The sequence below is a fragment of the Pempheris klunzingeri genome, chromosome 2 (assembly GCF_042242105.1).
Source record: "Pempheris klunzingeri isolate RE-2024b chromosome 2, fPemKlu1.hap1, whole genome shotgun sequence".
Lineage (NCBI taxonomy): Eukaryota > Metazoa > Chordata > Actinopteri > Acropomatiformes > Pempheridae > Pempheris > Pempheris klunzingeri.
In genome coordinates, this window is record NC_092013.1 from 25,648,952 (window position 1) to 25,721,040 (window position 72,089).

At 41.3% G+C, this 72,089-nt stretch overlaps 2 protein-coding genes across 3 annotated transcripts; one reads left to right on the top strand and one right to left on the bottom strand.

Annotated features, from left to right (window-relative positions):
• The first annotated feature begins 8,942 nt into the window (after positions 1–8,942).
• Positions 8,943–24,082, top strand: apobec2a (apolipoprotein B mRNA editing enzyme, catalytic polypeptide-like 2a). Of its 2 annotated transcripts, none has more exons than XM_070846473.1 (4): positions 8,943–9,287; positions 21,510–21,734; positions 22,487–22,792; positions 23,548–24,082. In XM_070846473.1, exons 1-3 carry the CDS (start codon positions 9,067–9,069, stop codon positions 22,788–22,790), a joined length of 750 nt encoding a protein of 249 aa, XP_070702574.1. In that variant the 5' UTR covers positions 8,943–9,066; the 3' UTR covers positions 22,791–22,792; positions 23,548–24,082. The 2 variants fall into 2 exon arrangements, with proteins under 2 accessions (XP_070702574.1, XP_070702567.1); XM_070846466.1 differs by having other exon boundaries at positions 8,945–9,287; positions 23,414–24,082.
• A 41,627-nt stretch (positions 24,083–65,709) lies between these two features.
• On the bottom strand, positions 65,710–70,348 carry elf3 (E74-like factor 3 (ets domain transcription factor, epithelial-specific)). The gene is made up of 9 exons (XM_070843322.1): positions 70,173–70,348; positions 69,823–70,007; positions 68,918–69,151; positions 68,500–68,607; positions 68,262–68,408; positions 68,071–68,157; positions 67,857–67,976; positions 67,232–67,427; positions 65,710–66,897 (listed from the first exon to the last, which is right to left on the bottom strand). Exons 2-9 carry the CDS (start codon positions 69,998–70,000, stop codon positions 66,786–66,788), a joined length of 1,182 nt encoding a protein of 393 aa, XP_070699423.1. The 5' UTR covers positions 70,001–70,007; positions 70,173–70,348; the 3' UTR covers positions 65,710–66,785.
• Positions 70,349–72,089: the final 1,741 nt, after the last annotated feature.

Below are 72,089 nucleotides of genomic sequence, written 5' to 3' on the forward strand. Positions count from 1 at the left end.
CAAATTTTTGAACATGCCTTTGTGACTTAGGCAATTTCAAACCTTCTACTCTGTCAAGAATAAAGCATACCTAATAAACTAACTAAACATAATGCTGAGGAGGCATGTGTGTTTCTTCATTTCTCCCTCCAGCTCTTCTTTGCTGGATTCTTCACTGATGTCTGTTTGTGTGGCAAATTGTCAAAGAAGTGATGACACTCGACAGGCATGATGGGTTTCATTGACTGGAGGTCCTGGAACTTTCTCTCCTTGATTGGCAGAGCACATGGAAACAATCTTATCCATGCCATTGGCCCATTTGTGCCCAGCACTGTGGTGCTCCCGGAGGTTTCTCTTTTCCCACTGGGTTTTTTGAGTTTTTCCTTCCCGAAGAAGGAGGGTCATAAAGGGCAGGTGATGCCTCGGACTGATCCATCGGACTGATCCATTGGCCTCATCGACTGCTGGACTCTTTATTAGATTGTTTGTTCGCTTACACTTGTTTATTTCAGTGAACTTTGTAAAGCACTATGAGACACTCTGTTGTGATACTGGGCTATACAAAATAAATTGAATTGAATTGAATTTGGCACCTGTACCCTTCGTGGCGGTTCTTCTCACACAGAGGCTTCTGAGAAGGACAGTCTGAAATGGACCTTGCCTTCACTGCTAAACTGAAGAGCCCGCAAGTCTTCCCATGTTTGAATGAAACACAAACATCACACTGATCTTTTCGTGGAATAAATACGGAATAGTTCTCCTCATGGAACACAGCTGTGAAATATTGGACTCCAACAGCCCTCACACCAGCAGTTGCAGCTGCCTGTTGATATTCACGATGTAGTTGGGAGATGGTTGTGCCTGGGTAAAGGAACTTCTTGTCTTTGTAGGTAGCTGTGCTTCTGCAGTAGTGTGAATCAACACTGGGCAGGTCCCTCAACCAGTTCTTAATGAAATCCTTGACATCAGGTTCAACCTTTGTCTGCTTGCCACTCTTAGGTCCAGATTTAGATGGCGCTGCTGCTTGTTTTTCAGGGTTGATGGGGTCGTTCAACCATTTTGTAATGGTTCTTTCAGGGATACCAAGTGTGGAGGAAGTGCCTTGCACACTTTAACACTTGTTCCATCTTCAAGCTTCAGTTGGTAGGACAATGATGAATTGCATCGGGATCCCTCAGCAACTTTTTTTTGCTTGATGTTAACCTTTGTGACCAAAGTGGTGACGTATAACCGACATTCTTCCCAGGTGTTCATTTCCCAAATCTTGTCAAATACCCACTGCCGCTGCTCTTCTGTAAGGACTTGGCAGTCTCGAGTTGACACTCGCTCACAGAACTTGGAGTTGCATGGAGGACCCATAGCCTTTGCACTTATTTCTTTGCCACCTTTGCTCTTGTATGACATTCCTTTGAGACGTTTCTGCTTGGATTCATTTTGCTTCCATGTTCTAAGGCGTTTATTTCTTTTCTTTTTGCCTGCATTGTTTAAATCCTCATCCTCATCCTCATGCTGCTGTTCTAAAGTTGTTGCCACCATAGTTAGGCTGTCTTCATTTTCAGGGGCATAGCACTCATCACAGGTTGGGGTACAGTCCGGATCTTGAATGACATCATCACCATCATCATCATCACCATCATCATTTGATATCTCCTCTTCATGGTGTGGATGTGTCTGCTTGGCATCTTTAACATCATCCATGGGAGCTGATGCTGCATCATTATCAACATGCTGCATTATCTCTTTAATGATAGTCTCATTGTCATCCTCAGTAGATGAGGACAGACTGGTGTCATGATTGTCAAGTGCATCTCCTACCAAAATGGAAAAAAAAAATTTAAACCCTTCAAAAATGTGTGATCATTCTGAGAAACATGAATTGCCTTGTGGTCAATTCTATTAAGCTACACCTAGGATTCCCAAAATGGTTTGCAAGTTGTCTCTAGACACAGCAGAACAGGCATACTATAATACCAGTCAAATCATGTTATGATTTCTTAATTAGATGATGTACTGTGGAGAAAATTAGACAAAAAGCAATACTGTTTGTTCAAATATTGTTTGATAAGACATAAAAAGTTAACAGAAAGCTTATCACTTGTAAAAGCCATAGATTCTGGAGCCTATCCACTTTTTGTGCTTTTTAGCTAAATTCCTAAACTGAAATTTTAACTAAAAAGACTGAATAAAAAGATGAAATATTATGCAATATATATAGCCTAGTGTATATTATAGTAAACATCTTAACCTACCAATATGGGAGGAGCCCTGAATCGTGGAAATAACATCAGAAACTGTGTAGAATTTTCTTCTTCTTGAATCAGCCGCCATCTTGAAAAGCTTGTAAAACTGCCTAAGTCACACTCTTGGCATAGGCAATTATACTAAAGGGGTAGAATGGCATGATCTGTTTAACTGAGGATGTAGGCAATTTTACCAGAGGTGGCCAGCATCATGAGGAGATGATTTAGGCAAAAAAATAATTTTTGTAAAAAAATGACTTAGGCAATTATTTTAAGAGGGTGATGATATATAAACACACACACACACACACATATATATATATATATATTTGCATAACAAGTTTTTATATACATGCCCATCTAATACCATTTCCATAGGCTTAACTACAACCCCAATTCCAAAAAAAGTTGGGACGCTGTGTAAAATGTAAATAAAAACAGAATGCAATGATTTGCAAATCTCATAAATCCATATTTTATTTCAAATAGAACATAAACAACATATCAGATGTTGAAACTGAGACATCTTAACATTAGATCATTTTGAATTTGATGGCAGCAACACATCTCAAAAAAGTTGGAACAGCCCGATGTTTACCATTGTGTAGCATCCCCTCTTCTTTTAACAACTGTCTGTAAACGTCTGGGAAGTGAGAAGCCCAGTTGCTGAGTTTTAGGAGAGGAATGTTGTCCCATCCTTGTCTGATGCAGGATTCTAGCTGCTCAACAGTCCTGGGCCTTCGTTGCCAGATCTTTCATTTTATGATGCGCCAAATGTTTTCTATTGGTGTAAGGTCTGGACCGCAGGCAGGCCAGACTCTTCTACTGCGAAGCCATGCTGTTGTGATGGATGCAATATGTGGTTTAGCATTGTCTTGCTGAAATGTGCAAGGCCTTCCTTGAAGGAGACGTTGTCTGGATGGGAGCATATGTTGCTCTAAAACCTGGATATACCTTTCAGCATTGATGGTGCCTTCCCTGATGTGTAAGCTGCCCACGCCATAGGCACTTTTGCAACCCCATACCATCAGAGATGCAGGCTTTTGAACTGTCCACTGATAACAAGCTGGATGGTCCCTCTCATCTGAAGTCCGCAGGACACGGCATCCATGGTTTCCAAAAAGAACTTCAAATTTTGATTCATCTGACCACAGAACAGTTTTTCCATTTTGCTTTAGACCATTTTAAATGAGCTTTGACCCAGAGAAGAGGCATTTCTGGATCGTGTTCACATATGGCTTCCTCTTTGCACGATACAGCTTTAACTTGCATTTGTGGATAGCATGGCAAACTGTGTTCACAGACAGTGGTTTCTGGAAGTGTTCCTGAGCCCATGCAGTGATTCCCAGTAGACAATCATGCCATGTTTTTAATGCAGTGCATCCAGTTTTGACCTTCTGCCTTGTCCCTTGTGCACAGAGATTTCTCCTGATTCTCTGAATATTTTTATATTATACACTGTAGATGGTGGGATCTTCAAAGCCTTTGCAATTTTACATTGAGGAAAATTTTTCTGAAATGGTTCCACAATTTTTAGAAGCAGTTTGTCGCAGATTGGTGAACCTCTGCCCATCTTTACATCTGAGAGACCTGTCTGAAATGCTCTTTTATACCCAGTCATGTTACTGACCTGTTGGCAATTAACCTAATTAGCTGTCAAATGCTCCTCCAGTTGTTTTTGATTTGTGGCAATTGCTTTTCCAGCCTTTTGTTGCCCCTGTTCCAACTTGTTTGAGATGTGTTGCTGCCATCAAATTCAAAATGATCTAATATTTTCCATGAAATGGTAAAATGCCTCAGTTTCAACATCAGATATGTTGTATATGTTCTATTGGGAATAATATATGGGTTTATGAGATTTGCAAATTATTGCATTCTGTTTTTATTTACATTTCACACAGTGTCACAACGTTTTTGGAATTGGGGTTGTATCTTAACATAACCATGGGCTTGATTATAAAAACTAACACATATATTGTGCTTGTATACTCCATAAATACAATGCACAATATTAAACATACAAATAGAAGCTGGAAACAATACAATGTCACACGGATTTAGGATGCATAGATCAACAGATGCAATTACTGATTCATTTTTACTGATGGCATCAGGACCTGCAGCCCAACCTGCAGACTGTTGAAGGACTGTGCAGACCAGCTCTGTCAGGTGCTCCTGCACATCTTCAACCTGAGCCTGAGTCTGGAGAGGGTCCCAGCTCTGTGGAAGACTTCCTGCATGGTTCCAGTCTCAAAGACAACGCACCCCAGGGAGCCCCACCACTTCAGACCTGTGGCCCTCACTTCTCACCTGATGAAGACCATGGAGAGGTCATCCTCAAAAACCTCCGCCCCCTGGTGAGCCCACATCTGGATCCACTGCAGTTTGCCTACCAACCAAGCACTGGAATGGATGATGCAGTCATCTACCTGCTTCACAGATCCCTGACTCACCTGGAGAACACCGGCAGCACTGTGAGGGTTATGTTCTTTGACTTCTCCAGTGCCTTCAACATCATCCAGCCGTTACTGCTCAGGGTGAAGCTGGAAAGACCGGGAGTGGACTGTCACCTGGCTGCATGGACAACGGACTACTTCACCAACAGACCACAGTACGTGAGGCTCCAGGACTGTGTGTCTGACATGGTGGTCTGCAGCACAGGGACCCCACAGGGGACAGTACTCTCCCCCTTCCTCTTCACCCTGTACACCTCGGACTTCAGTTACAACTCTGGGAGCTATCACCTCCAGAAGTTCTCCGACGACACAGCCATCGTAGGGTGTGTGTCAGAGGGGGACGAACAGGAGTACCGGGAGGTTGTCACCAACTTTGTTGAGTGGTGTGTGCTAAACCATCTTCAGCTCAACACCAGCAAGACAAAGGAGATGGTGATTGACTTCCGCAGGAAGAATCCCAGACTGCACCGGTGAACATCCAGGGACTGGACATTGAGAGGGTGGAGACCCTCAAATACCTGGGTGTTCACCTCAACAATAAACTGGACTGGTCACACAACACAGAAGTCCTGTACAAGAAGGGCCAAAGTCGTCTCTACCTGCTGAGGAGACTGAGGTCCTTTGGAGTGTCCAGGACTCTGCTCAGGACTTTCTATGACTCTGTGGTGGCGTCTGCAGTCCTCTATGCAGTGGTCTGCTGGGGAGGAGGGAGCATGGAAAGGGACAGAAAGAGACTGAACAGACTGGTCAGGAGGGCCGGTTCTGTCCAGGACTGCTCCCTTGACTCCATAGAGGAGGTGTGTGAGAGGAGGACACTAACAAAACTCAAGTCCATCATGGACAACTCCTCTCACCCCCTGCATGGGACTGTGGAGGCCCTCAGCAGCTCCTTCAGCAACAGGCTGAGGCACCCGCTCTGCAGGAATGAACGCTACCGCAGGTCATTCCTCCCATCAGCCATCAGACTCTTTAACATCAGCATCACTGGCTGATGTTAATACACTGTTTTTCATTCATATCATTCCATTCCGTTCATATTCCAGTCCATACTTGTACATTTTATGTCCATAGTGTAAATATTTATTTATCATCACAACATATATTTATTTGCTATTGCTTATTTTCTACTGTTGTTTTTTTTACTCTTTTTTTTTCTATTGTTGCTGCTGTAACGTGAATTTCCCCCTATGTGGATCAATAAAGAAAGTCTAAGTCTAAGTTTCCACATGACCCTGTAACATATCGTTGGCATTTCTGTGCTGACATTAATTGTCACAATTAACATACACTGAACAAAAATATAAACGCAACACTTTTGTTTTTGCTCCCATTTTTCAGGAGCTGATCTAAAACATTTTCTATATACAATAAAAACATTTCTCTCAAATATTGTTCACAAATCTGTCTAAATCTGTGTTAGTGAGCACTTCTTCTTTGCCGAGATAATCCATCCCACCTCACAGGTGTGGCATATCAAGATGCTGATTAGACGGCATGATTATTGCACAGGCGTGCCTTAGGCTGGCCACAATAAAAGGCCACTCCAAAATGTTCAGTTTTATCACACAGCACAATGCCACAGATGTCGCAAGTTTTGAGGGAGCGTGCAATTGGCATGCTGACTGCAGGAATGTCCACCAGAGCTGCTGCCCGTGAATTGAATGTTCATTTCTCTACCATAAGCCATCTCCAAAGGCGTTTCAGACAATTTGGCAGTACATCCAACCGGCCTCACACCCACAGACCAAGTGTAACCACACCAGCCCAGGACCTCCACATCCAGCATGTTCACCTCCAAGATTGTCTGAGATGAGCCACCCGGACAGCTGCTGCAACAATCGGTTTGCATAACCAAAGAATTTTTGCACAAACTGTCAGAAACCGTCTCAGGGAAGCTCATCTGCATGCTTGTCGTCCTCATCGGGGTCTCGACCTGACTGCAGTTCGTCGTAGTAACAGACTTGAGTGGGCAAATGCTCACATTCGATGGCGTCTGGCACGTTGGAGAGGTGTTCTCTTCACGGATTAATCCTGATTTTCACTGTTTAGGGCAGATGGCAGACAGCGTGTGTGGCGTCGTGTGGGTGAACGGTTTGCTGATGTCAACGTTGTGGCTCATGGTGGCGGTGGGGTTATGGTATGGGCAGGCGTATGATATGGGCAGGCGTATGTTATGGACAACGAACACAGGTGCATTTTATTGATGGCGTTTTGAATGCACAGAGATACCGTGACGAGATCCTGAGGCCCATTGTTGTGCCATTCATCCACGACCATCACCTCATGTTGCAGCATGTTAATGCACGGCCCCATGTTGCAAGGATCTGTACACAATTCCTGGAAGCTGAAAACATCCCAGTTCTTGCATGGCCAGCATACTCACCGGACATGTCACCCATTGAGCATGTTTGGGATGCTCTGGATCGGTGTATACGACAGTGTGTTCCAGTTCCTGCCAATATCCAGCAACTTCGCACAGCCATTGAACAGGAATGGACCAACATTCCACAGGCCACAATCAACAACCTGTGCGAAGGAGATGTGTTGCACTGCGTGAGGCAAATGGTGGTCACACCAGATACTGACTGGTTTTCTGACCCCCCCAATAAAGCAAATCTGCACATTTCAGAGTGGCCTTTAAATTGTGGCCAGCCTAAGGCACACCTGTGCAATATTCATGCTGTCTAATCAGCATCTTGATATGCCACACCTGTGAGGTGGGATGGATTATCTTGGCAAAAGAGAAGTGCTCACTAACACAGATTTAGAATATTTGAGAGAAATGTTTTTTTTTTGTATATAGAAAATGTTTTAGATCTTTGAGTTCAGCTCATGAAAAATGGGAGCAAAACCAAAAGTGTTGCATTTATATTTTTGTTCAGTGTATATGCCAATATTAGTGAGGGAAAACTCTGTGCTGTAAGTCAGGAGGGAAAAAAAAGAAGTAGGGTCTTGCTTGTATCATTATCACAATTTAAACAAGTAACATAAAAAGGCCTGAGAAAAAAACATTGATTACTGACACTGAGCTGCTGCATGTTTTTTTACACACTAAAATCACTGGTGTTAGATTAACTCTGAGAGTGTTAATTGTAACACTAGAAAAGAGTGCCCACTCTTTTCAGTATTAAATTAACACTGGCTGTTGTTGATTTGAACTTACACTGAAAAATTAACACCAACAGCTTTGCTGAGTACCATGTTAAAACAGCTAATGTTAACATGTTGTCTGATTTCCTGATACTTGATTTCTCTGACAGGCATACAAGACATACAAAGTAATTTATTGATTTAAAAATGTTAACAGATACCAAATTATCATTTGTAAATGGATCATCTTCTGCCATCTAGCAGAGAGCCTTCTAATGAGAATGCTGACTGTAGTCTGTGGCTAACCTTGTTTTAGCTAACTGCCACCTGTACTGACACCATGACTGTGCTCTTTCACATACTACACATACTGAGAAGTCTTCTGCCATCATGCAAGCGATCAGATAACACCTATCCTATCCTATCCTATCCTATCCTATCCTACTAAGCAACATTCAGGCTTTTCATCAGGCCTTCACTTTTATTCATAATCACTGTATGCAGCTTATACTAAACACGTCCCCACTGAGGGCAGATACTGCTTGTATAATATGGATCAGTAGACAACATCAGCTGCGACTTTAGTCTGTCAAAATGTATATAACCACAGACTCAGCTGTCCAGGGCTAGGGCCCTTTCTCACTAACCCTCAGAGACTTTAAATAGACCTACTTGGTATTTGAGTTGCAGCTGCCTGTGTGTGTCTATCATGGTTTCACCCATATGAGCCTTTAAAGGCTAGTGCCATACTGATATTTTTAGGTTGAAGCTGCAATAATGTATGCTGAGTTTTAGAAGTGTGCTTAAATTTTACAATTTCTGCCTCAAATACAATGTCAAGTATCCAGTGTTCCATTCTGAAAGCCTGTGAAATCTCTCAAAGCTAAAACTGACATTTGAAAGCTAATTAAACATTTGATTATTTAGCCGCCCTCAGAGCTTTTTGTTTTTGCTGTTTTTATTACATCTAAGTAAAGTTCTCCTTCACCACAGTGAGACATGTAATAGATAAGTGAGAAACTGTACATTAACAGTACATAAGCCTAGTTTATGGACAAATATGAACTTGGTGGTCTAACTTTAGTGTTTCTCTCTGTCCCTCTCTTTCTTCCTTTGCTCTCCCCTGGCCTCTCTGCCATTCCACTCCTCCCTCTCACTTGATCTCCCTTCCTTTCAGCTCGTCTTCTGTTTGGTCATTTTTTTTGTTTCTGGTCTCTACATCTTGTCTTTTTTATATCACCATAATTATTACTGCAAAGACTTTTGAACCAACAAATTCTCCAGAAAATCATTCCTTCATCATGGCAGACAAAAGTCGCATGGTAATGAGAAAAAAAGAGAGAGGAGAAAAAGAGTCAGCTACCAAAGATGCAAAAATGAAAAATGAAGGAGAGACAGCAGTGGATAATGGAGAGGCCCCATCGGCTGAGGCAGCAGTCATCAATGGTGCAGTAGCTGATGGTCAGAATGGAGATGTTCAGGTTGAGCCAATGGAACTACCTCCATTTGAAATCATTGCCGGGTAGGTCCATATCAGCATGTAATGTTCATGGAACATTTCAATAGACTGTGCATGGCAGAGTTACCTGATTTCCATTCTACATTTACTTTAGTTTGACAGTTTGGCTTATCTCTGATCACAGTGAACAATAAATAGAGAGGATCCACTGATCCTGCATGCTAATACTTAGAACACAGATTTTACTTTAATGGCATGGCAATGTCTGGCAATTAAGGGTGCTGATCTGAATCTTACTTTCTTCACAAAAAAAGGTGTAAACATTTGAGATTTGTGACTGAAATGAAACATGAGAGAAAATCAGCCAAGTGCCTTACAAAAACTGATAGTGATAAACATACCTAATATATGACATATAACCTATCCTGTGATCTGATGTTTTGTTTGTTTTATTGCTATTATATTCAAATGACCAAATGTGGATTCCTCAATTAGAATTTGATTTTGAAAAAAAAAATCCATCTCAAAACATATCCATTTGGATGTGCGAACATCCAGAGTTGCGTTTGGATGCCCCCCCCCCATTGCCATGTGACATTTAGCAGTATATAATACCTCTGTGGCTCAGAGGTAGAGTGGGTCATCCCTCAATCAAAAGGTCAGTGGTTCAGTCTCTGGCTCCTATGAGTCAGCATGTCTCATGCCTTGGGCAAGACACTGAACCCCAAGTTGCTACTGAAGCTTAGCTTCAGTGTGTGAATGTGTGTGAAAGAATATTCTCCTCCAACTTAGGTTCCTCCTGTATGAATGATGTGTGAATGAGGACGCACAGCCTACTTGCACAGTTCTGGCTTTGTGTGTCTTCCCAGATGCAAGCCGCTGCTTGTCAGTTCTGCCAAGTTAGGGATTTTCATTCCTAGTCCAGGCAAATTTTAAGTTTTGGCAAGGAAATGTGGACTGTGTTCAGGTAATGAGATACTGCAGTAGCACATTTAGTCAATGTATCTGACACCATTCAGAAGACCCAAATGGAGATTCACTGGACAGGAGGCAGGATTTAGGCAACACAGTGACTTCACTGATGGAAGAAGGCAGAGAAAAGTACAGTCCTTTCCAGAATTCAAAACCATATATCCAGGTAATCAGGCATAGGTACCAAAGCAACAGGCAGAGAAACAAGTCAGAGAACATGCATCAAATCCTGATGATCAAAATAACAGGCAGGCAGGCTAAGCACTAACAACAATCTTACAAAGAACTAGACAAACCGACTGGCATAAACACAGAGAGATAAAGAGCTGATGAGCAACAGGTGAGTGGCAGACTGAACAGACCGGCAGCTGATTGGCAGGCAGATGATACAGGGTGGCAATGGGTGTGGATGGTGAACTGCTGGGTTTAGGAGCTTGAACCTCCAGTGTCCATGACAGTACCTACAGCCTGGCAGAAACATCAAATAGCCAACCACTGACCCGGATTGTATTTTTCAGAGACCTCCTTCATCTTTCCATCTAGTGACTTTTCAAGTCAACTTTAGCTACTTTCCATTGAAAATAGTTATTAATAATAGTTGTAAGCATTAAAGATAAAGGATGAGCTATCATTGTGCAGGGAATGGCTCTTATAAGAGAGTGACTGATTATGGATTGGAGAAAAAGTTTGCTTTCATCAAAATGACTGACTGAATTATTTGTAGAGAGCTTTTGGTTGGATACATACGTTTGGGATCTTTTCTGTTGTGTCTTTAGTTGACTGTGGAACTGCTATAGATTGATTAATACCCAGAGGAGTGCATGAGTGGGACTATTATGTGGAATGGGCCTGACTGAGAGACTGCAGCAAAGTTTGGAATCACAGAAGGAAAACCATCTACCATGTCACTGTGACTTCTACTCTGCCCCCATACAGGCAGTTTGTGGACTGTCCAACCATTTGAAATAAGACACTGGATCTGTTAAATGTCAGTGTCAAGGAAGCTCTGCAGCCCTCTCTCTCCTCGAAAGATCAAACCACAACCTGATCCACCCTCAACCCTGTATAAGCCTCTTGTCCAACGGCAGCCTGTAACTATTAGGACGAGTGTCCTATCTGTGAGCAGATGGTTACAGGAGACCAGGTTCTAAAGACCTGCTTTGAAAGATCAGACTGGGATGTGCTCTGAAATTCACATGGAGAGGTCATGATGATCTCATGGCTTGTATAACAGGAAACATCAACTTCTATGTGGCTAATACTGAGGGACTGTAAATTGTTTTCCAAACAACAAACCCTTGGTCACCATAGACATCAATATCCTCTTGAATGCGAAGAAGAGTGCATTCAGTTCAGCAGTTTTACCTAAAGAAAAGTATATAGTATATTTCCTCATGTATCATCTAGAAAACCCCACAATAATGTTAGTATACTAAAATCAGTGGGGCAGAAAGGGATTTTCAAATGTTAAGAGGACATGTCCCCCATCCCAAGAAAAATTACATCCTTGCATCTGTTGCATCTGTTGGTCAAAGCACGCTCTGTAAGCTGGTGTGTGTAGTTAACGAAAGACCATTTAAACTCCCTTCTCAGGTTGAACTGTCTAGCTGAGTGCCATGTCAATTTCAGGAGTGGCATTCTAATGTTAAACGTTCATTCATATCATCTTAGTATTAAATCTTTAAAGTGAATAGTTTTGAATAAGTGCTGGACAGGTCTTGTTTCTATTGAGTAGTTTGAGTGCTTTGTGTTGCCCACCTTTAAGGCCATAAGGGTATAATAACAAATTAGGAATTTTGGAAAATCATATACAAAAAACAACTTTTTTACTTTCAAAAGTGGCATTATATTTAGTGGTGAATGCTATGTCATTGTCTCCATTGTCAGAGCAATACTAACAAGCATTTGGCAAGTCATGCCTGACAATTAAAGCTGAAGATATCAGATATCATCTAAATTGATCCTGCTGATAGCTCAGTTTCTTCTTATGCTGCTGAGCAAACTTTACATGTTATAATTGCACAGACTGACAGGCCAATCTGATATTGCTGATAAGATTAATATGATCCCCTTAACAGACAGCTGTGGTATTTTTAAACCTGTGCCCTATTTTTACACATTTTGGCTTGTAGGTCCAAAGCCTTTGTAACTGGTCCAGAAAATCACCCCAGCCAGCAGCTAAGAATGGGCAGTAATGGCTGTAAAGTGATCCTTCAGGGGCATAGCGCCCGATTAAAGCATATCCACTAAAACTCTCTGCTTGTTTTCACCAATGACATGCTCAGGTTGTTATTCAAAGTGTCTGTCAACATTGTGGAAATGATTCCTACAGAAATAGACCTGTAAGATTGTGCTTATCCAGAACCAGCCCTTGTAGCGTGCTATTCAAAGCCACCAGACTCAGTTGACAAAAACAGCTATTTTAAATTGCAGAGCCTGTGAGTGGCTGATGTAATGCTGCCTTGATTGGTTAGTTTGTTTATAGCATCCGAACTAAGCCTTTAAAACACCACACAAGTCACACAACACAGACTAGCAGCTAACGTTCAACATTACTCTTATCGTCAGTGGTCGCTTTGAGCAATGTAGCACTGAGCAATATAGCAGCTATTTCTGGATCTAAAGGATCTTTAAGGCCTATCTCTGTAGGGATCCTTTCAGTAATGTTGACAGACCCCACACACTGTGTTCTATAAATATCCTGTGTGTGACACTCTCTAGAGCTCACACTAGCAGAGACTACTCTAGCAGTGCAGACTACTCTGTGTGAACTGTCGCTCTTGTTGTACAAGAATAAAACACAATTTGGTGTCTCTCTGTTCATTCACAATATGTTTTTCCACAACACCAGTCATTACAAGCCAAAATATCCTTTAAACTGTAAAGGAGGCATTCCCTTTATTATTGATTATGTGCTTGCTTTAGCCATCAGTTAGTATGATTCATATTCAACTGCTCTGTAGCTACAATGTACGTGGCTGAATTATGATGCACAATCAGGCAAGGATTCAAAGAGAAACTAATTTCTCTTTTGGCCTTTTTGAACACCAAAAATCAAGATGGTTCAGACAACATGTTTGGCTGAGTAGACACCAGCTTGCAATGCAAACGTATTAGGTAACCTCCAAAAACTTAATTTTGTTAATACATCTTATCAAATCTAAAATTGAGAAGTCTGTTATCAGTTTTGATTCTGCCTTACTCATTAAATGATACATCTGGTGATATTCTACATTTTTCTTATGATCCACAAACCAAGACCAAACCAAAACCATTTTGAGTCAATCACCATACATCATTCTGGTCCCATAAATATCCAATAACTCACCAAACCAACTGCTGAAAAATAGTCTCAAATTTCCAAACAGGACAAATTTCCTCCTGTTTGAGTAATGTTGCCAAAAACCTTAGGGGCCAGCTGTTGTAGGAAAGTATTCAGCCTTTTATGAAAATGATTATATGTATACATATGACCTGGTCTCATAAAGTTGGGTAGGAACCATCAGTAATGTGCTCTGAATCTTATTTTGTAATTTATATCAGAGCCTTTGTCATCTTTAACCTGACAGCAATAGTACTGGGGTAGTGCAGCCATACAATACATTAATATTTAGTGGGGGGGTGAATGTGTGTATGTGTGTGTGTGTGAGAGAGAGAGAGAGAGAATTAAAGCCTTTACTAGTCATCAGCCATGTAGACAATGTAAAATTGACTATGCTCTGCCTACTGCTGCCTCACTGCCCCTATCTTGACGGCTCAAATTTAAACCAGGCTCCCACTTTACTATCCTTCATGTTCTCTTGACAAACACAAAAGAAATTCTTGTGTGGTTATACCTCATCCTGCTCTTAAGTTTGTCATCTATTTAATGGATGAAACCAGTGTTTTTGCATTGTCAGCTGAGAAACTACAACAGGCTTATGTTGTGACAATGTTGCGATAATGTGACTATTGTTTCTCAACTCATGCAAGTTGTGCTGTTGTTTTTTTCACTCATTTTTCATTGTCCATCCATATGTTTCACTTAATTTCAGTATGCCATGAAAATCAATTTCAACTTCAAACTTCTTGACTTCTTCACAATGTTTCAGAATGGAAGATACGTCTGCATTGTTTTATGTTGAGGTTACTGAGTTTGAGTGCTGAGTGAAATTCTTCTCAGGGGTACATTCAGGTGCCAAGGGTCTGATAACTAAGCTTTGTCATTGAGCTACAATATTCCAAATCAAATACTACTTATAGACTAAAAATTAAACTTGGCTGTTGTAAAAACTTTTTACTAAAGAGACACTGATCATGATTTTGGCTGGCTTCAGGGTACGAAGACAACGCAATGAAATTAGCTATACAACACCACACGTTATCAGATGTGCAAACCTGCTTACTAGTTAGAATTAAACAAAAATACTTTGGCAAGGAATCCTTGCTGAGTACCTCAGTTAAAGTTTTACATTACAGATCTGGTGAGAAGATTATTACACTTTTCATGAAACAAATGCTGCATTGTGACAGTTACTGTGAGTTAAGAGAAAACTGGGCAGTGCATGAGCTAAATGAAATCACAAATATGGCCAGCCATACACACTAAAAAAGGGACTGGTAATATCAGGAGGACATGATGGTGCCTGACCCAGTGAATAAATTAGCCACTCTTCTACACCATGATAAAACTCTAATTCATGTACAAGATAAGCACAGTGTGCCTTTTGAACATCTTGAAAGGAATAAGAAAAAAGTACATCTCCCCTCTGTTGTGCTAACCAAAATAACCCTCTGATCCTGACACCTGCTTTGGGTTCATGGATATGGATGATGCTCACATGACCCAAAGGTTGACTGTTGTCTTTATATATCATTTGATCATTTCATTTATACAACAGACTACAGAGCTACATGTACAGGTACAATAATTCCATGATTGTACATGTATTGCTTTTGAAATAAAAATACACCTTTCATTAAATTGACATGACACTTATCTAAAGCTTACCATCTTATGTAAGCGTCCTTGGGTCTTTTTGAAAGGCGCTATATAAATTCAAGCTGTTATTATTATTATTATTAACGTAAATTGCAACTCATTCACTCAATTGAATCACTGCTCTCCCAAATTTGATCCCTTCCCTGCCTCACTTACTCCATAAGCCTATGTACCTGTCATGGAAGTGGCTTAGGGTGGCATCTTATATAGTGTTTATTTGATTGCCTGTATCACAATGACTTATGCAAATAATTTTCCAAAGCATTGACCAATACAATGAATGAAGCATGTTGTCATTACCACAAGTTAAAAGTTTGCCAATAAATCCCAAGCCTCTTATTTGATATTTGATATTTGAAGGCCTTCCCAAAGCTCTTATTTCTGCTCTGCTCCATCAGGTTGATCTTCATATGCAGGTGTTTGTTAAACAGGTTACAGGCTACAGAGAGATAACACTGCTGCCCTGGCACTGAGAACTGTGTGCCTTCATCAGTACTGTGCACACGTGCTGACACAAACGCTATCAAGAATCTCTACAGCTATTAAAGCTAACTGAAAGCTGATTCATCTGTGATCAGCTGATCTAGCTATGAGTGCTGCTACTGTCATGAGACACAGGGAAAAGATGGAGGTGAGGTAAATGTGGTTAGCACTGTTGCCTCACAGCAACAAGGTTCCGGGTTCAAATCCACTTTGCTGTGCAACAGAGCTGCTGTTTTCAGAAATGATAATCCATGGAAAAACAGGTCAGAATTTTGCATTAAGTTCTTTGATATGTAATATTTATCACTCACAGTAAAGATTATCGCAACAATATACACAACAATTTACTGTAAAAAAATCACAGTAAGAACTTATTTAGTGTAGAGAATCGCAATAACCAATAGCGTACTGTAAAAAATCACAGTAACAACTTATTTACTGTAGAAAACCACAGTAACAACTCATTTACTGTAGAAAGTCACAGTAACCAATAGTGTACTGCAGTGACATGCGGTGAGGTTTGTGGCTGGTGAGGCACTTCCTCGTTCAGAGTCAGATTTACAAATATATGCACCCAATATATTTGCCAACTACCGATTGTGTTTCATATCTCATATCAGCATTCTTTCCATCCATACACGTAGCAGGTACATATTGGGCCAAGGAAGAATGTAAAATGTTTAGCGGTTCAGTATGCCTCCCAAAAAACACCAAGGTGGATGCTACAGACAGATATAACAAGCAGCACAGCACCACGGCAGATGCGCTCTCTCTCTCACTCACACACAGGATTCGCACACTGGTCTTACCTTTACTTGTAAATGAACTCCATATGCCTCTCCTTCTTATTTATTACTTCACGTTTTGATTGAAAGTCCAATTTTGAGAAATTTTTGAGCTGAGATATTACATCCTCCATTTTTGCAGTCAGTCAGAGCAAAACATAAAATAACAGACTCCTATTGAACTTTATTTGACTACGTAGAAGAAGAGCAACCACTGAACAAGAATAAACGTGAGCTCACATACGCCCTCTTCATTGCGGCAGAGCTACTGCCTGCCTCACCTTATGTCTTTTCACTGCGGCTTTATGTCAGATCCTAACACTAAATAAGTGAAAGTTGCAGGTGATCGCCCTCTCAGTACAGAGGGTGAAACGCTTTAGTCTGCTCTTATTCTAGGTGGTCGCAGCAGCATATGGTGATGGAGGTTATGATGGATTCGTACTTGGTAAGTACTTGAGCAGAATATGAGAAATCCATCTATAATGTGATGTTGTCTATTTCATTAGTGTGCAATGAATTATAAATTGTCATAATTGTTATAAATTATAAACAACACAGGTTGTATGTTTTCACCATGCACTTAGACATTAGCACAAATGTGTTGGCAACCCACCCTTGTTCTGGAGGATGGGATGCCAACACATTGGCATGAAAACTTCCAATTCATAAACGTGATTATATGTATCGTAAAGCTGAAAAAACTGCATTAAATGCTTTGTGTGTTTCCTGACACTTTTCAGGCGCTTCATAGGCATGAACTTTGAGAGAAAGACAAACACATCAAAAGAAAAAGTGAAACCACAGGTTAACTTGTACATGCAGACGGGTTACAGTGGACCTGCATGTCTCCACTCTGCTAACTGGAATTTCTAAAATGGTAAGAAAAAACACATCACACACACACCAAGATCTCTCTCTCTCTCTCTCCATTATTGAAACTCATTTGACAGCCACCAGCTACAACACTATAAAATGAAAAACTACTGAAAACAAAAAAAGAAAACACACCATTCGACACACACTAACACACACTCTCTGTATTTTTAAACAAGACATATTTAAAAGAAAGAAAGAAAACAAAAAATCGTTAAACAAGATGAACTGATTTTCATATTTGAAGTTGCAGCTGATATGACATATACCTCACACAATCACAATTAGGGAGGGGAAAAAAACTCAGCTCAACTGACCTTTTAATTCAGATTACACTTTTATAGCAGACAGTTCTTAGTTTGAATAAACTGACTTCATGATGTGCCCATTACATATGTTAAATGATAAGAATAACACTTTGAAACTGACTGTTCCATGCCGGGAAACCTGGAGGTGGATCAACCCATATTAGGCTATCATTTGTAATAATGGTCTGTGTCAATGTATTTTGGGACATGCCATATCTTTTTAGTCTGTCAGAATGTATACAATTGATCCCACCTGTGTCAACTGTGTTCACTTTGGTACATGGACTGCAGAGGACTCTATATTTGACTGTATATTTGAATATAGATGCAGCAGATTAAGTGTGTTGCTTGGAACAGACTGGCAGCAGTGAGAGGATGGGCAGTTAAGCAGGCAGAAGAAGCAGAACTCTAACAGCACAACAGTGTGTGAATTTTACAAACAATCCAATTTTCACTTGTGCTAACTTATTGAACTTGTACAGGCTATGGTGAAACTAGCTGTTGCTATGTGTAATATGATTTTGTGCATGTCCTCCGGTGTGCTGTCAATCAATCAATCAATCTTTATTTATATAGCGCCAATTCATAACAAGTGTTATCTCAAGGCACTTTCCATAAAGAGCAGATCTAGACCAAAAATAAAATACTTTCTGGGCTATTTGTCTAAATTATCAGGTCTTTCATGTTTATCTGTAACACAAAATGTAACATTTTATTCATAAAGTGTATCTCCTGTCCACATTCTGGATAGAGTATCTTATGAGTGTGTTTTCTTTCCCCACTCCACGAAAGCTTCCACACCACTAAAGATACTTGTGGGTCATTGATCTACCACGGGTCAGAAAATATCCCTACAATAAGAGCCATGAGCCAGAGTTTTTGCTGGGGTAAGTCATTTCTATTCAACTGTGGAATGGGGTGGATTTGTCTGTAAAAGGGAAAGCACTAGTATGAAGATGTCGATGTAATTACGTTTTAAAACAGTTATAGAAATGTTCTTAAGTTTTAGATATAAATGTTATGGATGCATATGTTGGGTCCAAAATCCATAAAATATACCAACTGTTATGTATGCAATATTGACTCACCTCACCTAGTGTGATGTTTTTGCAGTTAGCATTAAAGTTTTTTTCCAAAGTTGTAATACTTAATTTTCTTGTATATTTAATTTTGTCATTTTCCTGCATCAACACACAACTCTCAAAACTTGATGAAAATTAGTGTGTAGTATAGAGTCACAAGTAGAGTTACTTTCTAAGCAGTCTACCTCAAACAGAGCACTCATTTCCCATAGAGTACATGCCAGAGTACATGCTGGCTCTGTCACAGCACTTAGTTTATCGACACCTTCTTACCAGTGGGGGATTTGATTATTTGCCACCATTTTGTTTGTATTCAAAGTGTTTTAAATATTGTATTTTATATAAGAGTAGTGGTAATGTATCAGCCAAACAGTGCCTTTTCAACTATGTCTCTAAAATGGCTTGGCAGAAGAAATAGTTTCATATTTTTTGTGTTGGATTTGATATCACCACTATCTTTAAATTTGCAATCCTCATGTTTTTGTATTTTAATATCCAATGTTTTTCCACTGTATAGTTGCCAATGTTTTGAATGTGTAGAAATTGTAGCTGTTTGTTAGCTGTTATAGACAGTTTAGAAGACATCAAAGGTAATTGTTCATGGGATATGCTATGGAAGACAAAATGTATACTGTATTATGTCTATAGTAGCTAGGGTATGCTCATCCATTGAAGACCAGAGAAGTACTGTATGTTATGCTTGTTACCATTCAACGTTTAAGAATAAATCATTAAAATGTAACATTTGCTGTCTATCTGCACTTTATTGTTGAAGCAATTATTACTATAATAAACTGTACATTCCAAGCATGGCAAGAAGTATTGTATACTGTATTAAAGAAATTGTTTTATCAACATATAACAGTTACAAAACTGATACTCTAATGTAAAAGCACAATTATAAGGTTATATTTTACAATCAAAACGCTGTTATTGTAACAAAAAACACAATACTTCTGTGACTTATTTTACAGTTGAAACATAATACTGTTTAACAAAAATACAGTAGTTAAAAATTACTGTGTTTTGTTTTACAGTTAAGACACTACTACTGTAACCAAAAATACAGTTACATAGTTATTACTGTGTTTTATTTAACAATACATAATTGTTATTGTAAATAAAAACACAGTAAAAATACTGTAACTTCTTTCACAGTAAATTACTTGCCAATGGCTGCCAGTTATTTACTGTGATTAATTTTACAGTAAGGTACTTGTCAATTGCTGCCAGTTATGAACTGTGAATTTCACAGTAAATTTCTTACAGTGTTCCAAAAGTGTGTTCACATTGTACACTGGCTGTTAGACTGCAGTTTGCCATAGCTAAGTAGCTAGTGGAATACTATGTAAACAAGATCCAATTTACACCCACACTTCATGATTTCAGTGCTGTCTTACAGTAAAAGTGGCAACATGAGATCCCTCGTAGTCAAAATTTTCTTTAGTGCTGGACTGAACAGTCTGTCAACTGACAACTTTCCAAAGAGCTACAAAAAAAATGTACAGTGCTGTTTAAAAAGGTTGGACACACCTTCTCTTTCAATTGTTTTTCTTTCTTTCTTTTTAAAAAAATTATTTTACACATTGTAGATTAATCAAAATAATGAAGGAACACGTGGTCGGGTGATTGTGGAGGCCAGGTATCTCATGCGGCACTAAATCACCCTCCTTCGTGGCCAAATAGCCCTTACATAGCCTGAAGGTGTGTTTGGGGTCTTTTTCCTATTGAAAAATAAATGATGGTCCCACTAAGCGCAGACCAGAAGAGATGGCTTGTTGCTGCATGCTGTGTTCCTTTAATTTTTAAATCACAGCAGTGTCACCAGAAAAGCATCCCGACACCATTACACTTCCTCTTCCATGTTTCACGGTGGGAACCACACATGTAGAAACTGCTCATCTTTTCTATGTCTCACAAAGACGGTGGGAGGAACCAAAAATCTCAAATTTGGATTTCCATTGGTCTAATATCCATTCCTTATGTTTCTTTTCTGCTTGTTGTTCTTCCTCAGTAGTGGCGTCTTTGCAGTAATTTGACTATGAAGGCCTGATTCACACAGTCTGTTCTGGACTGGTGATGTTGAGATGTGTCTACTACTTGAACTTTGTGAAGCATTTATGAGGGCTCCAATCTGAAGCACTGTTAGTTTTGCGGTTTCTGAGGCTGGTAACACACAGCGGAATTAACACTTGGTCTTCCTTTTCTCGGGCAGTTGTCATGAGAACCAGTTTTAGGTAGGAGTTGAAGACCTCCCAAACTGGGGGCCTCCACCAGATGCTCCCAGCACACCCTCACTACAAGTTTGGGTTTCCCAAGTCTGTCCCCCAGCCTCCCCCGCCAACTGATCCAACTCATCAGCTGGTGAACAGTTGACAACTCTGCTCCTCTCTTCACCCAAGTGTCCCAGACATACAGCCGCAGATCTGATGACATGACCACAAAGTCAATCATAGATCTTTGGCCGGCGGTGGTCTGGTACCATGTACATTTATGAACCACCCTATGCTCAAAACTCATGTCCTGCACGGCACAGGACAGGAGGGCTCTGCAGCAGGTGATTAAAACCGTCCAGCATCAGTGATAGGCAGGCAACTTACCAGACCAATCTGGTAAGCTGCCTGCGCAGAGCCCATAGGATATTGAAATACCACCCCAGCCACAGCCTGATCACCCTGCTACTGTCTGGTGAGAGATACATGGTTGAAACCCAGAGCCCTTCAAAAAAACACATTAGGTACATGCCAGAATGTGAAAACTAATAAGCCAATGTTTCCTTCATTTTTTTCTGATTTACACAGGGACCGCATTGATCCTTTCATCTTTAAGTTCCAATTCAAGAATGTGGAGTATTCCTCGGGACGCAACAAGACCTTCCTGTGTTACCTGGTGGACATAGGGAATACAGCTGATGGGCTGCTGAGGGGCTATCTAGAGGATGAGCATACCGGGTCTCATGCTGAGGAGGCCTTCTTCACACAGTGTCTTCCGCAATATGACCCTTCACTTAAATACACAGTCACCTGGTAAATAGCTCTCTAAAACTGTCATATGTTTGTGGCACAGAGAATGTGGCATTTGAAGAAGAACATTCAAGTTCAAGTCAAGTTCCCATTACTGTTTTAAATGTTGTGTCACTTGGGTTCTTATAATGGCTTGCTTTCCCTCAGTCTGCAGGGAGAACTGGCCATTAATGCACAAATGAGCATTTTGTATCACACTTACCCAGTTGTGTCAAACATAATCCACACTGACAAACCTCAGATTTGATTAACAATACACTAAACACAGAATATCTATTTATGGTTATACATTGTGAAGCCAAACATGCATATCACATAATGGCTATGGTTATAAAACATACAGCACTATCATTTGCAATTCACAGCTTAACTGTGAAACAATCAAATTACATATGAAAAAGATTTTGGGCTATTTAAAATGATTACTGGTTTAATACTGACATGTCTCATTCTTCTTGTTTTATGAGATGTGGGCTGTTAGTAACTACTCACCCCTAGTTGACACAGGCTTTCGGTTGAAAACCCATCGTCACCATGCTTGAGCTGAGATGACTGAAGTGATGACACTTATGTACTTTTCTCAAACTTGACAAAGCTCTTTCAAAGCCACAGAAACTCTTATTATCTTAAGGCAGATTTCACTGATTGAGTAGCACACCTCATGACAAGTAAACTGAACATGACATGTAAATGTGTTTCTTTTTAGCAGGCTTACTATGATGAGGATAACTACATACATTTTGTCTTCCTGTCAGGTATGTGTCTTCCAGTCCCTGCTCTGCTTGCGCGGCGAAAATAGCTGAGGTGTTGATGGCCAGGAAAAACGTCAAGCTCAGCATCTTTGCTGCTCGGCTGCTTGAGTGGGAAGAGGAAGAGATCCAGGCTGGACTGAAGGCCCTGCACACTGCTGGCTGTAAGCTGAGGGTAATGAAGCCTTTGGACTTCTCCTATACCTGGGACACATTTGTGGAGAACGAGGATCAACCTCTGAACTTGTGGGAGGACTGCAAAGAAAACTACGAATATTACCACGAGAAGCTAGGTGACATTCTACAGTGACAGTAAGTATAAAAAGTGTTTTAAGTGTAAAAAGAAAAAGTTGCTTTTTTCTTTGCCTTTTGCCTTGAATATTGACAGCAGCATCCTTTGAACGTCTGTGTAAAGCACTTTGTATTTTATTTTTGAAAATATCCATAAATATTTAGTTTTACAATATTTATATTGTTCCCATTATGTAATGAACATGTTTTAGGGAACAGCATCCTTTTTGTTTTATCTTAAAGAGATTTTATAATTAGCATCCTATTTATTTTAGAACAAGGTCAAGGGGATGATTCTTTTATTCTCAAGAATTCATTGAATACACAAATAACACTGGAATGTAAATATGACTCAAAAATAAAAGACATGAAGGTCTTTTATTGAGGGTCTTTTAATAATGACTAGTGTTGCTTTGATTGCTAGGACCCAGGAAGTGCTGCTTGCAGCGCTGTTGAGAACTGCTCATCCGATCAATGTCACACTTGACAGTGCACTCCCTTGGGCCCTTAGTAACACACGCACCAAGTGTGAATGGATTGATTCACACAGGCATTTAACCTGTGCATTGTAATAGATTTACATACAATGTGTTTTTTAAAGCTCAAAACTCTCTCTCTCTCTCACTCTCTCTCTCGACACAGGAGTCCAGGTGGAAATGTGTGCACCATTGGTCATCACCATTACTTCTTTACAGATGGTTCATTGATTATTGTTGTTGACAGATAGTGATAGATAATGGCACATATGAATCTGACTGAGTTTTGTGCAATTTTAGTGTACTTCCAATTTGAAGAGGTGAATGAAAAGAAAGAAGAAAAAGAGAAATCTGGTTTTTCAGCCTCCTCAACATTTAGTATCAGAGCTTTTGTTACCTCTGGGTTTCCTCAGCAGTTGAGAATACACCAACTTTTGTTAAAGTTGTCTGGACTGGAGTTACAACTCTCTGCTTAAACTTAGGACCCTCAGCACCCTTGGGAATAGTCCAGTTTTTTTGTTTAGAGTAGATCATCTGTTCAGTCCAAACAATGTATCTGTATTTGTCCTCTGCACCCTGTCTTTTGTGACCTTTTTGTAAAAACAGAATTTCACAGTCTTCTGTTAACACTCAACACAACACAGGAGCAGATCTTCAAGCAGCTGGCTAAATGAATCACAGCTTGATTGGCTACATTCATACATCAGAATCAGGTTAAATGCTGCAATGACTGATCCACACTACAATCTGGAAATGGCGAGGAGACTAAAATGATCACAATCAAATGATCGAAACATCTGAAAATAAATGTACTGCTCTGCTTGTCTGCTCTGTCTCTCTTTTCCCTGTGTCTCATGTGCTTTCTCTGGCTCTTTTTCTGTCTCACTATTTCATCTTTGTGTTTGAGTGTGCATTATTTTAGATTAGAATTATTGAAATGTGTCTCAAGGAGTGCATTAATGTAAGCATACATACGCACCTATTCTATTTTTGCCGCTCGCCACGGTACAACACGGTGCGTCACTGAGCACAGTGCAGATCCGGCAAGGCACAGCTGAGGTGAGGTGAGTGTCTGGTTTCAAGACCTCAGAATTGCATCTATGCTTTTTGCAGACAATGTGATTCTGTTGATTTCCTCAGACCATGATATACAGCATGCACTGGGGCAGTTTGCAGCTTGATGTGAAGTGGTTGGGATGAGGGTCAGGGCGACCGTTCTCTTCTGAAAAACAGTGGAATGCCCCCTCTGGATTGCTGCCCCAAGTCAGGGAATTCAAGTATCCTGGGGCCCCTTGAGTGAGGGTAAAATGGAGCACAAGATGGACAGACGGACTGGTGCTGGTGCTGTACCGGTCCATTGTGGTGAAGAGAGATGTCAATTTACCAGACAATGTACGTTCCAATCCTCACCTATGGTCATGAGCTCTGGGTAGTGACCAACAAAATGTTCTTCAAAATGGGATTATTTGTTGACATTATTTGTTGTATGTACACTACCACTCAAAAGTTTGGGATCACTTCCAAATGTCTTTGTTTTTCAAAGAAAAACACGTTTTCATGCAATTCACAAACAATTTTATCCATTTCACAAACAATTAAAATTAATCAGATGATTTTTAAAGAATGATCCACATTTTTGCATAGGGGCCTATTATCAGCAACTGTCAGTCCTCTGCATCAATCTCCTGGTATGGCTGCTAATCCAAGTTAATCATTTTATAAGGCTAATTGATTATTAGAAAACCCTTTTGCAATTGTGTAGCACAGCTGAAAACTGTTGTACTAATAAGGGAGCACAAAATCCCTTTGCCCCATGGCATTCTTTAGGTTAGTTTAGTATCTGAAGCATCAGCAGTTGTTTGTTTGTTTACAGGCTCAAAATGGCCAGAAAGAAAGAACTTTCTTTAGAGACCCGTCAGTCTATTGTTGTGCTTAGAAAGGAAGGCTTCAGAGAGCAGCACAAACTGCCTCTAACATAGACTGAAAAAGGAGTGGGAGGCCCAAATGCACAACTGTGCAAGAAGACAAATATCGGAGAGTGTGTAGTTTAAGACAAAGACGCCTCACAGGTCGTCAACTGGCAGCTGCACTAAACAGTACCCGTCAAACACCAGTGTCAGCATCAACAGTGAAGTGGCGACTTCAGGATGCTGGACTTCAGGCAGAATTGCCAAGAAAAAGCCACATCTCAGTCTGGCCAATAAAAAGAAAAGACTGCGAACCGCTGAGAAACCATCTCTGGTCATTGGCAGCTCGATAGTCAGAAACGTGAAGCTAGAGACACCAGCAGCCATAGTCAAATGCATCCCAGGGGCCAGGGCAGGCAACATAGAATCCAATTTAAAACTGCTGGCTAAGGCTAAACGTAGATTTGGTAAGAGTCTAATTCACGTTGGCGTGAATGACATCCGGTTACCCCAAGTGGAGGTCACTACAATTAATGTATCGTTGTTGTGTCATTTTGCAAAAACAATGTCGAACTCCATAGTTTTCACTTGTCCCTTGCCCAATCTGACCAGTGATGACATGTATAGCCGCATGTCATCGTTCAACCACTGGCTGTCAAGGTGGTTCCCCCCAAACAATGTGGGCTTCATAGGTAATTGGCCTGGTCTGATTAGAAGAGGCATCCATCCTATTTTGGAAGGAGCACTCCTCTTATCTAAAAATGTAGTTTATTAATCCCAAAACTTGACAATACAGAGTCGAAACCAGGAGGCAGAGCTGCAGTCCGACACTTCTCCAAGCCTCCATTAGTCACCCACCCAACATCCCATAGAGACTGTGTCTGTCCCCTGACCATTCAAATAATTTAAATCAATAAAGTAAAAAGTAAACGGAAGAGAATTATACAGAAAAATCTAATCAAAATTAATACCACCACTGGCAAAGTTCAACAGGATAGGAGAGTTAAATGGGGACTTATCAGATCTCTGCCATCCAAAGCTGTATTTGTTACTGGCCACAGGCCAAGGGGTACCTGCACAGCAAATTTGAAAACGCAAATTTAACACCCTCAGATTTGAATTTAACATTTTCCGAGAGTTTATATGAGAACCACTGATAAAGTGTTAAATTAACACTTTCGAAATAGTTGATATTTTAACACTATGACAGTGCTACTGAACAAACTCCCATAGTGTAATATATTAACACCACAACGGATGTCAAGAACACCAGGTCAGTGTTAAAAGTCCACTATTAAGGGACACTTAAGGAGTAAATGGTCAACACTGCACCCAGTGATCAGGTAACACTTGGAGGTGTTATATTTTTTCTTAAACTAGCACTATAAGTGTTAATAGAGTTAATAGTAGTTAATAGTGTTCAAATGTAGTCTGTTACTGTGATAGTCCCACCACCCATGTGCAAAAATCACTCCAAAATGTTGTGCCACCAAATTTTATTCATTTTTTTGTAGCAGCAGCAGCTTAGGTTGGTAGCTCATAACAATTTGCCCTGTACAATGCAGCTATCTGGCACAACATAGAAAAAGGAGTCTGTACCATAAGACATTTGGATATCAAAGGGCTTAAAATATCAGCCAGTCATTAGGTTTAACAACCAAAACATTATGGAGATCCTCAACAACATTAAATGCATGAAAATGCATGCAACAAATGTAGTCTCCATTTCTGTTACCAAAAAATAAACTTCATTTCTCAGAAAAATGCAAACAATCTTATTGAATACTGGCATATCATTAACAAAATTTGTGCAAACAACAAGACCTGTGTGATATTCAACACCATTATGTTTAACCCAAGTTGTAACACTTATTTCACTAGACATATCAATTTGAAAATGCTCTGAAATCAAATCACTGTTTTCAACATCAGTCAGTACTTTTTGTTTGACAGGCCCAGACTCCACACCTTTGGCAGACAATGATTCCCAATGATAAGCCACAGCTATTTGGTGTTTCTTTGCAAGGGACTTTGTTATGTTCTTAAAATTTTTTATGCTGGACTTGGCTTCAAACCTCATACTCCAAACATGAACTAAAGGACCAATTTGGCGTATACATTCAGGATAATGGATCATGAAATGATGTTTGGGGATTAAATTATTTTCAGGATACAAATCTGTAAATAACTTGTGATGCTCTTCAATGAGATGCTTTAAAAATATAGTCATTCCCTCTGTAATACATGGGGAAAACACAATGTTAACAATATGCAACAAAAGTAACAACAGATGCCAATGTCTGTCACCTTCTGGGACAACATCTCCAAAGATGAGTGGGATATTCCGAATAAGGCATAATGTTTGGCTGGCATTAAGTCCAATACTATTACCAGTACAAAAAATGTTTATGCGTGTTGGACGATTCTTTTTATCCATGAAGCCATAGTTGAAAGCATATACACGTTGGAGTATGTTTTCATTGGAAATGAAGTTCAGATTCAAATATTCAAACAACAACTTAATTTCATATTGTGCTATGCCTTCTAAGATATAATGCATAATGTCAAACACAAAGTTATCCGATATATTGAAATATGATAAGGAATTAAGTATACTGTTGCGTTTAATCCCAAAACAAGAATGTTCCCTTGGATTCTCCTCAAGATAACTGTAATGTTCCTCATTGGTTAATCTGGTGCGTAATATCACACGAGGATCACTGTCACTGAACACTGTTTGAGCTGTTGCTTTGTCAATAAGACACATCCTGCAGTAGAAGCTTGCACTGAAAGATTCCACATAACCAAGAATTGAGTTAAGACCTAAATTGTCACCTGTTATTTGTGCAATGGTGCCATGGAGAGGTTGTTTGGTAAACAACACTTCCATTCCATCTTGCTCTAGTACCTTAACATCTTCTACAAATGGAATAAGAATTTTGTCAATGCCATATTTTTTTGCATCTTGGGAATGAAACAATGAAATGAGATGGATGTTCATCAGGGATGAATTTAGACGTGGTGGCAAATTGCGGAGTGTAAAATATAAGCATCCAAGCTTATGAATACCTTGTTTTGACCCTAGTGGATTTGATGTTTCAAAGTCATCGTAATAAACTTGTATTTGCAACGCATTTTTTTTACTTTGAATACAATGGGTGATTCCTGTAGTATTTCCCATCACAGAAATCATGGTATAAGTTACCAAGAACAGCAGATTTAGTAATTTGATGACACATCTCTTCATTTTTGAAAATAAACTGTTAAAATAAATGTTTTTAATAGAGGTACATAAATGAAAGTGTCATTTATTGGTACCTGTTCGTATACTCCAGATATTTTGTTTCTCTTTGAATCATATCTCACTCCTAAGTGAATTTCTAATGGCTCCACAACACCCCATTTCTCACTAAAATATTTTGTCCATTTGGAATTTGTATTTAAGTCACTAAATGGGTTCAGTGCATTGCTGAAGATATCTTCCACTGCACCTCTACTGGGATTATCGGCAGGCACTGCATCTAACACTTGTTCTTTAAGATTTGCATGAACTTCATTGACATACTCCTCCATGCTTTCAACAACAGATAACACAACATTGTTTGCAACACCACTTCCCTGTAACTTTGCTATAATCGAAGCACACATATCTTTTGTCTGGTCTTTTGACATATGAGATGTTGAAGGTTGATTTATCGTATTCTGGTCCATGTCAGAGACATCTTCATGTGAGTCTGTTGTCTGTTCACCAAAGTCTGACTGATGTGGTGTTTGCATATTGACATTATAGCTTATGCCTTGTGTAACAGCACTATGGTAATTATTTAAATGCTTTCTAAAACCTGCAAAACTTTTAAACTGCAATGAACATCCTTCTTGAGCACAAACAACAACAAATTTTTTGCCAGGATATAAACCATGAAAAAACTTAAGGTGCTGAATTAATGCACTAGGTGCATCATTCAAAGATCTACAAATGTAACACTTATACATTTTTAGAAAATCTGGGTCTTAGAGCTTATTTTCATGAACAATGCCCTTTGCTATTACATTTTTCTTTTGTTGTGCTAACAAAAATGCCAGAAAAAGGTGCTCAGTAATTGCACTGGGTGCATTGTGCAATGATCTACAAATGTTGCACATTTAAATGTTTACAAACTTGGCTCTTGGCTTCTGTTCATGAACTTGGCTCTCAGTTCCTTCACTTTTGGACTCTCTTTTGTGGTATCAACATCAATACTATAGACTGTTGTCTGGAGGAATGTGTACATGTTGCTGAGGGCGTTGTCATAGCTTACACCAAAAACGAAGTGCACTTTACAGAGTTCATCAAAGGCAGCCAATGAAGCGGTTCCCTGGCAGGGGATGAGCTCCTTGTCCATCACGATGTAGTAAGTGCTGATTGCCTGCTTGCAGGTTCCAGAGGCAAGAAGGTATGGCTGGCGATGTCCCTCCTGGTTCTCCAGGTGTTCTTCCAAGCTTCTGCATGACTGTGCAAAAAAAATTCCACATCAATTTACATGTGAATGTTGTCTAAAGTCTGTTCTAAATTCCCACTTAAATCACATACCTTGTGAAACACAACTAGATGGTCCATGGCCTTAGCTGCGCTGATCTTCTGTTTTCTCTTTCTGCTCGGTTGAGGTGGTAGGATGTGCAGTAGCAGCAGAAAAGAGGCCATATCACTGTCCCACGCTGTAAGTTAAAAAAATAAAATAAAATTTAGTGATAAATATTTATATTTGGATCAGTAGTTTGTTTCCTTGTAAGACCCTTCAAAACCAGGCCATTTAAGATACTGCTCTTAACCCTCTCAGGGTTAGTGGACCCAAAGGTCCATGTCCATTTATCAGCTGTTAAATCACATCTTCAGTATTGTGTGTGACACAATGCGTTTAAAATCATATCATTTGACCTTTAATAGAATACCTAGGTGATCTTCTGAATATTCTTCACTGTCCTGATTCCTGGCAGATGTCAGCAAACTCTGGAGCACTGGGGTAGTTGTAAGGTTCTCTGCTTCTCTGATCACCTTGCCTTTATAGGATGAATGCCATGTCTCAAGCAGTTTGGCAGCTGTGGCTGGTCCAAAGAGGAGGCTAAAATCTTGATTTATCTGCAGCAACAGAGAAATAAAGAAGCATTTTTGGTTCAACCTATATCTCTAACAATAACATGCTAAGCTTATACCTATGAATTGTGGTCACAGATCAGGTTTCAAATACTTACCAGCCCTTTAGTGTCCAGCAGTCTTGGAAATACTGAAAGTATGTTGTGCGATTCATCAGGATTGTGAATGAGGCGCTGTCTATACTCAAAGGTCTCTTTCATCTTCTGCAAGATTATTTCCCTGTCACTGGTATGGTTCATCAAGGATATGATCTCTTTACAATGCTCTTCATTCAACTGACCACCAGTCTGAGGCAGCTCCCTCTCCTTTCTTGGACCACCACACCCTGTCGTCATTTGTGGTTCCTGCGACACAAGTTTTGTCTTTCTCTGAATTGTCTTGAGTCGCCACGCCAGGAATCCAGAACCACTTTGGGTGTCGTAAAAATGTTCCTTACCATGGACAGACATAAATAAATTTAAGTCAAGAGCCCCTTTGTAACTATTTGTCCAGAGTATCAATAGTGACCACACAAAGTGGATAGAAAAAGCAGAGTTATGCACCTAAAACCCATATGATCAAATTCCACAGAACAATGATCTAACAGTGGTGCATCCAACGTTTTTAACGTTATAGTTTTTATGTTTTATCACTTCTTTGAGCGTAAACACCAAGGAGCTGACAATTCATAATTTAGGAACTGGTATAGGTGTATAGGTACCAGCATTTAAACTTTTTGACCATACCCTGCCCCAGCTGAGTGCATCTTCATGCAAAAATACATTTTTAGATACGCAAGTAAGATAAATACACAACTTACATATCCTTTCCTGGACAGGGGATCTTTTAATGCAGGGAACAAGGTGACAATTCCCAATGCATATTTTTCTTTAGTTGCTCGCTGAGGGATTCTTCTGCAAATCAAAAAAGAGGAAAATTGTGGTTTGCTTACATACTTAAGGATCTGTGCGTTATAGGGCTGGACCAATTACCATACTGTTTCTATGATCTCGTCAAACTCGTCATGCATAGAGTTCAAATAATTACTGTTATTGCTGCTTTTTCACCAATTTAGTTCATGCATCCAATGATGTGACTTCAAAATCTACCAACACTGATAATGAACTATCAGTAATTCAGTCCCAAAGCATTTAATAATCATGCAAGTTGTTCTTAAAGAAGTTGAATTATTGTTAACCACCCAAATACTAGTATCATACTCACCCTTCTGTCTCAACCATGTGTGCAGCAAGCATATTAACCATCTGCCTTCTTCTACTGTCACTCAGCATTCCAGTTTCTTCATATTCTTTAAGGACTGTGGTCCCCCCTGGTGTTGTCTCAAGGACCTGCTTTATCAGCTGAACAGATTAAGACAACATCAATCAATTTTTACAATGTATATATCAAATAAGCCCAACCGCGTTAATGTCCATGAAAAAGCTCTCGAGGACCGCAGTTTGACACCCCTGATCTAAACTAAAACTAACTAAAACTGTGATTTCTACTGAAGAATGCTACTGAGCCTCCCTGTGCCTCTCCATCCTAACTCTTCATTCCTTTCAGTTGAGATACAAACAGTATGCACAGAGAATGATTACGTTTAACATAATTTTATGACAAGAAAATTATCTCAGAATTACAACATACAGATCATGTGGACATCTCATGATAAACTTACATCTCTGGCTGAAGAACTCTTAAAGGCCTCTTCATCACACCTAATTCGCTTGGGTTGTCTTGGCATTTCACTGTCACTGCTACTAATGGACACAGAATGGACACTCTCACTGGACCAGGGTATTGGCGTAGATGGAGGTGATGTTTGAGATGTGTTTGAATCTGAGAACAAAATACATGATAAACATCTTTTATTTGCAGCATAATTGTGGCTTACATTTTGGAATTCAACAATAGGCCTGAACCCCACTTTTAGCCATACAAAAAATTCAGTTCATGTCCATCCTGACGTGACAGTACTTTGGTTATTTAATAACTGCTACACGCAACAGTGCATTAAAAACATTACCTGTTTTTAAGCACTTATCACAAGTTCAATCTGTTTCCATCAAGTGTTATAATAATGCTTTATAATCTTAAAATTTGAAGCACAACAATGAATTAAATGCATCTGAAATAAGCACAGCCATTATTGCAATGTATAATTTAGCTATTTCTTTATATTTACCATTGTCATGACTCTCTTTTATCACATAGCAAATCCCTTGAACTGTGGATAATTCTGCAAACACGGTTTCATCCACCTCAGTGCCCGAATCATCTTCCACAGTAATCTTGTTCACAGGGATGGAGAACTTCTCTCTCACTAAATGAGGTTAAAAGACAACACAACATGTCAAATTGCTTGTCAAATAATATACAGTAGCTTCCATCCTCCCTGAATTATTGGTTAGTCGATTACTAATTAGAAACTTACCTTCTGAAATGAATTCTTCAAAATCAGCAGCTTGTAATTTGATGTATTTCTTGCGGCTTTGATACTGCACCTTAATTATCATCTTGTCATCTACAGTAGGAGTCTTTAGAGAAAGAAAGGGACAACAGGACATTTCGTAAACATCCATTTAATGCTAAATTGTCTAAATAATAATGAAACTACACTGAAATACTCTCTGATGGACCAAAATATACTTTTAGGAACTGAAGCTGGTGGGTATGCAGATGTTCTCTTTCTGCCTGATAGGCCTGGAACTTTTCATACTGCTCCTCACAGTTCTTATGATGAATGCTATATCTTTGTATCCTGTCAAACAAGCGGACTGAAAAACACAAAATGGTCCCTTTATCTTAATGACATACATTCTTAAGCTTTACTGAAGACTATTAAAATATAAGTGCAGTTGAAAATAGCTTGCCATTGGCTGTCACCTGTGTGACTTTACTATTTACTATTGCATTCTTTGCACTGAAGATAGAAAATGAATGTTGCCAATGCCCTGTAATTGTAACAAGGAATGTGGTATACACAAATGATCTCTCCTCAATCTATTTTGGAATCTATACAGAATAGATATTTTCACAAATGAAACATATTTATGAGAGAATTTAGCATAGACACTTTTAATAGGTAACTGAACCAGGTTACATTCGTGTTATAGCAACTTGTTTAGTAAAGTAACAGCTCAATATTACTTATCTAAAGGCTGAGGTTTGGAATGGGGGCCCTCGTGATGGTGTTGATAACTACAAATCAAGAGACATACCAAATTAAAACATTTGGAGCATGCTGCTACATGCTGGAAATTAACTTTACGTCTGCCTCATCATATTTTAAACGCCATAAAAAACGCGAGCAAGTCTAGCCAAGTTAATTCACTAGCACAAGACATACAGTCCTACCTCGTCTGTCGCGGGAGTTAGGTTCCAGAATCCCGCTAAAAGTGAACCGCGATATGGCGAGGGACGACTGTATGCCGTCTTTAACGGTAACGTTACTGAAAAGACGGCGTGCAATTTCACAGTCAGAAAACCAGGGAAAAGACCGTGTCAGCTGAAACATTGTTTGGAGACAATAGCTAAACTGACTTTAAGCTCGACACAAACAACTAAATAATGTTAAAATAATGCTAAACTAGCTTAACGTTAGCACATACTGTCTTAAAATTGAGCTACTTGGGCACCTGCTTAAAAGCAAATACACAACGGTGGTAACTCCCGACTAACCGTTCTAAACTAAACGTTTCATCATCTCTAAAAATTTAAACAAGCCCACAAACGCATACTTTAATACAAATTATTAATAACACGAAAAGAATTTGTAATGTGGTACTCACCAGTCTGTCTGTTTCATGCTCGATGCGACGGAAAGAAAATGGCGGATTTTAAATTCCTCAGCAGGCACCTGCCCAAATACCCGGATGTACACAGTAACACCCACAAATGTAGAATACTGTCAACTCTGTGATTTAACACCAGCACTATTACGATGTGTCACTGGTTCAGAGTTCATTCTGTCACAATCAACACCAGAACATCAACACTTTACTCTAAACTGGCCTAACACTAGAAATTTAACACTGGTGAATTTGCTGTGTGAGCCCAAGTTAACACCAAGTTAAACCGGAGCTAATGAAGACAGAGCCGTAGTAAGGTTGACCATTCACACTTCCTCATTAACATGCTGGTGAAAACTGTGAAAAAAACAATACAAAATATTCAGCATCTGTGTTTTTAACTTAATATCACATTGTAAGTGACTTCAAACATGAAATTACATCACTGTATGCACTTTGAGTAACAGTCACGCTGGCTACTAGCACGACCGACTATCAAAATAAATCTCTTTTACAAACAATTTTAACTTTTAGCATTTAACATATTCTTTTACTGAGATTAGCAAATAAACGGTTCAAAAAACACACTCCATGAAAAAATGAAACAAATGCCTTAGTGGCAGCACAGTGTGTCTGTATGTGTGTGGAGAGAGAGGGAGGGCTGAGGAGGAGAAGGAAAGATGGTGGATGAGCCCGCAAGAGTTGAAAACGGGGAACAGGAGCACAATGGAAACTGAAATTTACTCGTCTGTATCACCAGATAGTGCAGAACACCACGGCAGAACACCACTGTGGTGCAGGACACATATGAGATAGTGCTACCGGGGCCATTAATGTTATGTGGTGTGTGTGTGTGTGTGCACGTGTAGGTTAGTAAGTTACTTGGTTTCCAGTGCGCATGTGCGGAAGTATATGCTGCCTGTTACGATTGCTCCTGCTCGTTTTCTTATTTTTTCTTACTTTTAACCATCTTTTTAATTATTTGTTTTACTTTTTTTGCTGGTAATATGTTTTTAAGACGTTCCCTCTCCAATACATGCTGGTGGAGAGAGCTCTTGTCATCTTTTTGCTTTGAAAGTACTACTTTAACTCTGCCGGATGCAGTAAACATATGGCCGTTGGTAGCTGTTTTGGCTACATGAGTGATCAGCTGATCACTCTGAAACCTGCTGGCATCTTGACTACGAGATCTTCACAAATTCCAGAAGAATTGTGGAGGAAAACACACCAAGGTTGCAGAGGAAAGAAGAACCAGCGGAGGAGAGAAACCAGACGGAGACAACGGAGGCGTATGGAGGAAAAGAAATATAAACCCTGTCTCCCCATCGTTACTATGGGCAACGTGAGATCGCTGGTAAACAAGATGGAGGAGCTAACAGCGTTAGCCAGGAGTCAGATGGAGTACCGGGAGTTTAGTTTGGTGTGCTCTTTGGAGACATGGCTGCATCAGGACATTCCCGACGACAATGTTTCCATTGGTGGCTTCCAAACTGTTCGGGCCGACAGGGATTGCACCAGGAGTGGTAAGCGGAAAGGAGGGGGGCTTGCCGTTCTGGTGAACAACAGGTGGTGCAATCCTGCTCATATTACTTTCAAGGAGCGCATCTGCAGCCCGGACATTGAACTGTTTGCTGTTGGTCTTCGTCCATGTTGCCTGCCACAGGAGTTTTCACATGTTGTCATTGTGACTGTTTACATTCCTCCTTCTGCCAACCCAACTTCGGCGTGTGACGTCATCCATTCCGCCATAGCCCGGGTACAGACTCACACCTGAGTGCGCTCACTGCTATCTCTGTCTTCAACCATGTCACCATGGCAAAGGCACTGCCCAACTTCACCCAGTACGTGAACTGTTTCACCAGAGAGGAGAGGACCCTGGACTCTGGACTCACCTGATTTACTTTTATGTTTGAAGTTTATTCTTATTCTTTTGGAGCTGTGTGTAACAAAAAGCAATTTCCCCCTAGGGATTATTAAAGGAATTCTGATTCTGATTCTGATTTTGAAAAGAAAAAGAGGACAGCACTCCAAATCAAAGCACAGAGGGTCATACCCACCACGGAAATACACAGTAATTGTCTATTTCATCACTCACGGACCCGACCTGTGAACTTTGTGTCACCGGCCGTGGTGCTGGTCCGTTTACTGGCTCTTTGGTGTCGGTTGTTACTACAACCCACTGCGTGGGATAACACAGGCAATGCATAAAAGTAAAGAGAGTCTTTACAAACAGGACTCCGTGGTCTTGCAATTTAGCCTACAGTTTACATACTTAAAACAATACACGAAAGGACTAACTGTCTCTGCCCAGACAAGAGCCTCTTACTTGGTATTGCTTTGTGAGTGATTAGTGTGTGCGTGTCCTGGCACACCCAGTGGGGTTTGGTCCAGCTTGGATAGCAGCGACGCGAGGGTCCATTATGCCGCTGCGTCTGCGGCGTTAACAGCGCGCTGATCCTTGTGTGGCAGCATAGGACAGTGGGAGTCAACTTGGAGGGAAAGAGAAGGAGTGAAAAACAGGAAAACAAAAATGAGAATAAAAACAACCAGTTACTCATCCAGCGAGTATGGGGGAGACTGTTACCTAGGTGTAAAGGGGTATGGACCTCTGATCAGTGAACACCTGTAGCAACTTGTTTCGCAGTGGAAAGGCAGTGTGGCTTTGTCGCATGCTGGTTTTGTATTCTTCGTGACACCATGGCTGCATCGCTGGGTTCTTCCTGGACTTTGGTGGGCTTCTTCCAATCAAACCCCAGGATTTGAATTCCCCCCAGACCTCCCATTTACCTGAGCTTTGGAACGTCAGGTGGAGTTTTGGCACCTGTTCCTTTGTTTCAGGCTTTGGAATTTACATTTAAGACTTTCTTTGTGCAATATATTCTTTCATCTCATTACCTCACATCACAATGTGCAATACTTTGTAATATCTCCCACTTGTACACTATATTGTTTCTATTTTTTATACTTCCTCTACCATAGTTGTACATATTCTTTTATATCTCCTCGTGTCTGCTGTGACATTAAATTTCCCTGTCGTGGGACTTATAAAGTAATATCTTATCTAAACACATTTCAATATACTGTCTCAACATGAACTGTCCTTACGGTGATATTCTAAATCAAAACACGTGAAATGACTTGTTCTACATGTAATATAACTGCTCTGATTCCAGTTTCATTTTCAAAATAGATAGCAGAATAGATTTCTTCTGTATAAACCAACACATTTTCCCATTGAGTTCCATGCAAACTACTACTTTGTGCCTTTACTGGTGCTTTCAAACCATCAACTTGTCTCCTAGACTCCGTTTCTACAAGGCTACTTAAGAAAGTCCTACCTATAATTAACACCCCCTAACTGAATATGATCAATCAGTCTTTACTAACAGGCTACGTACCACATACCTTTAAAGTAGTAAAAGTCTACTACTTGATTCAGGTGTATTAGCCAACTATAGACCTATATCCAACTTTCCCTTTCTCTCCAAGATCCTTGAGAAAGTAGTAGCCAATCAACTGTGTAATTTTCTAAATACCAATAGTCTATTTGAGGATCTTCAGTCAGGTTTTAGTGCACACCATAGCACAGAGACAGCACTGGTGAAAGTTACAAACAATCTCATTATGGCATCAGACAGAGGACTTCTCTCTGTACTTGTCTTGTTAGATCTGTGTAATGCATTTGATATCACTGACCATCACATCCTCTTAATTGGCATAAAAGGAACCACATTAAGCTGGTTTAAGTCCTATTTATCAGATTGATTTCAGTTTGTATATGTCAACAATGAGTCCACACTCCATCCACACTAAAGTTAGACATGGAGTTCCACAAGGTTAAGTGCTTGGACCGATACTATTTACTTTATATATGCTTCCTCTGGGTATTATTATCAGGAAGCACTCGATTAATTTCCACTGTTATGTAGATGATACTTAAAGCCAGCTGAATCCAATCAGTTGACTAAACTCCAAGTCTGTTTTAAGGAGATAAAATCCTGGATGACAAGCAAGTTTCTGCTGCAAACTCAGACAAAACTGAAGTTATTGTGCTTGGCCCTAAAGACCTTAGAGACACATTTTCTAACAATGTAGCCACTCTGGATGGCATTACTCTGGCCTCCAGCACCACTATAAGAAACTGGGAGTTATCTTTGATCAGGATTTGTCCTTTAACTCCCATATGAAACAAATTTCCAAGACTGCCTTTTTCCATGTACGTAATATTGCTAAAATCAGGCCCATCCTGTCTATGAATGATGCAGAAAAACTAGTCCACGCATTTGTCACTTCCAGATTGGATTATTGCAACTATTTGTTATCAGGCTGCCCCAATAAGTCCTTAAAGACAGCTGGTCCAGAATGCAGTGGACTCCTCTTTCCTCCTTTTCCTCTCCATCCTTATGCCACATGTCCCTTTAATGTCTTGGTATCTTCCCCAAAGCACTTTTGTGCTTTTCTAATCTCTCAGGTTCCTGTGGATTTCAAGATTCAAGACCTTGTCACATAGTGACAGTGTCAGTGACAGTGAAATGCTCTTGGTTCTCCTGGCTGCGATTCTCTGACTTCCATGAATCACTGCTGTGGATCGTCAGCCACCACCACTTTTTTTTTGACTAATATTATATTATATGCTCATGTGGGGATTCTTGAACCATTGGGTCTCTCGCTTAATTAAAGAGTTTGGTCTAGACTTGCTCTGTTTTAACATTAATACTTATTATCAATAATTAATTAATAATTTATTATTTGTATTTTTCAGTTTAATAATTCCTTCTGTGAAAACTTCAAAGGCAATTCACTGTCGTCATCCTTTATTTGGAGTTCTTTGTGTCACTGTTTAGCTATGCACCCACATGCATTGTGAGTGCAGCAGATATTATATTTTCAACATTGCATTCACACTATACTTGTAGGTGTATACTAGTGGATAGTAGTGAACCTCATGGAAGAGATAAGACAGCAGCTGGTCCAGGTTAAAGCTGCTGCCTGCTACTGTTTAGTACAGTTAATTTTTATCTCATGACAAACTGCTAATAAGTCATAGGCATAGTGAAGGGATTTTCCCAGGAAGTACTCTGGAGTTTTTTTTTAAACACAAGAGATCTACCAAGACTATTGCCAAGCAAATAAGGACATAGGTCCCAGCTCTGTGGGTGCTCTGGAGCTTTTTACTCCCACCTTTAAAAACAAAAATAAATGTGAATTGAACAGATGGGGTTGACCTGCCTGGCATGAATTAGAACTGGGCACAGAATATTTGTTTTATTATTTGTCATGATTAATAAATCAAGTATGCAAAGTCTGTGGAGAGCAGTAAAATTAATGCTCTGAAAACTCTGCGTTCCTGTGTCAGCAGCCGATCACACACTTCACTCGTCACACAAATGAGCAATTTTACTCTTGGCAGCCAATCAAATCCAGGAGTAGTTGACTTTACTACTTTAATACTTCTTTTCTCTTTTGATGCCAGAAGATGTGGTAGTAACACTGAAACAATGACAAATACTGACAAAAGGTTGATACTTGCTGTCCTTAACTACAATGAACTATATAATTCAAAGTCATCAAATCATTCAACTGGAAGTGTTCGTCTTCTGGACACAAATCGCAGAAGAGATGACCCACTGTATCATTTTTTTCTGGATGCCAGGGTGAACCCAAACCTCAGCTTTTTATGGGGTTTTTTTCTCTCTTCATCGACTAGCACAGCAATGGCAAGAACTTTGTGTCTGCTTGAATCTATTTTACATTTGTTTCGGTTACACATGAGGCCTTTCTCCACAGGCACAACAGCTGTTTTAAATTATGCATTTTGACGACGCATTTTGGAAGCCGTTGCATTTCTGCCTCTGACATGACATGCCTCTGTCTGATCGGCCTCTTAGTCCTATGTGCTCTTCACAAACCTGCACAAAACGAAATATACATAGATGACAATTTTTCCATATAACTTTTAAATAAGGGTCCTTCCATATTACAAAAAATATTCCTCATATTTCCAGTGTATCTCCTGGTGCAGATAGTTTCAGTTTTATATGTTAAGCCTCTGAGATTTCCAATCATGTCACCCACGGTGACACATGCTTGGTAACTTGCATAATCAGTTACTTTTAGAAACAATTCAGTTTGTTATCAGTGAATACATGAATCATATTTATACTAAGGTTAGTTGGAGAGTTGGAATTTTAGCTTAGACACAAAGAGTAAAGCTCATCAAGAACATACATCAAAGTTGGTCACCAAAATCAAGGTTCTGGAGTGGCCCTCTCAGATCCCAGATCTCAATCCTATCTAGAATCTGTGGAGGGAGCTCAAGGTTAGGGTCCATGCTCAGAGGGCAAGCAATTTGGATGATCTTGAACAATTTGCCATGGAAGAATGGGCTAACCTGCACCTGGGGTCCTGTCTTGTGTGGTAGACCCTTGCTTCTATTGATCTAGGACTGCTCTTGTCCTGCTATGATTTGCGCATCTGTGATATCTTTTAATCCAGCCATTTGGTAGGATTTCTTGATACATAGCAGCCATTATTATGGGGCGGCTGTGGGTCAGTGGTAGGGTGGGTCGTCCCTCAATCAGAATGTCGGGGGTTCGATCCCCAGCTCCTAAGGGTCAACATGTCGAAGTGTCCTTGGGCAAAACACTGAACCCCAATCTGCTCCTGAAGCATGGCTTCAGTGTGTGAATGAGTTTGAAAGAATACTCTCCTCCAAATTACATTCCTCCTGTATGAAAGATGTGTGAATGGCTGAATGAGTAAAGTGCTTTGAGTAGTTGAAATAACTAGAAAGGCGCTATACAAATACAGACCATTTACTATTTACCATTATTTGTTGGCACATGCCATGTAGGGGCTTGTCCCTCCATGAAGGTTCACCCTCCTCTTCTCCATTATCGGGTTTCTGCTGCCTGAGGTTTTCACTTCGCAGCCCATCTTCGGGTGCCATCTTCCTGATGTATTCCTAGATCTTCATTGTTTCGTCCAGGACAATGGCCTGTTCCATGTGGTATACAGTCTCAAGGTGCTGAAGTTCGGATGAAACCTTCCGTGTATTGTGGGAATCTTCCTTGTCTTGATATCAGCGGCCTCTATCTCCTCCTTTAGACAGCTTAATATACCAGAAGGGTATCTGATGACTGGCAGCACGTCTGTGTTGATGGCTTGGACCTTGTTATTTCTACTCAGCCAACTTTACGGGACCTGGTTTACACTGTGTGTATTTGGCTGTGACTGAAATCCCTAACCCTATCCTCCTAATGGTTCCTGTTTGCCTGCGGGATCCCAAGGTATTTGTAGCAGTCCTGAATATCTGCAATGCTGCCGTGTGGTAGTTCAGTCCCCCTTTTTTCTGATCCGCCCTCTCTTTGAATGCATCTGACCACACTTATCTCGTCAAAATGACATTCCAGTGTTCAGGCCTATGCAAAGGAGTTTGTGGGGGTGTGGGCTGGTTTTGCGCTCAGCTGCAACGGAGAGAGGTGCAGGACTGGCCCAGGAGATGGCGCAGGAGAGAGGTAAGTAGCACCAGCGCACCTGGGAACAGGTGCAGTAAATTACCTCTCTCCCTATTTAAGCAGTAGCACGCCGGGACCCAAGAGAAGAATATACAACCAGGAGACACGAGGGCTGGACATTCCGCCGTGCCTGGGCCAAGGGACAGACGGACCGGACCTCACTGCAGGGAGTGAACTGTGTGTGTGAAAACAAAATAATAAAAAGAGAATTGTGAGTTGGATCGTCTGATGGTGGTCTGTGAGTGCTGGGGAATCCACGGAGAACGAGAGATCATGCTACACTGGCGCCCAACTTCCCAGCGCTCGGAGATGATGGACTGTCAGGAGGACCAGGCAGCCCAGCCTCTGGCCCTGCTGGCCCAGATGGTGGCCCAGATGACCCAGGAGCAGGCGGCGGCGCGCCGGCAGCACCTGGAAGGGCTCCGGGCACAAGCGGAGCAGCAGACCGAGGTCTTGGAGCGTCTGCTGGCTCGCTCAGGGGAGGCATCGCCGCGGGGTCCCCCACCCTCCCCGCTCTCGCGGCGCGGCTGGTGGAGATCGTGGCATTGGAGCAGTTCATGGAGGGGTTCCCAGCGAGGACGGCTGCGTGGGTCCGCTGCCACCGTCCCGCCGATCTGGGGACGGCCATCATGCTAGCGGAGGATCACCTGGCCGTGCATCCCCCGAACCAGGGGGACGGCCGAGCACCGGGGGCAGGAAGACCCACCCCCGCTCCCCGTAAGAAGAACTTCGCCCCACCGGCGCAGCGGGGAAACCCAGCCAGCACCGCCTCGTCGCCTGCCAGCGGCACCATCCCTCGACTCGGGCGGCCCGGGCACTTCCGCTCAGAGTGTCTGCTCATGGAGGTGGGCCAAGTGATCCGGGTCGCCGGCCCGCCAGCCCCCTCCCCTGGTTCAGGTGAGACGTACCGCGTTCCAGTAAGGATCCAAGGGGGTATACACCAGGCTATGGTGGATTCAGGCTGCACGCAGTCCATGATTCACCAGAACCTGGTTCGGCCCGGGGCTTTGGTGGAGGCCAGGTGGGTGAGTATCAGGTGTGTGCATGGGGATATTCACCGCTACCCCATTGTGCCGGTGGAAATTAAATACCGGGGGAAAAAGCATAGAGTGAAGGCAGCTGTAAGCAGCCGCCTGGTGCACCCCCTGATTCTGGGGACTGATTGGCCGGGTTTCCATGGTTTAGTGGGGCATTGTGCGGGGGTGCGCTCACGACCGGTAGGGACATGTGGTGTCTGCGCTGTGCTCAGTGGTGACGCAGGGTCGTCCGACGCTGCCGAGGGGGAGGGGGAACCCGCGACGCCTCCGCCGGAGACGCCGAGGGTTCCCGAAATCCACCCCATGGAAGATTTTCCACTCAAGCAGTCTCGTGACGACACCTTACGCTCAGCCTTCGACCAAGTGATAAGTATTGATGGTCACTTGGTGCGCCCTGACGCAGCGCAGACCTACCCGCACTTTTCCTTGCGGAGGGACTGGTTGTACAGAGTGAGTCGTGACACTCAGACAGGACGAGTAAACACCCAGTTGTTGGTGCCGAAAAGCCGCCGGGAAACTGTTTTCCAGGCGGCTCATTATAACCCGATGGCTGGTCACATGGGATATGATAAAACACTAGACCGGATAATGGCCCGATTCTATTGGCCTGGCATTCGGGGGGATGTACGCCGCTGGTGTGCATCCTGCCCTGAATGCCAGTTGGTTAACCAACCGGCCATCCCAAGAGCGCCATTGCGCCCATTACCGCTGATGGAGGTCCCTTTTGAGCGCATTGGCATGGACCTCATCGGGCCATTTAACCGGAGTGCATGCGGCTATCGCTTTGTGTTGGTCCTGATGGATTACGCAACGCAATACCCGGAAGCAGTGCCGCTGCTCACCATCTCTGCAAAGAGTGTAGCGCAGGCACTGTTTCAGATAATCTCCCGAGTGGGGATTCCGAAAGAGATCCTCACTGACCAGGGCACCTCGTTCATGTCACGTACACTGAGAGAGATGTACGGATTATTGGGCATTAAGTCTGTTCATACCAGCGTCTACCACCCACAGACGGATGGGTTGGTAGAGCGGATGAACAAGACCTTAAAGTCCATGATCCGTAAGTTTATCCACAATGATGAACGCAATTGGGACAAATGGCTAGACCCTCTGTTGTTTGCAGTGCGGGAGGTGCCCCAGGCCTCCACGGGATTTTCTCTCTTTGAACTGCTGTTTGGCAGGAGACCAAGAGGGGTGCTGGACCTAATTAAGGAAAACTGGGAGGATGGTCCAAGCCCCAGCATGAACGAAATTCAATACGTCCTGGACCTGAGAGCAAAACTCCACACTTTGGGAAGGTTGTCACGTGAGAATTTGCTCCAGGCCCAGGAACGTCAACAGCACCTGTACAATAGAGGGTCAAGGCTGAGACAATTTTCACCGGGAGATAAAGTACTTGTATTGCTCCCATATTCTAGCTCCAAATTACTCGCCAGGTGGCAAGGGCCCTTTGTGGTCACACAGCGAGTGGGCGACGTGGACTATGAGGTGGAACGGCCTGACAGGGGAGGAGCCACACAGATCTACCACCTCAACCTCCTAAAAGCATGGAGAGAGGCGGAGCCTGTTTCTCTGGTGATGGCAATCACAGAGAGAGATGAGTTGGGACCGGAGGTACCAAATTCCACCAAATCTGCGCCGCTCCTTTGTGATGACCATCTCTCGCCGTCCCAGAGAGCAGAGGTAGCCGCGTTGCAACAGCGTTTTGCTGATGTGTTCTCCCCCTGCCAGGACGCACCGACCTCATACAGCACCACATTGAAACTCACCCAGGGGTGATGGTGCGTTCACGGCCCTATCGTTTACCTGAACACAAGAGAAAAGTGGTTCAGAAAGAGCTGGCGGCCATGTTAGCGATGGGAGTAATAGAGGAGTCCCACAGTGCCTGGTGCAGCCCCATCGTTCTCATGGTTAAGAAGGATGGATCTATCCGGTTCTGTGTGGACTAGGTGAATGATGTGTCATGGTTCAACGCCTACCCGATGCCCCGGGTCGACGAGCTTCTGAACCGGCTGGGCACCTCTCGATTTTTCACGACACTGGATTTGACCAAGGGCTACTGGCAGATTCCCTTGTCTCCGGAGTCCAGGGAGAAAACGGCCTTCTCCACTCCGTACGGTTTGAACCAATTGTCACACTTCCGCTCGGGTTGTTTGGGGCCCCAGCCACCTTCCAACGCCTCATGGACCGGGTGCTGCAGCCGCACGCCGCATATGCTGCCGCCTACCTGGATGACGTCATCATCCACAGCGACATCTGGGTGGAGCATGTGCGGTGGGTGGCCGCAGTGCTGGAGTCCTTGAGGCAGGCGGGGCTCACAGCCAACCCGAAGAAGTGTGCGGTTGGATGGAGGGAGGTACGGTATCTGGGGTACCACTTGGGTGGCGGGCAGGTGTGGCCGCAGGTAGACAAGACCGCTGTGATTGCGGCCTGTCCGCGGCCCAAGTTCAAAAAGGAGGTCAGATGGTTCTTGGGACTGGCGGGGTACTATCGTCGGTTCATACCGAACTTCGCGGACCTCACCAGTCCCCTGACCGATCTGACCCGAAAAGGTGCCTCAGAGCCGGTCCAGTGGATGGTATGTGGTATGTGGAGGTGTGGGCTGGTTTTTTAGCTCAGCTGCATCAGGGAGAGGTACAGGACTGGCCCAGGAGATGGCATGGGAGAGAGGTAATTAGCACCTGAGAACGGAGAACACCTGCAGTAAATTGCCTCTCTCCCTATTTACGCAGTAGCACGCCGGGACCCGACAGAGAGAGAGACAGTCAGGAGAGACGCACGGAAACGACCGGACCGCACCTGAAAAGGACATTTTGTATTGTGATTGAATAAAAACGATTTGAGTTGGACCAGCTAACGAGTCCGTTTGTGCTGGGGAACCCACAAGGAACTGAGTCTCTTGTTACAGTAACGTTGAAAAACATTACAATAGTTTTGCTATTAGTTGTGCTATTATTATATGAATAATAATAGCATGACTAATATTGGTAAAAAGTGGCTGGTGGCTGACGGTCCGCAGCAGTGATTCATGAAGCCAGAGAATCATGTCCATGATCCACAGTAGCCTGATAGATGAGAAAAGCACAGAAAGGCTCAGGGGAAGATATCAAGTTAGTAATAGGCATTAAAGAGACATGAAGCATAAGAATGGAGAGGAGGAGGAGGAGAGAAGAGCCCAGTGCATTATGGGGAGTCCCCCGGCAGTCTAGGCCTAAAGCAGCATAACTAGGGGCTGGTCCAAGTCCTGAGCCAGCCCTAAATTGTAAGCTTTATCGAAAAGGAAGGTTTGTCAATGTAGAGAGGGTGTCTTCTCTTCGAATCCAAATTGGAAGGAGATTCCACAGGAGAGGAGTCTGATAGTTGAAAGCTCTGCCTCCTGGACTACTTTTGAGGACTTTAGGAACCACCAGTAGGCCTGCATTCTGGGAGCACAGTGCTCTAGTGGGATAGTACAGTACTATGAATTCTTTAAGATATGATGGAGCCTGACCATTAAGAACCTTGTAGGTGAGGGGAAGGATTTTAATTCTATTCTGGATTGTACTGGAAGCCAGTGAAGAGAGTACGGTAGAAATATGATCTCTTCTCCTAGTTCTCGTCAGTATGCTGTATGTAGTCACCTTTTGATTCTCCCCCTTTGTCTCAGCTGGCACATGGCTGAGCCTCCCCTTCCTTTGCAATAATCACATGTACACACACCCTCATGCACACACAGAGAAAGTGTGTGAATGTTTAGAATAGTTTAGAATATTTGGTTAGATCGTTTTGTATGGTGGCTTTGCTATGTTTTAATAAATATTTTACTACACATGCTGCTCTCTTTAATGTACAAGAGTGAATATTGTCATCTGCACTCTGCCAAGAACTACAAAATCCTTTAACCAGCTAGCAATATGGTAATTTTGGTTGTATTTATTAAGTTAATTAATAATCATAACTCCAAACTTAAAGATTAGTGCATTTGATAAGACTGAATCAGTTAAATTTGGCTATCTTTTTCATTGTTTAACATAGGACTTACTGTAATGTCCTAATAATCAATGTGATTATTAATTATCTGTGATAATTATTAATTATTTCTAAAACCCAATTTAGCCCAGAAATGGTGAAAAGTGTGCATCGTGTTCGGGCCCGGTGCTGTCCAGCTCTTCATACCTGAGGTATGCATTTGCTCTTCCAGTACTGTTCAGTCTCAATTCAATTCAATTCAATTCAGCCCAATATCACAACAGTGTGTCTCATAGTGCTTTACAAAGTTCACTGAAATAAACAAGTGTAGCGAACAAACAATCTAATAAAGAGTCCAGCAGTCGATGAGGCCAATGGATCAGTCTGGTGGATCAGTCCGAGGCATCACCTGCCCTTTATGACCCTCCTTCTTCGGGAAGGAAAAACTCAAAAAACCCAGTGGGAAAAGAGAAACCTCCGGGAGCACCACAGTGAAGGAGAGATCCAGCTCCCAAGGACGGACAGGCTGTAGCCTTGGACAGATGCACATCCATTGGCTGATGGAGAACCACATCAGCGGGACCAGGATCCATAGGAACCAGGGAACCACATCAGCAGAACCAGGACCAGGACCCACAGGAACCAGACAGCATCCATCCCACTTTGGAAGGGTCGTAACCAGGAGGCAGAGTTCTTCTCTGCACTACCCATTACAACAGTCACCCACCCAACATCCCATAGAAACTGTGTCTGTCCCCCGACCATTCAAATCATTTAAATCTATTAAGTAAACAGAAGAGGAGTTATGCAGAAAAATCTAATCAAAATTAATACCACCACTGGCAAAGTTCAACAGTATAGAATAATTAAATGTGGACTTTTGAACATCAGATCTCTGCCATCCAAAGCTGTTTTAGCGGTTTTACTCTGAATTCCTAACTGAATTTTCAAAGTGTCTATGAAATTTAGTCCTTAGTGCAGATAAAGTAATTATAGTAGGTGACTTTAATATTCATGTTGATGATGATAATGATAGTCTTTGATACGTCTGAGACCGAGAACCAAAAGGACTCAAATGCATGACCCAAAAACACTATCAGACAGTTGGAGCAGTCTTTAATGACACGTTGGCAAAACTATACTCACAGAAAGACAGCTTGGTCTTAATGGCAGGTGTCCAGTTCCTGGGGACTCACATCAGCAACGACCTGAAATGGAGCGTCAACACCACTGCTGCAGTGAAGAAGGCCCACCAGACACTGTACTTTGAGGAAGAACAACATCTCCCCATGTCTGCTGAAAACCTTCTACCACTGCTCCATAGAGAGTGTACTGACTTACTCCATCTTGGCGTGGTGTGGGAACTGTACAGAAGCAGACAGGGCTGCTCTCCAGACACGGCTCAGAAAATCATCGGTCTCCCCCTCTCTTCCCTGAAAGACATCTACAGGTCACGCTGCCAAAGCAAGGCCTTCAGGATCATCAAAGACATCACTCACCCCTTCCACCATATCTTCTCTCTGCTGCTCTCTGGAAGTCGCTACAGGGCCCTGAAGTGCCGTACGGCAAGCTGAGGAACAGCTTCTACCCCTCAGCTGTTCACGGGCTGAACTCCTACCCCCCCATCCCACTGCCCCTCACCTCCACTATCTGAACTGCCCAAGGACTTGTTTTTCTTTATCACTGCATTGTACCTTATTTCTCATGCACTTTACCACTGTATTTATTTATTTATTGAATATCTGCCTGTGCGTGTGTGTATGTGTGTGTGTGTTGGGAGTGAGTGATTAGTGAAGAGCATTTTAAATTTCGTTGTATTGTACATTGCAATGACAATAAACTATTCTATTCTATTCTATTCTATTCTATTTCATCTCACTATTGGACTCAACTGGCTTCTCTCAGAGTGTAAATGAACCCACTCACTGCTTTAACCACACCCTTGACCTTGTTCTGGCATATGGTATTAAACAGTTTTCTTTCCACAAAACTGTCTTTTATCTCTTTTTAAACTCCTTGGTATAATTCCCAGACCCACAAACTTAAGCAAAATTTGCAATTTAAAGGAAATGGCGTGCCACCAAATTAGAAGAATCATGCTTAATCTGGCAAGACAGTCCTTTAATCTATAGAAATACCCTCTGTAATGCCAGAACTGCCTATTACTCCTCATTAATAGAACAAAATAAAAACAGCCCTAGATTCTTGTTCAGCATGTCAGCCAGGCTGACAAAGAGCAAGAACTCTATTGATCCTTTAGCGCTCAGTAGCAATGACGTCATGAGCTTCTTCAATGATATATTTGTAAAATGTGTGTTAAAATTGATTTATAATTCACAAAAAGTGCATCCTTTTATTTCTGTTTATATCTGTTTCACATATTTCATGTATAACTATTTGTTTTTGGTTAGTTTTTTTTGGTGGAGCTTGAAAGGTGAGATGATGATCACCACTGTCATAAAAAATGCCACATAATGTTAGCTCTGTAGCTCTGCGGGCGGCTGTGGCTCAGTGGTAGAATGGGTCATCCTTCACTCAGAAGGTCGGGGTTCGATCCCCAGCTCCTATGGGTCAACATGTTGAAGTGTCCTTGGGCAAGACACTGAACCCCAACTTGCTTGCATGGCTTCAGTGTGTGAATGAGTATGAAAGAATAGTCTCCTCAGAATTGCATTCCTCCTGTATGAATGATGTCTGAATGGGTGAATGAGGATGTCATGTAAAGCGCTTTGAGTAGTTGAAATAACTAGAAAGGCACTATACAAATACAGACCATTTACCATTTAATAGGTTTGCATACTGGCCAGGCTTAGTCATAGTTCATGCAGTCCTGTCATTTATATCCTGTTTGTGTTGTTAAATTTGTGTACACCATGCATCTTTGCCCGAGTTGTGTTAGCATAGTAGAAAGGTAAGAAAGTAAGGGTATTCAGTTGCAACCTCACCAATAGATGCCACCTCATCTTAAACACTGCAACTTTAGAGAAATGTGGACTCACAGTTCACAGAGGAACAATACACCTGCTTTGTGATATACTGAGTGTTTGTTTTAATGGATATATGAACCAATCCATTTGGCTAATACATCCAAACATTTTTTTCAACATATGACAAACTTTGAGCAACCAATCAAAACATGGGCTCAACTTGCATTTATAAAGTTACAATAAGTTATACTATATAATTTATATAATTTTGATTCACTTTTTGGCAAAACATTTAACAAGAGGTGAAACAACCATAAACTGTCATAACTGTCAGTTCAAATATCTCAGTAACAGGTTGACCACCTGTTACAGTTTGAGATATGATATCTTAGAGTAGGAACAAATGCAAATGTCAGCCTGTCAGTGGTGCCGAATGAAAGCTCAAATTATCACCATAATTAAAATGGTTCATTCTTTGGCAACTTCTGCAATGGAACATCATAAATGCCACACATTTGCTCCACATCAAAGTGCAAATCAGATTATGTCCCTTTGGAATGTAGTTGTGTTTGCACAACTTTTTCACTGTTCCTTTTATTTCTTTTATTAATTTATTTATCCTTTTTTCATAGTTGAACTTGTAGTTTAGTAAGCAGCAACTTGGTTCCAAGTTCCAAGAGCTAAAGAACCCAAACTCCTGAGTAGTGAATTTTATTAAGAGACATTCATACATATGAAACCATAATCTGGTGAAACTCGTGAAGAGGTCAGTCTCAGTTTTCACACCCGGGTCTGTGGTGATACCGACTCTTTTCAGGTTTTTCAGGCATTAACAAGATCCTCCTCCTCCCAAATATTGTCATTTTTGTAACTTTACCTCATTCAGACGGTCTAGTGGGAACTAAGAAAAGGAAAGACGAGACCTATTCCCAAAATGTTAGGCCAAAATCTAAAGCTGCTGCCACTGAAAGCATGGCAACAATAATAGTGTTACACCAGCACTTGTCTGGGCAAACTAGAGGGCAGCCATAGTTTTCAGTTCTGGGAATTTGTTATATAATACACTCAACTATGAGGAAACCAAATAGAGAATAATGTGTGTGTGTGTGTGTGTGTGTGTGTGCATGCGTGTGTGTGTGTGTGTGTGTGTGTGTGTGTGTGTGTGTGTGTGTGTGTGTGTGTGTGTGTGTGTGTACATTTCTGAGTGTGTGACAGCCCTTGCCTGAGGGGTGAAATTCTTTAGACAATACTTTAAGTGTTTCTACACTATAATTAGTTAAACATTTTCTTTTCATTAAAAGGGAGTCACATGAGCATGCTAATGTAGTGTAGATGTAAACCTTCTATCAGGTGTCTTTGTGAGCACTTTTATTGGGTTATTTTTGGAAATTAGTGGCTTCTGCTGGGCCTGTCCCACTATTGTTCACATCCAGTAAACTGACACTTCAATTACTTTTTGTCTTCTCATAATATGTTCCTTTGTTTTAAGGTGACTGGTTCAGTTGCTTTGGAAGAGTTATAGTTTGCTGCTAGTTTGCTAGTGGCATTATGATGTAATTGCCAGACATTTCCATTTTTATAAAATAATTCCTTCGTCTGGCATATGCTCAGCTTATCTAGAAAGGTTCATGATCTCTATGAATGACATTTTAGTAAAATGACACGCATGCATCTTTCAAAAGATTTTGAAAAATCTGTCATCAATAATTTTCATGGTGTCATTTGAACTGTTGCCAGTAGTTCTGTCCTATTGTCAATTATCAAACCCATGACTTGGGCACAAGTTTAGGGTCCCAACGGATCAGGGGTCCCCTAAACCAGAGCCTGTGTTTGGAGTTTGGACTGCATCACTTTTGCTTGGGAAGTCTCTGTCCTATTTTTATCTTAACCTTTATTTCAGATAAATCCTCTTGAGATTTAGATCTCATTTTAAACAGAGACCCGAGGACACTCAAAGGCTGCAGCCATGTGCTGCACCATGCCATACCAAGTGGTGTTGGTGTGGCATAGTTGGTGCTACAGTATAATATTTATAGTGAGCAAAGTCAGTAGCAATCAGCTTCAGAAAGGTCTTAAGATTATCTTCTTCAGCAATAATTTATTTATTTTTTTATCAAGATGGCGCCGCGGTAGTGGCTGCCTGTCGCAGCAGCTCTGTTGTTAGTTAAGTTGTTTGTCTCGTTTGCCTGTTTGTCGACTAATTTTTTGGTCTTTTTTTTGCTGCTAGATGTTACACACACTGGGTGCATCAGAACTGTTGTGCTGGCCCTGCTTTTTCTGCTACTTTTCACCTGGCTCATTACTCCAGCAGTCACCGAGTCAACAAGCAGCGGACGCTCCATTGTCTACACACGTGAACAGCTGTTAGCCCTCTGTAGCACAGGGAAGCTAACCGGCTACAGGCCCGACGTTACCCATGAGCTCAAGAGAAGGAGAAGAGGCTTGCTGTGTTTGTGTTTGCTTGCTGTGTTTGTGAACGATAGATGATGCAACCCTGGGCACATTACCATCAAGGAAAAACTTTGTAGTGGGGACATTGAGCTGCTAGCCATTAGCTTGAGGCCATATTACCTGCCGAGGGAATTCTCGCATGTTATCGCGATAGCAGCGTATGTTCCTCCATCTGCTGATGCTGACTTGGCCCGTGATGTCCTCTACTCGAGTGTAAACAGGCTGCAAACACAGCATCCACAAGCCCTCCTCTTAATTACCGGGGATTTCAACCATGCCTCTCTCTCCTCCATACTGCCAACATTCAGCCAATATGTCACCTGCTGCACCAGAGGAAATAAAACACTGGACCTTTTCTATGCCAACACCCAGGAGGCATACACATCATCTCCTCTCCCCCCCCTGGGAAGATCTGATCATGACCTAATACACCTCCTCCCCTTGTATAAGCCTCTCGTGCACAGACAACCAGCAGTCACCCGCACAAAACAGATCTGGTCCGAAGAGTCGATGGAGACTTTAAAAGACTGTTTTGACACCACGGTGTGGGATGTGTTCTGTGAGGACCACAGTGAGGACATTGACAGTCTTACCAGCTGCGTCACGGACTACATTCATTTCTGTGTAGACTCCACCATACCCACCAGGACAGTAAGACTGTTTGCAAACAACCATGGATTACTCCGGACATAAAAAGCCTACTCAAAGACAAAAGGAGGGCTTTTAAGTCAGGGGACAGGGAACGGATGAAGAGTGTGCAGAGAGAACTGAGGAGGAACATCAGAGCGGGAAAGAGTAGCTACAGGAAGAGGATGGAAGAACAGCTGCAGCAGAACGACGTCAGGGGGGTCTGGAGGAGTTTGAACACCATCTCAGGACGTAACAACTCCAGACCTGCGCTGGACATGGATCAGGAGTGGGTGAACAACCTGAACAGGTTCTTCAATAGGTTTGAACAACCAGCCACCCCTCCCCCCACTCAACCAGCCCTGCTGCAACTTCCCCCGACTGGAACCCCAGCTGCTCAAAAGACTCACACCTCAAACCCCGTACCTGTTGCTTCTCTACGACCCCCCTGCCTACCCTCAGGGGTAGGCAAACCCCCCTCCCTGTGGCCCCCTCACAGCCCCCCCACGCTCTCACTGCCCCCCCACCCAGCATGGTGCTCTCCACAGCCCAGGTAGAGAGAGAACTGGCCAGGCTTAAGGTCAAGAAGGCAACAGGTCCGGATGGCATCACCTCCAGGCTCCTCAAATCCTGCTCTAGGCAACTGTGCAGGATCGTGGAGCATATCTTCAACATGAGCCTGAGGTTGCACAAGGTGCCACAGCAGTGGAAGACATCTTGCGTGGTACCGGTACCCAAGTCATCTCGTCCCAGTAACGTCAACGACTACCGTCCAGTAGCCCTGACATCTCACCTGTCAAAGACCCTAGAGAGGTTGGTCCTCCACCACCTGCGCCCCCTAGTGAGCTCATCTGCAGACCCGCTGCAGTTTGCGTACCAGCCAAGCATTGGGGTCGAGGATGCTGTCATCTTCCTCATGCAGAGATCACTGTCTCACCTGGAGGGATCCGGAAGCACTGTGAGGATCATGTTTTATGATTTCTCCAGTGCCTTCAACACCATTCAGCCAGAACTCCTGAGGGGCAAACTGGACCGTGCAGGAGTGGGCCACCAACTTACAGCATGGCTAGTGGACTTCCTGACCAGCAGGCCACAGTTTGTGAGGACAAAAGGCTGTGTGTCTGATACGGTGGTCTGCAGTACGGGGGCATCACAGGGGACCGTCTTGGCTCCTCTCCTCTTCACCCTATACACAGCAGACTTCACACACCATACAACAAACTGCCACCTTCAAAAATTCTCTGACAACTCAGCCATCGTCGGTCTCATCAACAACAGAGACGAGGGGGAGTACAGAGAGCTGAACAAAAACTTTGTGGACTGGTGCCAGCAGAACTGCCTCCGGATTAATGCCGGAAAAACCAAAGAGCTGGTAGTGGACTTTCGTCGGCACAAAGACCCTCCCTCTCCGGTGAACATCCAGGGAACGGACATAGAGATTGTGGACTCTTACAAGTACCTGGGTGTTCACCTCAACAAGAAGCTGGACTGGACTGTTAATACTCAGGCACTCTTCAAGAAAGGCCAAAGCAGACTCCACCTGCTGCGTAGACTGAGGTCTTTCGGAGTGGCGGAGGGCCTCCTGAGGACTTTCTATGACTCTGTGGTGGCATCAGCCATCTTCTACGGTGTGGTCTGCTGGAGCAGCAGCATCATGGCAGCAGAGAGGAAGAGACTGAACAAACTGGTGGACAAAGCCAGCTCTGTCCTGGGCTGCAGCCTCGATCCTGTGGAGGTGGTGGGTGACAGGAGGATGGTAGCGAAGCTGTCATCAATCATGGACAATGTCTCCCACCCCCTACATGAGACTGTAAGAGCCCTGGAAAGCTCCATCAGTGACAGGCTTCGTCACCCACGATGCTCCAAAGAGAGGCATCACAGGTCCTTCCTCCCTGCTGCCATCAGACTTTACAACCAAATCTGCTCCCAGTAGACCAAAGACCAAGAAAAAGGAACAAGTGCAATATTTCATATATATTTTATATTTTCCCCATGTGTAATAGCCTTTCTATCTCACCTCATTCTTTCATTCTTTCACCATACATTATTTTTTGTATATACTGTACATGTAAACATATATGTATTTTTTATTCCCTTTCTTTGTATATGTGAACTGCTGCTGACTTGAAATTTCCCCATTGTGGGATAAATAAAGGAATATCTTACCTTATCTTATCTTATAACAAAAGTAGTAGCAGAGCCGGCTCTAGCCATAATGGTGCCCTAGGCGAGATGCGCACCGATAACTCGCCCCGCGCCCCTTCCATGGTGTAGGACCGCGTGACGAGCGTGCGTGCGTGCGTTTCCGGAGCGCCGGGCAGGGGGGGGGGCACTGTAGACCTATATCCAACCATCCCTTTCTCTCCAAGATCCTTGAGAAAGCAGTAGCCAATCAACTGTGTAACTTTCTAAATACCAATAGTCGATTTGAGGATTTTCAGTCAGGTTTTGGAGCGCACAATAGCAGAGAGACAGCACTGGTGAAAGTTACAATCTCATTATGGCATCAGACAGAAGATTTCTCTCTGTACTCATCTTGTTAGATCTGTGTAATGCATTTGATACCATTGACCATCACATCCTATTAGTGAGATTGGAACAGTTACAAACAAACATTATGTTTGTGGAAGCTTATGGATAATGACACTGCTTACGTTATGAGAACATGTTGCTGTCATGAACTTTCAAGGACAAGGAAAATGTTAACTGACCAAAAACATTATTTTTCAGGATCAAAAGTCAAATAAATTAATGGATGGTCACTGCATTAACCGGTAATTTTTTACTGGCACCAGCGGACCACTGCTAACTGATGTAGACTGATAAAATACAGAAAGGAAAACAAGGATTAAATGGTGTGGTTAAATGATGAGTAAGGTAACAATTGGACATGGACAAAAGACCCCTCTTTAAGACTTTAAGACAGATTTTTCAGTTTAGTAGATTTCTAAAAATGTAATGGCATACAGCAAACCTGGAACCTCTTATCAGTTGGGTTGCCCTTGCCCATTTGATAATTCCAGCCTTGTAAAGGTCAGCCCTAATCATCTCCTGACGGTCATTCTGAGAGCTTTCAGTTTACTTTGATTAGACACAAGTAAAGTCAGCAGCAATGTTTACAGTTGTCAGTAAAGGTTATAAAAACCAAGCAATAAAAACTTCCTAGCAGGAGCCTGAGATTGTGTGGGTCATAGCCAAGGAGTGGTCTCTGTCAAAATACGTGTTATCCTTCACGATCAGTTGTTATCAGTACAGTAATGATGCTATGACTGGAAACAACAGGAGAACCTGGAGATAGGAAGGGAAGCATAGTCATACTGTATGCAAGAACTTGGTACTCAGTGGATCGTTGGTGAAATGGATCATGATATAACATAGAACAGTACTCCAAAGAGTACTCTAGGACTAAAGGACTCTATGTAAAATGAAAATGACAGTGGATTATGCTGTTAGTCTGGATTTCAATTTACTGCTTCTTATCTTGTCCAGAACACTTTTAAAATAGACTTTTAATCTAATCGAGGCTTTGCTTGTCAAATGAATTTCAAAAATGTAATATTTATTCATCAGCCTTTTTAAGCCAGAGACAGTTTGATGTTATAGGAAATCCCACTTGCCTGACCATATACAGTGGGGCAAAAAAGTATTTAGTCAGCCACCAATTGTGCAAGTTCTCCCACTTAAAAAGATGAGAGAGGCCTGTAATTTTCATCATAGGTACACTTCAACTATGAGAGACAGAATGGGGGGAAAGAATCCAGGAAATCACATTGTAGGATTTTTAATGAATTAATTAATAAATTCCTCGGTAAAATAAGTATTTGGTCACCTACAAACAAGCAAGATTTCTGGCTCTCACAGACCTGTAACTTCTTCTTTAAGAGGCTCCTCTGTCCTCCACTCGTTACCTGTATTAATGGCACTTGTTTGAACTCGTTATCAGTATAAAAGACACCTGTCCACAACCTCAAACAGTCACACTCCAAACTCCACTATGGCCAAGACCAAAGAGCTGTCAAAGGACACCAGAAACAAAATTGTAGACCTGCACCAGGCTGGGAAGACTGAATCTGCAATAGGTAAGCAGCTTGGTGTGAAGAAATCAACTGTGGGAGCAATTAGAAAATGGAAGACATACAAGACCACTGATAATCTCCGTCGATCTGGGGCTCCACGCAAGATCTCACCCTGTGGGGTCAAAATGATCACAAGAACGGTGAGCAAAAATCCCAGAACCATAATTTGCAAATAAATTCTTTAAAAATCAGACAATGTGATTTTCTGGATTTTTTTTTTCCTCATTTTGTCTCTCATAGTTGAGGTATACCTATGATGAAAATTACAGGCCTCTCTCATCTTTTTAAGTGGGAGAACTTGCACAATTGGTGGCTGACTAAATACTTTTTTGCCCCACTGTATATAGTCTGTGAAATATATGGTTTGATTAATCATAATCAGAGAGTGTATGTTTCCATGTTTTCATAGTAGACAATTGTAGGTCACTGCTGAACCAAATGATCCTGCAACTATTAACTCCATTACTACCTGTCTTTTGGCATCAGTTGGATTAGCAATAATTTACAACAAACTTGACATACTACTTGGACCCAAAACAAAAAGACAAATGCTGTTTAATAACCTACTACATGTCTTGGTGTTATCTTAAATTCAGATCTAAACTTCAAATCCCACAATAACAAAATTTCAGTAACTTCATTACTGTGATCCCCTTTTTACCTCCAGCAAAAAAACCCCACTTTATTCTATTGCTTCATGTCTGCAGACACAAATCAATAGATCAAATTTTGTGACTATTTCACAGACTTCTACCAGACTGGGTTGATTTCTGGTTTGATTTTACTGTTTCAGTGATGGTGGCACATCATTTTAACACATTCCACATACATTTGTGAGAACCGTTTGGGTTAGGGCCAAGTTACTCTCTTACCTCCGGGAAGCCAGCTCGCAAGAAACATAAAAACTTATCTTTTCACTTAAACCTTTAACTAGATATGACACAGGCATAGAATTCTTTCTTGTACTCTGCTTTGAACTTATGCACCATTGCCCTCCTTTTTGTATTTTACTTGATAATATGCATTATATGAATTATAATATTTGCTATATATAATATTTATTATTGTTAGTGTGAACCATAACTGTAGATATTATTATATACTGATATCGTTATTATCAGGCTGCCCCAATAAGTCGTTAAAGACTCTCCAGCTGGTCCAGAACACTGCTGCTCGTGTACTGACAAGAACTAAAAGAAGAGACCACATTTCTCCTGTATTGGCTTCTCTTCACTGGCTTCCAGTAAAATCCAGAATAGAGTTTAAAATCCTTCTCCTCACTTACAAGGCTCTTAATGGTCAGGCTCCATCATGTGGTGTGGTGATGGTCCTCCTGGTCCTGGTCCTTGTGGTGATGGTCCTCCTGGCTGTGGTTCTCTGGCTTCATGAATCACTGCTGTGGATCGTCAGCCGCCAACACATTTTATTGATATTAGTCGTGTTATTATTGTTAATTTATTAACTATTGTTATGTTTTTCTCTGTTATCATATTGCTAGTTATTAGTCATATTCTTATTGTCAGTACTATAGTTGCTGTTATTATTTTGATTGTTGTTTGTTGTGCATCTCATACAAGAAGACGGACTTAAATGCTCACCGTGAGGAAAACAGATGGTAAAAGGTGCAGTTTATTGTTGAGCACGATCAACAAAGACAGGAGACCAAAAACAGACACAATCCAAAAAATACTTACCGACCAATACAAACCTGACTAGACTGTAACATAAGGGCACAAGACGATCTGGCACAGGACAGGTGGAAAACACAGACAATATGTACACCAGGGAAGGGAGCACAGGTGGAACCAATCAGGGCGGGGCAGGAGCGGGAAACACACAAGTGCAGGAAGTCAAGGAGCCTGGACCAAGAGGGAAAAGTTGAATGCCACAATAAAACAGGAAATACAAAACACATGAACTAACTTTAACAAACTTGACAAGACCTAGCAGGCTGTGGATGGTAAGCGTTGAAGGTGAAGTTGTCTGTCACTTTTTGCAGGCTACAATAAATGTAGCCATGCCATGCAGCTCTCATACTCTGCTCCCTCTTCTATGTATGTGTGTGTATATATGTATGTGTATATATATATATGTATCTATCATACACAGAATACGCTTTATGGACTTAAGTAGTTTTGAGACTGTTGGTCAATTCATGCCAATTTTCAAAAGATCTTTCATGCACTTGAAGGGCTATGTATTTAAAACCTTGTTGACCAACTGTGTAGTGTGCTGTGTTGGTTGGGCTTGTTGTTCAAAGTACTGGTGAGACAATGAAATGTAATCCAGGAAGTCCAGATGGAGTAACAGACTGTGTTTACAGGTTCATCAGACAGCAAAACACTGCACAATGGTTTATTACAGTATATTCACAGACAGAACTCTGGGTGGTTATCATGGAGGCAAATACTTTATCTTTTGTCACAATGGTTGCAATGTGCACAGTACTATTACAGTGTTTATATTACAAAGTAACCTACCAAGAATTTGAGTCTAGTTTAACTTTTTGGCTGGACTACCACGCGTCACTTTATCAGAGCACCCCCGTGTTCATAGTTTGGCTCTGCTGCTGGTCTGACTCTGTGATAGCTAAAGCCAATCTGAATGTAGCCTTACTGATCCTTGCAAGGTAAATCAGACAAGCCGATACCCAAAATGTATAAAATACAAGTGCACAAGTTTTAGATTATTCTAATTGCATCATGAGTGTGCACCTGATATAGTGCTTTCAGACAGTGACCAGCTGCTTCCCCCACTTCCGCCATTGTTTTCAGTACAGCAGGATGGCTGCTGCTCTTGTTAATGAACACAACTCCTTGCTGCTGCTTTCAGAGTAAATAAAATATTACTTTATCTATCCTGTGGGAAATTATTGTGCAGAAATTGCAGTACAAATTTGCAGTGCAAATTTATATAGTACAAATAAACAAAATAAATAATATAAGAATAAAGGTAAAGAATAACTGCTGCAAAAACCAAATATATAGCTAGGATACAGCTTATGTAACAGTTAAGTGTCATACATGTAAACGTAAACTAGTTAACAGGAGGGTGCAATTCCACATTAATACAATGCCAGAAGTAACAGTTAAAGTAAGGTTAATTAACTGGATGATAACCAGTACTGTAATATATAAATGCCAGAAATGTAACGTATCACATAATTGAGAGGTGGCATGTAGCCACATATTGAATCTGTAATGCATGTAAATGTATAAAGTGTATTCAAAATATTCAATTATTGATTTGTGTCCACGATGTTTCACATAATGTCCCTTTATTGCACATTTAACCCATGCTGTCATATGCCAGAGAGTTTATGATGGTTAAACTTTTTCAGCTTGTCACTCATTGTGTGAACATGGAAACCGAGGGGAGGGACACAGTATAGGAGCTGATTTTACTGGTATCCGAGTTCCTGATACAAACCTATACACCAGCAGAGAACAGACAGACCAGTAAAGAGAAACAGTGTTGGAGCAACATCAACTTCAAACTTTGATTATCCACACTGAGAAAATAAAGAAAATTTATGATATATTTGTCAGCAAAACATGCTGTATTAATCACGTCATATTGCAAGCCATTTCTTCTGTTTCAGCTTCAATCTATGTTGTTTAGCCATGATGAGATGATATTAGATGGATAACAGTGTTGGTAGGATTGTGTGTGACTGTCTGCGTTTGTGTATGTGATTTTATTGTGCATAGTGGGCTAGATGACTGTGTTGCACACAAAACGAAAGTGTAAGAGGGTAGTTTAATAATTAACAGTGGGGAAGGGCAGAATGACTCTCTGTGTTTATCCACTGACAATGCAATGAGCTCACAGCAGTAAAAATGTACCCCTCCCTCCTTCTCTTGTATATTTTCTGGCACAGATCATGAGGCTTCCAGTAAGCTACGTGCTACACACACACATTCTGGCCTGTGGCCAAATCTACCTGCTAGACAGGTATGTTGACCTAGTAGGAGGAGAGCAGAGTCACTCATCTCACTCAGGTGTGTGCATGTATGTTTGCGTGTGTGTGTTTTGAGAGTTCTACTAGTTAAACAACAAGTCTAACTATGGCAGTGAATGAAGATGTCCAAGGTGTGTGTCATGTGGTGGCACAATTTATATACTTCCTTATCCAGAGTTATCCTGTTGGCCAGGGACAGACCATTTTCCCCCAAATACAGAGCTAAAGAAATTTCTGTCAAGATTGGTGACATGTGTCAAAGATATATACAAAAATATATGTTTTCTATCAGTTTTGACATGAACATGAACTATTGTCATGTAAATAACTAAATGCATAAGGTACCAGTGATAACATATTTAGACAGTAAAGACACCAGACTCTAACACTGTGACAGTGAGCAAGATAAGCTCCATCATACAATATTTTCATGTCTTGCTTGAGGAAAGTAAATCAAACTATTCTTCTGAGGGGGCGCAACCCACAGATTGAGAGCCCCAGAGTTATAAGATAGCACTAAAACAGACAAAAATGTGGAAAGTGGATGCAAAATGTTCTGCTTCTGTTTTGTGTAGATTCTGCAAATTCATGTGGACTTCCATCTGCTGCTTTGGCTTACTGCTGCAGACCACAAACTTTGAAGTCAGGTGATATAGACATTTTTTCTGCTTCATCTTCTGTGTCTGCCGAAGTAATGACTTTTGTATTTCTGATACAGTAATGTGCTATAATGACTCCATATTGACTCCCACAGTGAGGGCAGTAATGCTTGTGGGCAAGAGTTTTTTTTCCCTCAGTGTAATGTAAGCACTGCCGCAAAGAGCAGTGAGTTCAAAATATAGGAAGAATAGTTTAATAGGAATTTAATATAAAAGGTACTTCAGTTGATTTATATTTAGGTGGGACACTTCCATTAAAAGGACAAATTAATAAAAAAGAAGATCAAAACTGAAGCAGTTGAGGTTTATGTTTAATCTGTAATATGGGTCACGCTCCAAAATCTCAGTCCTACACGGCCCACAATGCAACTCAATAGCATCTCCCACAGCCACATCTTTCAAGCTCCAGTTTTTGTGGGCTGTCTGTTATAAATTTGGAATCTCTGGCTTGACAAAGCTCCTGTCAGCCACAGAGGACATATACAGGTGTTGTCACAAGGTGAGCAGGCAGCAAGCAGAGGGAATACGAGACAAAGACCCAGAGAGGTGTGTGTGGGAGATAGGAGATCTGGGACACAGGAGAGTAGAGAAAAATATCTCAGGAAAGGTCACACAAGAAAACTAGAGATTTGGCCATAGCATCCATACCAGCTGATGATGACTGATGAACTGGCAAAGAGTAGAGTGCTTGACCAGGTTTAAGCATTGTCGGTAGGGCATCAGGTGTGCAGCTGAATGATCTGCAGGTGAGTGATCCTCAGGCAGCTCCACCTACACACACACTATTCACACTAGACAAAAGGGAGGCGGGAAAACAGGAAGACAATGGGAAAAGGAGGGAGAATAGACCGACCCATAACACGCATTGAAACATGTTTACAAAAACATGTTTAGATTATTTCATTAGTCATTTCTCCATTCCTGTCTTTGTTTGTCTATTTCTCATTAGTTTGAAGTGAGTGAAGCTCAGCTGGAAAAAGATGATGTCATGTATTTCCATGGAACAATAAGAATTACCAACATGTTAATCAGAATGTTATAACAGTTGTGGGGTTAACTGCTAATGTGGCCATTACTCACTGATAAAGGTTTTTCAAACTTTATTTTGATGTGCTTACTTATTCATGAATGCTTACTTTTAGAAGAAATAAGAAGCAATCAAAGGAATGATTTAAAGACTTGCACCAGGTGCACAGGAGTTTTAAAGTAAGTCAGTATATTCTTCCATGGACATGAAACAGCTGCACTTAAAGTGCAATTATTCACTATATTATAAAACCACCAATTTTGTAAGTTTTATTGTTCAACTTTCTTTTGTGTTCCTTTTTTGCCTGCCTACCACCCCGATCTTCCACATTCTTACCTTTTGTTGCAAGCTATGGACATCACACTAGTTCTTGCTTTGCTCCAGAACGATCAGATATAAATGTAATTCACTGGAGTCAGGACTCAATGGTGGCATTCAGGTACTAAAGGAAGTTTTTGCACAGCAGATAAGCCATCCAGATGTTATCATGCCTCGTCATCTACAACAGGCCGGACCTGTTGAACACCAAAATGAGACCAGAAACCACACTCAGACAGAGGTGTGTAAACCTCAACGCTCAATTTAGCTAAATGCTGGAAATCTAACAATGGTGGATTGATACTGTGTCTGCAGTCACCACCATGACTTAGCAGCTATAGGCCATTTAGTAATTATGCTGTCATAATGTCATTACACACAGACACACACACACACATAGTGCACCTGCACAATCTATTGGCACGGATTGTCTACTTTTACTGTTGATTGTTGACTTTCACACAAAAGTGACACGTTACATGGTTCACTCAGCTTGAATGCAAGTATTGGGTTGCATAATGTGGTCAGGTGTGCAGTTACCAATTCTGCCAGCTAAAAGGTGACGCACGTGACATTGTGTAACACTGGCATTTTGTGAAGCCATTCTGATAAACAGGTCTTACAGGTTTTTATGGCACCACACTGGTGAGTCTACAATATGGATCAGTGTGAGGCCCTATTTTCATAATGATTTGTGTTGCATGGCAAGGCTTTAGTGCTGTTATTGCTTCTTTTTTTTTTGCCGTGAAGGTAATAAAGCCAGTCAAAGTCTGTTCTGGTCTATAAAGGTGATTATTATGACCTCATGTCACCAACAGCGTGCTATCTGTCCTACTCAGTTCATTTATTAGTTGTCTGTACCCAGTTAAAGATGGTCCTGTCACATCAAGAGAGAACTGATTGCCTTTCGATGTAATGGCTTTTTGTAGTGGTTCTTAAATATCTGCCATTTATGTAGTTTTTGTGTCGTTTGAAGTTCTGTCCTCTCTTTCTATGTATAGCACTTCATAAAAAGTTTTAAAGTGAAGGATTTTTGAAATACGAAATATCAAATCACACACTGGACTTTATACTTATATAAACTTATGTATCACCTTTTAGCTGTACTTCTTCTGTTCATGGCCCAAATATAGTGACACCCATTTCCTTTATTTGGGACTCCCTTTGCTTTACTGCCAGTCTGGGAAAGTGAATGGCCTGAATCCACATGATCACACGTATACAGCCTATCTCTGTAGGTCATTGTGTTATTGTGTGATACATAAATATTGTGTTGGATCAAAATTAACCCTTTAAAATACTAAAGTCACACAAAAACACAGACAAACTAATAGTCCAGGCAACGGTAATCCAGCAACTCCAGCATTCTGCAAGGTAAAATTACTGTTTTTTTTAAATAGGGTCTGGTGGCTTTTGAAGAGAGTGATATAACAGCTGTTCGTTAAAGGAAAAGGATCCAACGGGTCTGTCCCTCTAGGAATTGTTTTCCCATCATGTTAGCAGACATATTAAATAATTATTTGAGCCTGTCAGTGGCAAAAACATGCTCTTTTAGTTAATGTACTTTGATGATTTGATTAGTTTCAAATGATTATTTAGCCATTGAGACGATCTACTGGACCAATTCCAAAGCTTTTATACCTGCCAGTCATTTCAATCCCATCCATCCATCGTCATTGCGTGGGGGGGGTCTGGAGCCAATCCCAGCTGCCACTGGGCGAGAGGCGAGGTGCATTATGCCACCAGTCAGTCAGAAGGCCATTTCAAACACAAAAACTTTTCCTGACAACACACTGTATTCAATTTGTTTTTCTTTAATATCTGCTCATGTTAATGTAAGTATCATTTTGGTTGTTATGGAATGTTTTTTCTAGCTGTGTTTAGACACTTGTTTAGGCTAAGGAAAGATGGTGGACTTGGTTGCATACTGAAATGGTCACTAGTGTGTCCTGGTGTCCTATATGCCACATGACTGAAAATCAACACAGATAAGCAGGTATGTGATTAAAAAACAAATATAGGTTCTGCAGCCATGACATCACTTCTGGGGGCGTGCAAATTGTTGAATATAGTATTCAACAACTTTGCTATTACAGCAATGGTACAGTAAAATGGCATAGTCTTCAGGGGTTAATAATGTTAAGGTTATAAAATTGAAAAAAAAAGACAAAACTGATAGTTTGTAATTGTTATATATTTTGTTATGTAATATAATGATGAATCAGAAGTTTTCAAGTTCAGATTGATCTTCTATTCTTTTTTTAATGTGATTTTGACACTGTCCCATATTAGAGTATTGAAAAAAAGGTGACGGTGTATTACTGAGACAGCTATTCAAGTCATTCTAATGGGGGAATTGAGTTGTCCTTTATGCGTCCCTCATAAATGTACCTTGCTAACTATTTATTTCAACAACAATTTGCTTAAAGCTGTAGTAGACAATATTATTTCATTTTAATTTTGATTCAAATAACTTATTTTCACCACAGCATGTCACTAACAATATTCCATGCAAACAGGCACTTACAATGACACAACAGTTAAAAAACTGATGTATAAGACAATAGATTTCTCTCTCCAAAGCTTTATGTCCATAAGGTTTAGAGTACAGGGATGTTATTTATTCTAATTCAAAGGCTTGTGCCCAACTAAAAATCATAGTCCCAATGACACTTATTAGTCATCCAGTAAGTTAAGTCCCAATCGTTTTTCATTCCAAATCACCTTCTGTAGTTTGACATAGGCTAAATGCCCACCATAATGAGTGAATGAGAGCAGGCATGGTTACATTTAGTTCTGGGCATCATGAATCATGGTTGTATGGTGTTTATGATTTCATTCCTCAATTTTACATTGTCTATGTATTTATATTGTTTATCTCACAAGGTATGTTTTATATTTTATTTTTTGTTCGATCTATTGGTCCTTTGGTGTACCACTGTGCTGTTTTGCTGGTTACATATTTTATTGAGTTGATTGCAGCTGTGTGTAGCACTATTGTTAAAGACAGGAACAATCAAATATATTTTATCTTAGTTTTGGAGGAGCACTGCTGACAAGAGGTGGATGATAAGTGTATCATATGAGTTTAACACTCATGATTATACTCCATTTTCACACCCTCCATCCATCATGAAGGTGACAGATATACCAATAAGAGCACAACTTTAAAAATCAATCCCAAAGTGCAACTTCAAAAAATCTAATCGAGGAAGTTAATACAAGTCAACATTTATTTCTATTAAAAAAATATGTTATTAATTAAGATATACAATGAATGGTATGGGATATAATGAAGGGACAGATATATTTATCAATCTAAAATGGATGAAAGCAAAGTGGATTAATAATGATTAATTAATGATTAACAATCACACAAACAATTCTCAACTGATTTGTGACTGATTGATATAAACCATTTTTACATGTGATAATCAGAAGACATATGATATAGTTACTCTTAAACTACTTTTTACTCAAACATTGTGTAAACACACTTTATAATAAGTGATACCGATAGACATGTTGTGCACATCATTACTGTATTAATGTAAAGTATCATCACCTACATTTTTCTCTCTCTGTTCTGTCATTCACAAGACTTTTCCAAACTCCAAATTTAATATTTATGTTGAAAAAGTTTCACCCTTGTTTATAATAAAGGTATAGTTGTAAGGCAGTAAGAAAATAAAAGGAATGCAATATTAACAGTGATTAATGCCCATATACCAAAAAAAAAACAACCTTGTGACAGATAAAGATGAGTTAGTCCAGCAATAGTAAAGAAACTTATATGAACACCAGCGTGAACTCTTTACAACTGTAAAATGTTTGCTTCTTCTGCCTGTAGGTGCCTAAAGAAACTCTAAGCCATCCAAAACAATGTTGGTTTTAGTTACTATGCACAAAATAAAGTTTCTGTAGTTATGATAATGAAAAGCAAAACAAAACAGGTACAACATTAATATTGGTTCATAAAACCTACTAGAGCCAAAAACACTGGCTTACATTTTCTGCAATCCTTCCTTCAAAGAGGAAGTTAGTGTCTTAAACATCTGGAACAGCAAGGGTTTTTTTCAGACCGGTCACACAGGTATTTCGAGTACCTGAACTACTGCTCTGATTGGCATTTTGTTCTTTGTCTTTTTAGTGACTAATGGAGTGTAAGTGACTGATGCCTCACATGTCCATGCCAGTCTCTTCAATCTTCCAGCCACTGGAGTTCTTTCCAAATTTGTATACGAGTCTCCGACCATCGACTCGCTCCAGGATCTCTCTCTTATAGTAATACCTGAGGGAGAAGGAGGGCCAGTTAGTTCAGGTTTAAGACACAAAGTATGCAGTCTCCTTCATCACTTGGTTGATTTAAAGTACTTTTTTAAGTAAATGAAAAGGTCAAAAGTGGCTTCCTGACACTATTCAGAGAATACCGGAGACCAGACCAGGATTAAAGGGGCACCAATTTTACATGTCAAAAGCCTGTAGTGATGGGGACTGTTACTGAGCCTGTCAAAACAATGCTAGCTTTGTCAACTGACATCAGCAAAGTTATCTTGGATTGATGACTATGGAAAGCTGGACTATTCACATCAAACTCTTCCCTATTAGCTGTTTCATGAGCTCACCTCATGGCACGGCTCAGTTTCTCGTATGTCATGCTGCTGTTCTTCTTCTTTTGGCCCCACATCTGAGCCACAGCCTCAGACTTGAGGAACTTAAAGACACCCTCATGGCGGTCCTCCCACTTCATGAGGCCCTGGTTCCTCTCTGGGTGGATTAGAATGTCCCTGATGAACTCCCAGAGGTGAGTGCCGCGAGGCGCTGCAGTCAAACAGTTGGAGCATAATGAGCTAAATGTGTTTGAATGCGAATGGATGCATAAGGTTATGCATGCAAGTCAAACAGATGTGCATCTGCAGCCTGGTAAAAATGCAAAATTGAATCTGTAAAACAACACAGCAGAGTTCATGTACAGTTCATGTACAGATGTACCATTTTGGGCTTGTGTTTTGAATGGTAAATGGTCTGTATTTGTATAGACTTTTCTAGTCATTTCGACCACTTGACTACATTGCGACTACTTTTACAATATATCCTCATTCACCCATTCACACATGAGGAATCTACTACTATTCTTTCATACACATTCACACACTGAAGCTGTGCTTCCGGAGCAAGTTGGGCCACTGCTGCATCATTCATTACATGATTTATGATACAGTGTGCTGATTGTCTGAAACATGGCCTCACCGTGTTTGTTTTTCTTTGGATTGTCATAAATGCTGCCGCTGTGCTCTCTGCTGACTTTAGGAGGTCGCCCCCGTGGCCGCTTCAGTCGAGACTCTCCTTTCTCTGTTTTGATGTTAACCTCTGTCAACACAACAGTTAATTGTCAGGTGTTTACTTAAACTCACTGCTGAGACTGTGGAATGCAAAGAACCAATTTGTTTTTCTGCTTACTCACTTGAAATCAGGGGGTAGGAGAACTCCGGGTCTGATTCAGCACTGCCAGACTCTGGGGAGCTAAGGTTTGAGAAGGCAAACATGCCACCTGAACATGAAAGACATGTTTGAGAGTAGTTTTGAGAAACTGAGAGGCAGAAGAGCTGAGCAAGATGATAGCAAATATGTGAAACATGAGGTTGAAATACTGACTGTTGGAGGAGGAGCTGTACTCGCTGTCAGACTGATTATCTGACAGGTACTCAGTGTCTCCCAGAGGTGTGATGGACTCCATGGTCAGACAGGTCAGATCATAATCATCCCTGCAGTCAAACTCCCTCTTGTTATCAGCTCCTACAGCTGTTTGCAGTAAGAGGCAGCATTAGACCCATGATTACCACACAGTATTCATTTTATGTCAGTATGTAAAATCTATGTGAAAAATATGTACCTTGGCCAATTATAATGGTGCTGAGCAAAGGGAAGTTTAGGTTGTCCAGGAAGTTGTCCAGGAGCTGGCAGGTCTCGTTCAGCTCTGGTCCTGACAGGCTCTGCAGCTCTGCAAAGCAAAAAGACAGGATGAAAAATGTTTAGTCATAAACTTCATCCTGGAGAGGAAAGCAAAGTATAAAGTATATGCATTACTTATACTGCTGCTTTTTTTTTTGATTGTATAAATTCTAGGTTTATTCAAATTTAACTTGGAAATTTGGGTTTTATTTTCTGTGCTGTGTGAATGACGCACGGTCCCTCAAAACCATTGACTTGTTCACCATAAATCAACTGCAGTCCAGCACTCAATTAACTATATATGGATACAATTCCGCTGTGAAATTTTACAAACATTCCCACATGACATGTTATTTTACCACATTTGGTCTTGTATTCCTGCAGACTCTGATGGAGGTGTGGGCCGAGTTGTGGGCCAAAGACCCCTATCATCTGGTCCCTGTTCATCTGGCAGAGGGTGGGACCGTCCATGGTGCAGTAGACCAGACTTAGGGTGTTTGCATCGAACTTGGTGCTCTCTACGTGGTCGCTGATCCATTCCAGAACATTGTCTGGTGTCCAGCAATGAGGGCTGATCTGCCTGTACCACTGACCTGCAGAGAGAGAGGCATGCATTACTTGATTGGTGTGGAATGAATCTACTGTGCACTAGCTATGCTAGTTAGCACTGGGCATTAATAACTATAAATAGTAATCACAGATTTAGAAACCATATGTTTTCATTTAAAATACTGATCTCGGTTTATCTGATTAAGTTCAGTTTATTTACTGTTATTTCTTTAAAACTACACAAACAAATTGACAACACTTGCCTGTTAAACTTGCACCATGTCTACCTTCTTAGCTATCAGTGATGTGGATTGATACCAGCTGTATCTCTGTATCATCACCCTATTGGGATTTGTCTCCAAGGTCAGACAAACAAAGCCTGAGCTGTTTTAACTATGCAGCATTCTTCTGTTTGACGGTTATGCTGAGTTAAACATTAGCTACCTGGTAAATAATTGAGCCAACAGTAAATAAATGAGGTCAAAGCAAAGTTCAGTGAGCTAATGGTTGGACTTGCCGAAGATTGAAAATGAAGGATCATGTTTACTGTTAGATTAGCTTGAGCTGAAACTGACCATGAAACCCAGACTGGACTTTAATGGTTAACAGTCTAGGGACTAAACCATGTATTTGGTTTCTCAAAGATCACACATACAACTGAATCTTACAACAATGATAAGGCAGAATTGGCATGGTAGCAGTTGGTGACACTCACAGCAGACATTGGTGGTCCTCTCAGCACTTATATTGGAGGTGTATGTTGGATTGCTGTTCTGCGGTGTGTTGATGCTGGGTTCCATACTGGGCTGCTGTGACAGGACATCAGGGATGCCAGTCTGATACATGGTGAGGTTGGCATGAGTCAGGACACTGCTGAGGCACGGCGAAGACATGGAGACACTGAGAAACATTAGAAGAGGATACATTTTTACCAGTTTAAACTCAAGAGGACCTGCTAAAGATGGTTATATCTAATGAACACATGACAAACATAATCAAATCTGTATCATTTCAAAACATGACCATTCTAACATTTCAATTAATTACTTAGTTAATGACTATTACCTTACTACAGCACGAGCCACAATATGATGCAAAAGAATGCTCCAAGACAATCCACAGTGAGTGTGATTTGTACAATTTCCACGGTATTGTAAGTTCTCTCTTCTTACTGTTCTCAGTCTAACCTCTATCTCTAAGTCAAAAATGCACCTGTTGCTGCATTTAACCACCCATGAAGCTTTATACTGCTGTAAAGGAGTGGGAATGGACTCAGGTGAGTTCAGGGGAATTCCACCTGAAACTAGCCACACCCCCATCCCTCCTCCTCTTCCCCCTCCACTTTCCTGAGAACTTGATCAACAAAACAAACCTGCCCTGCTATTCCCTCTAAACCTTTTTTTAAAGCTCTTTTACACCATCAGTTATGGTTGGATTATGTTTGTATTTCAAGGCTTGGTTAACTTTTGCAGGTTTGCTTTGTCTTTCTAGACTACTTAGACTTATTAGTTTTATCGTTTTATTGTTTTATCCAAACATTTTGTTTTCTTTCAGCCATCAAAACAAGAGAATGCGACGTAAGAATTACATTGTACAATACAACTATTTCGAACTGTCTTGACAATGTCAAACCAATTCAAAACAGTTTGTCATGTCTTCTAAAAACAGCCACACACTGTGTGTGTGTGATGACGGGAAACAGCCAACTGTGTAGACGGACAGCTTTATCAGTCAACAGCCAAACCTGCCCATCGGTGTTAAAACAGCATTATCAAGCTGTTTTTTATTCTGCTACAGACAGAGCAGGTTAGTTACATATTAACATATCAGGAGGCAACTGCTTTATTACCCATATACTTCCAAATGTTTCCAAGACCTTGAAATGTTGAGTGTATCAGTCCACTTACTTCCTCAAATGATCCTGAGGGGAGGCTATATTTAGAAACACAGAAACAAAACTTGGGGCAAAGGTGAGTAAATGGAATTTTGTTACTACTTATACCCTAACAATGAGACAGATAGTGAGCACTGCAGGGCAAACACATACTGTATTTAGGCAGTCTGTTCATGTTTCATGCTGCACAGAGAGAGCTGCAGGTTTCTGTATTGCAGTAGTCCCTTGAGGCTTCATGCAACTCACTGCTGATACCTACTGGTTAGTGATCAGCCATCAATACTTCTATTGCAGGGTTTAGGTCAGGAATCTGTGCAGGCCAGTCAACCATTTCTTTCACAGCCCCATCAGGAAGCCGTCCACCTCTGAGCTGGGTTCTGCTCAAGGTTTTGGCTGTTTGAAGGGAGATTTCCTTGCCAATGTTGTGCAGCGCTTGCTCATGTGGGGATTCTTGAAACACTCCTCTTAGAACTTAAGAAACAATGAATATCTGCAATGAGGTGAGAGCTGGACAAACTCCATGCTAATGAAGATCATTATATATGATCAAAAGCTCCTGAACCACACTAAATGGATGGTATGGTGATTGTTTTCTCAACAGCGACAGGGACAAAGCCTATAAAAGATCTATAGCACATACATGAATAAATAGATGTGCTATAAATCCTTTATGTGTGTGTTTTTTGCTGTGTGGAAGGATTAAATCAAACAGCATCATCGATGTGATTTCACGCAACAAGAAACCGCTGTGGTTTTTGTATCAATGGCCATACAACTATGTGGCCTTTTAAGCCCATTAAATGTGTGTGGGAAAACATGTTCGCTAATGCCATTGTTAATTGTTAATGCCATCTCTCCAATGATAATAAGATGTCAAAGGTACGAATAAAACAAAGCAAATTGTTCTGCTGTTGGCTGCAAAAATCAACAGTCTTCATGTCCTCCCATCATCTGAGGCAGTGAGGACGTTGGGGATTTACTTTTTTAAATGAAAATATGATGGAAATGTCCCCAAAACAACAGCAATAATAGCTAATAGCTAAGCTAATAATTATCAATATGGTAACAATGACAATAGTTAATATCTT

Bases quoted from the DNA above. Each gene is read 5' to 3' on its own strand.
- elf3 (XM_070843322.1), bottom strand. From the start codon at position 70,000: ATGTCTTCGCCGTGCCTCAGCAGTGTCCTGACTCATGCCAACCTCACC. The intron at 69,152-69,822 runs GTGAGTGTCACC...CTCTCTCTGCAG, and splicing joins GAGGACCACCAATGTCTGCT to GTCAGTGGTACAGGCAGATC. The intron at 68,158-68,261 runs GTCAGTATTTCA...TTTCATGTTCAG, and splicing joins GTACAGCTCCTCCTCCAACA to GTGGCATGTTTGCCTTCTCA.
- apobec2a (XM_070846473.1), top strand. From the start codon at position 9,067: ATGGCAGACAAAAGTCGCATGGTAATGAGAAAAAAAGAGAGAGGAGAA. The intron at 9,288-21,509 runs GTAGGTCCATAT...TGATTTACACAG, and splicing joins CCATTTGAAATCATTGCCGG to GGACCGCATTGATCCTTTCA. The intron at 21,735-22,486 runs GTAAATAGCTCT...TCTTCCTGTCAG, and splicing joins CTTAAATACACAGTCACCTG to GTATGTGTCTTCCAGTCCCT.